This window comes from Rhinatrema bivittatum, chromosome 6 (genome assembly GCF_901001135.1).
Source record: "Rhinatrema bivittatum chromosome 6, aRhiBiv1.1, whole genome shotgun sequence".
Taxonomy (NCBI): domain Eukaryota; kingdom Metazoa; phylum Chordata; class Amphibia; order Gymnophiona; family Rhinatrematidae; genus Rhinatrema; species Rhinatrema bivittatum.
In genome coordinates, this window is record NC_042620.1 from 350,865,280 (window position 1) to 350,937,368 (window position 72,089).

Below are 72,089 nucleotides of genomic sequence, written 5' to 3' on the forward strand. Positions count from 1 at the left end.
CTATCGCAGGCATCCCCCACTGAATGAAGATGTCTTGGCCTACATCCGAATTGAGTGCCCATTTGTGAGGATGAAAGATGCGGCTTAGCCTGTCCATTCTTGTATTTGCCACTCCAGGTAGGTAAGTTGCTTGCAGATGTATGCAATTTTGGTGAGCATGTTCGAAGATTGCCAGGGTCTTCTTGCAAAGGGACCATGAACCGGACACTCCTTGTTTGTTGATGTAAAACATCGCCACTTGATTGTCCATGTATATCATGACCCTGTGACCTTCAGGGTGGTGTTGAAACACTTGTAGTGCATTCGAATCACTCTGAGTTCTAATAAGTTTATCTGCAGGGTCTGCTCGGAGATTGTCCATAGCCCTTGTGTTTCGTAAATCTCGAGATGTGCTCACCATCCCTTGTGAGATGCATCTGTGGTTAAGACTGCATTGTGAGGAAGGGAATTGAATAATGCCCCCTTGGAGAGGGTGGAGTCTAGGAGCCACCATGTTATGACCTGTCTCATCTTGGCGGTCAACGATAACTTCTGTGTCAATGGTTGTGAGTGTTGTTTCCATTGACTTTTTAGTCCCCATTGCAGGTGTCTCATGTGTAGCCTGGTGTTGGGAACTGTGAAAATAGCCGCCACCATGTGGCCTAGAACTACCAAAATTTGTCTCGCTGAAGGTCTTTGAGTATGATTCAACACATGGAGAAGTTGACGCAGTTGTGTTATTCTCTTGGTTGGGAGGTATGCCCGGTTGCAAGTAGTGTCCAGGCATCCTCCTATGAATGGTCCCAAAAAACAGAGAGGTAGGTGATCTATAATGGCCATAAGGTGAACAAAAAAGAGATAGATACTTTGTTCTTTTTCAATATTTATTAAAGTAGAGATGTGTTCATAAAAATGCCAGACTCAGGCCGAGTTTCGCAGTTCAACAGCCACTGCCTCAGGGGCTACAAATAAATTATATAACAAATACAATCAATCAACCTAAAAATTAAAAAATCACACCCAATAAGTTGTGAAAAAAAGAAAACAAATTTTAAAATAAATATTATAAAATGGTGACATCTATAATTAAATAAACACAATAACTATCAGCATAATCACTGATAACAATACGTTACTTGTACAGAAAGAACATATACTATATCTCTATGTAATGACTAATATTTATTACTCTTTTTACCTTTGACAGTCAAGAATCTCAGATGAATTACAGTGGTATGAATTCTTTCAAGGGACAGGTAACTGTGAGACCAGCGATGTAACACAACTACAAAGATGTGCAAACCATTAATGTAACCTTTGTGAAACATAATTTCAGTGCTAGGCCTTTGTTTTGAACTATTCACAAAACCCAAGAGGAAACATATTACCCAACTATGGTGAACTTTTGGTCTTTATGTTACAATGTAGCCTCACACTAGTATTATTTAGAAAAACTACAAACTCAGACGTGTTGAAAACACAGGGGCGGATTTTAAAAGGCCCGCGCGCCGCCGGCACGCCTATTTTGCATAGGCCACCTGCGCGCGTAAAGCCCCGGGACGCGCGTAAGTCCCGGGGCTTTCGAAAAGGGGAGGAGGGGGCGGGCCTGGGGGCGTGTGGCACCGGCCCGGGGGCATGGTTGAGGGCTCCGGCGACGCGCACAAAGTTAAGGGGGGGGTTTAGATAGGGCCAGGGGGGGGGGTTAGGTAGGGGAAGGGAGGGGAAGGGAGGGGAAGGTGGGGGGAGGGCAAAGAAAAGTTCCCTCTGAGGCCGCTCCGAAATCGGCGCGGCCTCGGAGGGAACAGACAGGCCGCGCTGGGCTCGGCGTGCGCAGGTTGCACAAATGTGCACCCCCTTGCGCGGGCCGACCCCGGATTTTATAAGATACGCGTGGCTATGCGCGTATCTTATAAAATCCAGCGTACTTTTGAAGATCTACCCCACAGTGTTTTTAAAGCCTAATTAAAACTTTATAGAGCACTATATCAAATATGTATATAAGAAATACTGTAAAAATAAGTGTAAACTGAAAAAACTTTTTTATAGAAGGCATAACGTGAAACTAAAACAAAGTGCAATAAAAAACTCTATTCAAAAGAACTTCAATTCAAGAAATTATTGAATCTAGTCTGCACTAGAATACTAGATGCTGCCGGGTTGTCAGAAAAAGAAATAAAGGTGCCAAAAACAAATCTACAAAAAATCGCCGAAAATGATATCCTGTATAACGGCAAGTCTGTCTGAAAATGAACTAAATATCACATCGAATAATCAAATGAACGCGGTTAAAATCGAAAGCAATCATTTTGAAAGCGCCTTAAACATGAAAACATCATTTACTCATCTAAACGCGGTGTGAATGTTGCGGTCCGGTCCGCGAGGCTCACGTAGCGGCCATTACCTCGAGGGCCTGTCCCAGCTGGGAACGAAGTGGAGTCGGAACTTGGGCGTTCCCCCGCGGGGAGACGCCATTGCTGGCCTGCCTCTAGGCGCACGCCGCGCGGCTGCCCCGCACTTTTCTAGGCAATTTCCCGCCCGAGGGTGGCTCCGCCCCTGGTCTGACGTCAGACGTCGCGGCCTACTTAGGGTCACCGCGGACACCTGTTCAGTGCCTTGCAACAGGGTTCCCTCGGTCCCCCGTTGCCTCAAGCCCCGGAGTCCGCCAGCACTCTGGCTACTCCATTCCTGCCTGCCTGCCTGCCGTACTGGTACTCGCCTTGCTCTCTGTACGGGTTCCTGCCTGTCTACAGCCCCAAGCCGGGTTCCTGCCTGCCTCGTCCAAGCCTGGTACTTGCTCCCCTTCCACTCCATTGGCTTTCGTACCTATCCTAGGGCCAGCTCCGAGCCTCGCCTAAGTCCCAGCGGTCGGGCCCCTACGGGTTCCTCCCGGGGGGGGGGCTCCAACTTCCAGGGTGAATCTCATAAGTCCCAGCGGCTGGACTCCCAAGGGCTCCTCCCGGGGGAGTACCAGCTTCCAGGGTGAAACCATCTCCACCTGTCCGCCAGAGGTCTGCCTCCCGCCTATTCAGTCGAGACCAGTGAAGTCCTGCCCAAGTCTCCTGTAGGCCGGCCCAAGGGTCCACTAGTCCATTGATCACAACAGTGAAGTGGGAGGGTATTATTAATAGTATACTGTAATATGGTAACTAAAAACTGCCCAACCTCCTCAAGGTAAAACTTGTTTTAAAGCAGTGATACTATTGTGTCTACGGAGGTATTTGTTAATAGTATGCTATAAACGCTGACTAGCAACTTTTTATTTTAAAGCTGCCAAATGCGTTGTGTATACAGCAATATCTATTAAACAAAGGCTATGTGCCGACCGACAATTCAGATCCAGTATCTATATCAAATTAAGCCTGAAGCACATAGAACTGGCATAAAAAAATATCAGATTTTAAATGCGATATTAAATGACTATATACCTTGCCAAAACGCCGTCAAGAAATCAGTCTCTACTCGTAGTTTTCTGAGCGCTATTAGTCAAGCCATTTAAAAGGCTATTTTGGCGCCAAAAAATAAAAACATTCCACGGCTTCCAAAATATAATTAAAAGTACTAGATATTGACAGAAAGATGGTAAAAAAATGTAAAAAAATGTAAGATAAATAAAAATAGTAAAAACATCTTATTTTAAAAAAAATATATTGTATGTCATCCTGTCAATTAACAAGTAGGGTGGGGCTAAAACTAAAAGAACCAGGGAGGCATTCGGTAAAATGACTAGTGCCATTCTAAAACCACATATGCATGCCATGCATTATGTGTTAACCAAATGTATTCAAAGAAAATATATGCCTATAATGAGTAAATCTGTGAAATCATGTATATGTCAAACAAGTATTGGGGTAATGAGTAAAAAATATTATAAATGTACTTACAGTAAAAATGTATGGCAATATACAAAGAACACAAAGACCAAAGATAAAAGCACAAAAATTAAGATGGTCACCTAAATAAATTAAAAACAAGAACCTAATGAAGCATGAATGTTGCAGATAAAAATACAGAGACACGGACAGTAAAACATTTTCATAAAACATGGAATAATCTGTTTTCTATGTTAAGGTCCATTCGGAGCCATGGTATTAAACTCATAAATATATCTTTCTTCTAATTGCAACAATAATCTTTCCAGATTCCTCCTCTCCAATTAAGAGTAGGTACTGGATTGACGCAGAACTTATATTGCGCAAACTTATGATTGTGTTCTACAGAGTGCTCGACCAAGGGTTTAGACATCATACAACGTTTCATACTGCTCTTATGCTCAATTATCTGCTTACTAAATTCTCTAATTGTTTGCCTATGTAAAATTTGTTGCATGGGCATATTGCCGCATATACAACTCCTTTGCTTTTACAATTAGGGGCAGATTTTTAAAAAATACGTGAGCGCGTACTTTTGTTCGCGCACCAGGCGCGAACAAAAGTATGCTGGATTTTATAAGATACGCGCGTAGCCACACGTATCTTATAAAATCCGGGTCGGCGCGCACAAGGGGGTGCACATTTGTGCAACCCTGCGCTCACCGAGCCCAGCTCGGCTGAGCCAGGGAACTTTCTTCACCTCCCCCCACCTTCCCCTCCCTTCCCCTACCTAACCCACACCCCCCCCCCCGGGCCCTATCTAAAACCCCCCCCCCTTACCTTTGTTGGCAAGTTACGCCTGCTGAAAGCAGGCGTAAATTTGCGCGCGTTGCTGGCAGCCCCGCTCCGTCCTCTGGTCCGGGGGCTGGTCCGAGGCCTTGACCACGCCCCCGGGGCTGGCGCCATGCCCCGGGCCCCGCCCCCAAATGCCCCCGGGGGCTGCCAGCCAACGCGAAACGCCCCCCGTGCCCGCCCCCGAAACGCAGGGGCTGCCAGCCAACACGCCCTGAAAACGCCGGGGCGCGTTGCTGGCAGCCCCGCTCCGTCCTCCGGTCCCGGGGGCTGGTCTGGAGGCGTGGACCACGCCCTGGGGCTGGCGCCACGCCCCCGAGCCAGCCCCTGAAACGCCCCGGGGGCGGGGGCGTTTCAGGAACGCCCCCGGACACACCCCCTCCCCCCCCCCTTTCAAAAGCCCCGGGACTTACGCGCGTCCAGGGGCTTTACACGCGCCGGCGACCTATGCAAAATAGGCGTGCCGGCGTGCGCGGGCCTTTTAAAATCCGCCCCTTCGTAAATGATGTAAGTTTAAAATATTTATTCAGTCCTGGTAATTGTAACTTATCTGTTTTAATATTAACTTTACAAACTGAACAATTACCGCACGGGCGGTGGCCCGGTGGTCTCTTATCACTGACTGAATTCATTGGCAAGCAGATGGAGCTAGTAGATCCCTTAAATTTTTCTCTTTTATTTGCCATCATTAAATCCTTTTCTTTAAAGGCAGGTGATACCTGTATTATGGGCCAAAACTTTTTCAAAACAGTGATGATATTGTGTGACATGTGTGAGAAAGTGATGGGGCAGACTACACGGTCAATTGTTCTTTTATTATTATTTTTTTTTTCATCAATAATTTCAGACTGTTTTCTGCTTAATGCTTTTTTGAAACCAATCTGTACATGTTGGAGTGGGTAATCCTTCTCCAAAAACCTCTGTTTTCATCTGTGTAGATCTTTCTTTGAAAGTCGCCTCAGTAGTACAGAGTCTTCTTAACCTAAGAATTGTGAATACAGCAAGTTTTTATACAAAGATCTACTGTGACTATTTGTATAATGCAATAATTTTGTTGGTGTCGGTCGGCTTCCTGTAGATGTCTGTGTTAAATTTTGCCATTGATTAAACTAATCTCTGAATGTCTAGGAAGGGAATTGATGATTTATCATAATTCATGGTGAATGCAAATTAGAATCCAGAGCGTTCAACCAGATGTAAATTTGTCTAGAGGTCTGCAGATCACCCTTCCATAATAGGAAAATGTCATCGAATAAATCTTTTCCAAAGAAGTATATTTCCTACAAATTCATGAATTACTAAAAAATCTTTTCAAATTTGGCAACATATAAATTTGCAATTGATGGGGCCATCGTGGACCAAATAGCTACTCCTTCTATCTGCTGATATATGTTTTTGTTAAAGCTAAAAAAAAATTTTTTAGTCAAGGTTATTGTTGCTAAATTAATCAAAAATTCATTAGGAATGTGTTTATGTATTGTACGTGTTGATGACAACACTGTGATCTCCCTTAAGGTCGATTAATGCTTCTTTCTCTTTTCTTGTGATGTTAAAAAACTTTTTAACAGTTTCCTTATTCTCAAGCTTCTCTATTTCTTGTAAAATCAAAGTCTCAAATGTTTGTATAACTGGGTTAATTACTCCAGGAGGAATCCAGTTACTCGATTTTTTAATAATAGACAAATCCGTCTGTTCTGATTTCTTATTCATAAAAAAATCAATAATCTTTAGTTTATGAATAAATTTGAAAAGCTCAACCCTTGTGTGGAAGGAATTATAAGTTGGTGTGGGGATAAATGACAAACCTTTATTTAAAATATTAACCTCATCGTTACTTAATACCCTAGAAGACAAATTAATGATTCTATTTTTATCTGACGTTGTTAATACTGAAACCTCAGATCCTGATTTGTTTGAAACTGGTTGTTGTAACTCCCTCTTCTCCTGCGTTTAGATGAGTAAGCAATGTTTTCATGTTAAGGCACTTTCAAAATGATTGCTTTCGATTTTAACCACATTCATTTAATTATTCGATGTGATATTTAGTTCATTTTCAGACAGACTTGCCGTTATACAGGATATCATTTTCGGCGATTTTTTTGTAGATTTGTTTTTGGCACCTTTATTTTCTTTTTTCTGACAACTGGCAGGTTCTAGACTTTCTACTATTCTAGTGCAGACTAGAGTCAATAATTTCTTGAAGTTCTTTTGATTGTCATCAAATCAGCAAAGGAGGCTCAGTAGTCGTAATGGATATGACTAAATATATTAATGAAGTTGAATGACAACTCTTGGATCAATCCTCTTGTCACAAGCTTAAAAGGAATCCAACTGATACTATTAAGAGAGAAATAGACGATCTTTTGAAAATCGCTAGTGAGAGAGGCTTTTTGACCAACAAGGAAGTGAATTTTTTAAAGGTAGACAACCCTATTATGCCTACCTTATACATACTGCCCAAAGTACACAAATTTCTGACTAACCCGCTAGGCAGACCCATAGGGGGTCATTTTCCAAGTGTCTCGCATGCAAAAAGGGACGTTTCACATGCGAAAAGTTCCTTATCGCATGCGATACCAGGATGGGGGCGGAGTCGGCCCCGGAAGAGGAGGAGTCGGGGCATCACCGGGGCCAACTCCGTGAAGACGCCGCGGATGGCGAAAAGGCTAAGGGCCTTTTCGCGTCCGAGTTCGCGCCCAATAACTAACTACACCTTCTATGGTGGCACTATTGGGTGCAAAACCGGCAGTGATCGCACTGCGGCGGTGCGATCGCTGCCGGCTAGCGCAGGACCGCCCCCACATTTTGGCCCCCGCCTCTCATTACCTAAAGTATCGCAGGCCTGCGACACTTCCTCGACACTTTTCTTAAATCACATGTTTCAGGAGCACCATCTTATATTCGTGATTCCTCAGATTTCATAACTACATTAGAAGTATTAAATGATCTCAATGCACCTTATGAGGATATCATAATGGTGACATTAGATATAGAAGCATTATACATGAATATACCACAATCAGCAGCACTGGAAATAATTACGCAGATATTGCAGACACGTACAATACACAAACGCATTCCTAATGAATATTTGATTAATTTAGCAACAATAGCATTGACTAAACATTTTTTTAGCTTTAACAAAAACATATATCAGCAGATAAAAGGAGTAGCTATGAGGTCCACGATGGCTCCATCAATTGCAAATTTATATGTTGCCAAATTTGAAAAAGATTCATGAATTTGTAGGAAATATACTGCTTTGGAAAAGATTTATCGATGACATTTTCCTATTATGGAAGTGTGATCTGCAGACTCTAGACAAATTTTACATCTGGCTGAACTCTCTGGATTCTAATTTGCATTTCACTATGAATTATGATAAATCATCAATTCCCTTCCTAGACATTCAGATTAGTTTAATCAATGGCAAATTTAACACCGACATCTACAGGAAGCCGACCAACACCAACAATTATTGCATTATCACAAGTAGTCACAGTAGATCTTTATTAAAAAAACTTGCCGTATTCACAATTCTTAAGGTTAAGGAGACTTTGTACTACCAAGGTGCCTTTCAAAGAAAGATCTACACAGATGAAACAGAGGTTTTTGGAGAAGAATTACCCACTCCAACATGTACAGATTGGTTTCGAAAAAGCATTAAAGCAGAAAAACAGTCTGAATTATTGATGAAGAAAAATAATAATAAAAGAACAACTGACCGTGTAGTCTGCCCCATCAGTTTCTCACACATGTCACACAATATCACTGTTTTGAAATGTTTTGGCCCATAATACAGGTATTACTGCCTTTAAAGAAAAGGGTTTAATGATAGCAAATAAAAGAGACAAAAATTTAAGGATCTACTAGCTCCATCTGCTTTGCCAATTAATTCAGTCAGTGATAAGAGACCACCGGGCCACCGCCCATGCTGTAATTGTTCAGTTTGTAAAGTTAATATTAAAACTGATAAGTTACAATTACCAGGACTGAATAAATATTTTAAACTTTCATCATTTACTAATTGTAAAAGCAAAGGAGTTGTATATGTGGCAATATGCCCATGCAACCAAATTTTACATAGGCAAAACAATTAGAGAATTAGTAAGCAGATAATTGAGCATCAGAGCAGTATGAAACGTTGTGTGATGTCTAAACCCTGGTCGAGCACTCTGTAGAACACAATCATAAGTTTGAGCAATATAAGTTCTGTGTCATCCAGCAACTTATTCTTAATTGGGGAGAAGGGAATCTGGAAAGATTATTGTTGCAATTAGAACAAAGATATATTTATGAGTTTAATACCATGGCTCCGAATGGACCTCTAACATGGAAACAGATATTCCATGTTTTTATGAAAATGTTTACTGTCCGAGTATCTGTATTTATCTGCAACATTTCATGCTTCATTAGGTTCTTCTTTTTAATTTATTTAGGAGACCATCTTAATTTTTTGTGTTTTATTCTTTGGTCTTTGTGTTCTTTGTATATTGCCACACATTTTTACTGTAAGTACATTTATAATATTTTTTACTCATTACCCAATACTTGTTTGACATATACATGATTTCACAGATTTACTCATTTATAGGCATATATTTTTTCTTTTAATACAATTTGGTTAACACATAATGCATGGCATTGCATATGTGGTTTTAGAATGGCATAGGTGGTGATGTCCTTTCGTGGATTGCAAACTGGCTAAAAGACAGGAAACAGAGAGTAGGATTAAATGGGCAATTTTCTCAGTGGAAGGGAGTGGACAGTGGAGTGCCTCAGGGATCTGTATTGGGACCCTTACTTTTCAATATATTTATAAATGATCTGGAAAGAAATACGACGAGTGAGATAATCAAATTTGCAGATGACACAAAATTGTTCAGAGTAGTTAAATCACAAGCAGATTGTGATAAATTGCAGGAAGATCTGTGAGACTGGAAAATTGGGCATCCAAATGGCAGATGAAATTTAATGTGGATAAGTGCAAGGTGATGCATATAGGGAAAAATAAACCATGCTATAATTACACAATGTTGGGTTCCATATTAGGTGCTACAACCCAAGAAAGAGATCTAGGTGTCATAGTGGATAACACATTGAAACGTCGGTACAGTGTGCCTGCGGCAAGTCAAAAAAGCAAACAGAATGTTGGGAAATTATTAGAAGGACTGGTGAATAAAACGGAAAATGTCATAATGCCTCTGTATCGCTCCATGGTGAGACCTCACCTTGAATACTGTGTACAATTCTGGTCACCGCTTCTCAAAAAGATATAATTGCGATGGAGAAGGTACAGAGAAGGGCTACCAAAATGATAAGGGGAATGGAACAACTCCCCTATGAGGAAAGACTAAAGAGGTTAGGACTTTTCAGCTTGGAGAAGAGACGACTGAGGGGGGGATATGATAGAGGTGTTTAAAATCATGAGAGGTCTAGAACGGGTAGATGTGAATCGGTTATTTACTCTTTCGGATAGTAGAAAGGACTAGGGGACACTCCATGAAGTTAGCATGGGGCACATTTAAAACTAATCGGAGAAAAGTTCTTTTTTACTCAACGCACAATTAAACTCTGGAATTTGTTGCCAGAGAATGTGGTTCGTGCAGTTAGTATAGCTGTGTTTTAAAAAAGGATTGGATATGTTCTTGGAGGAGAAGTCCATTACCTGCTATTAAGTTCACTTAGAGAATAGCCACTGCCATTAGCAATGGTTACATGGAATAGACTTAGTTTTTGGGTACTTGCCAGGTTCTTATGGCCTGGATTGGCCACTGTTGGAAACAGGATGCTGGGCTTGATGGACCCTTGGTCTGACCCAGTATGGCATTTTCTTATGTTCTTATGTTCTTATGTTCCAGTCTTAGTCATTTAAAAAGATACATTTTCTAAAGGCTTAAAAAAAATAGCAAAACCATTTCAGATTGAAACTATTCTAGTCTTCATGCTTAAATTATGCTAAAAAAAAACAAAACCTGGCATCAGTATCTTACATTTGTGATTTTGCTGAGATGAACATTTTAAATAGTTTAATTTTTTTGCTTAGTATTTGTCTCTACCCACTTTGCTAAATTTTATTTTCTAGAAGAAGGATGCTTAACATTCAGTAATTTAATCTTTCATCCAACTTTTCAAAAGTTGCACTACCAGCACAAATTTCTTTTTTTAAACTGGCAGATTCCTCTCTCACATACATACCGTATATACACATACAGAAGCACCATTCCTTTCTCATACACACACACCGCTTCTTTCTCACATACACACAGAAGCACCCTTCCGATCCAAGGTTGAACAGCTGGTCTCCGGCGGCGGTTAGCAGACCGGTGTTCATTTCTTCAGCCCCCGCCGGCCTCGATTTTAATGTCTTCGGCCCTCTTGGTCTCCGGCGGGGGCCGAAGACATTAAAATCGAGGCCGGCAGGGGCCGAAGAAAAGAAAATGGGTGCCGCCCAGTCGGCCCCCGCTTGAGGCTGGCTGGGAGGCGCCCATCTTCTTTGCTTTGGCCTCTGCCGCCGCCAGCGTCGATTTTAATTTCTCCAGCAGGGACTGGCTGGGAGGTTCCTATCTTCATCTCTTCGGCCCGCACGCCGCTGGCTGATCTTCTTTTCTTCGGCCCCCGCCAGCCTCGATTTGTATTTCTTCGGCCCCTGCCGGCTTGGCGAAGGCGTTGAGGCTGGGCTGAAGAAGAGCCACACGGTCGAGACCACGTGACCAGGTAGACTGGCCCACCGGGGGATGCCCGATCCCCCGATAGGTCAATCCGCCCCTGACCATTACTATAAATCTCTCATAACAAAACAAAAAAAAAAAGACGATCTGCCAGTATTCAACAACACTTACATCTGGGCTTAAAATACCAATTTCTTTTTTTTATTTAAATAGCTTTTTGGCGCCCCCTTAGACCCGGCGCCTGGGGCGGCCGCCCACCCCTCACTACGCCACTGTTACTTAGAGATATAGTATATGTTCTTTCTGTACAAGTAACGTATTGTGATCAGTGATTATGCTGCTAATTATTGTGTTTATTTATTATTATTAGATGTCACCATTTTATATTATTTTAAAAAAAATTCTTTTTTCACAACTTATTGGTGTGATATTTGAATTTTTAGGTTGATTGATTGTATTTGTTATATGATTTATTTGTAGCCCCTGAGGCAGTGGCTGTTGAGCTGCGAAACTTGGCCTGAGTCGGGCATTTTTATGAACACGTCTCTACTTTAATAAATACTGAAAAAATCAAGGCATCTATCTCTTTTTTTTATGCTCCTATGAATTGCAGCTGTTGTGTTGGTTGTGGGTGTGATTTCTGAAAATTGACCACCAGTCCTAATTCCTATAAGCACTCTATCACCTGTTGGAGGTGGTCGATTAAGATGTCCGGAGCAGAGGCAATTATTGGCCAATCGTCCAGATATGGAAATATGGTTATACCCTGTTGTCTGAGATGAGCCACCACTACAACCATACATTTTGTGAAAACCCTGGTGCAGCCGATAGTCCAAAGGGAAGAACTTTGTACTGGTAGTGGTGATGCTTGTAGCGGAAGCACAGGTATCACCAAGAGGATGGATGGATTGGAATATGTGTGTAAGCATCCTTTAGATCGAAGGAACACATCCAGTTGTCAGGTTGAATCAGAGGTAGGATCGATTTCAACAATACCAACTTGAATTTTTCTTTGATCAGGAATTTGTTCAATTCCCACAGATCTAGTATGAGATGAAGGCCACCCGACTTTTTGGGTATGAGGAAATATGGGGAATAAAACCCTGCTTGTCGGGTCTTCGGGGAAATCCGTCGAATAGCCTGTTGTTTGCGAAGCAAAGAAATTTCCTCCCCCAGTTGTGGTTGGAAGCTTTGAATCTTTAGTGGAAAGGTGAGGTAGCATGAGTTTTGTGGTAAATTGAAGTTGGTAACCTTGTCGTACTATCTCTAAAACCCATTGATCGGATGTTATCTTTCCCAGCTGCCAGGCAAGAATGGATTCTGCCGGGTGGTGCTTGGTGTTGTGGTGGTGGCTGGGCTACTAAAAAGATGGCGTAGATTTTACTGCAGCAGCTGGTTGCTGTGCCTGCTGCCTTTGGTTACGTGCTTTGCCCCTACATTGGTTCGGGGTCTGCTGTTGTGGGTAGAACGCTGGTAAGATGGTTACAATTGTGTATGAAAGGACTGATAAGACCTGTAAAGTCTGCAGGCATATGATTGTCGACAAATGAGGATGTGAATTTAAGGATTGAACTGCTAGAGCTTCCTCTTTCAATTTGCCCACTGTGTCCTGAAATTGTTCTCTGAACAGGTTGTCTCCTGAACATGGGAGGTTTGCCAGCTTCTCTTGTAAATCTTCCCGTATCAAACTGGAATGTAATCATGCCATTCTACGGGCTGCAATGGCTGTTGCAGACGCTCTGGAAGATGTCTCAAATCCCTCATATATCGACCGCAGAAGGTGTCGAGAACACTCTTCCATATCGTGAAGAGGCGGTGTATCTGATCTGCCGTCGAGGAACGCATACCTTTTGTGGCTTGTATGCACTCATATAGGTATTGAACCATGTAGAATTGGTAGTGCATGATGCGGGCATTCAGCAATGAGTTGTGGTACATCTTTCTGCCAAACTAATCTAAATATCGGTTATCCTTGCCTGGTGGATATGAGGTATGCGACTTTGTTTTCTTGAATCTTTGCATCACAGATTCCACTACAATTGAAGCATGCGTAATTGTGGCATAGAGTAAGGCGATGTTTTCCGCATATGAAATTTTATATCCATTTTCCTTGAAACCGCTGACAGAGAATAAGGTGTTTCCCATGATTTCTGTAAGACGGTATGTAGGAGTTCTTGTGGTGGAAGAGATGTTGGTTCCCCTGGAGTATCGAAAATTTTTAGGAGACCTAAGGTTTCTGATTTAGGGTCTGTCTCCTTATGGACCTCTAGGTGTAATATAGTACCCAATTTTTCTAAACATTTTGGGTATGTCAGGTCCTCTGGAGGAGAATATGGTTCCTGCGGTTGTTCCTGTGGGTCTGACGGGAACCCGGTAGATGATGATGGGGAGGTTTGTGGAGATGGGGAATTGATAGATATATCTTGCTTTTGAATTGGTGAAACTGGTTGTTTTGTTATTGGGGATGCCAAAGGCTCCACCGACGGTTCTCTGGAAGTATGTGTACTGTGTTCTGGGGAACTCACAAATAGGTCGTTAGACATCTTAAAAGGATGATTCAAGAGTTTCATAAAACCCTTCTAATGATTTGGATAATTGAAAAAATGCCTCTTTTGTGTGAGGAGGCATTGTTGAACGACCAGATGGTTTTGGTAAGTCACATGCTTTAGAGTGCATTAGAGGCACTTGAGGTAAATTACCTGGAACGTCATATTCTTTCCCCATCTTGTCCTCTGCTGTCCTATTGGAATTATCTGAGGATGTAGAAGCATTAGAGGAAGTGACCTGTATTATCTCTCTATAAGATAAGGTCCTTGCACTTTGTGTGTGAGACGACATAGGCATAGAAGGGTTTACTTCCCATGTTTCACTCGTCTTTGAAGTCTTTTTATGGTGCAAGTGATGTGAATGTCTCTTATGATGGTGTGACAAGGATTCTTTGTGGTTCTTCCGTGAAGACGGCAATCGTTTTCTATGTTTTGTTGTCAAACCTGTAGAAGTGGATCTCGAAGAGCATGAAGTACCCGAGCGGTTCAGTGTTACCACTGGAGAGGCGGAACGAGATACTTCTGAGGACTCATGTCATCGTTTAAACCCATGTTTCCTTGGGTGAGATGGGTGTTTGGATTTATCTTCAGCTCTTTGTGGTGTATAATGCGATGCCATAAGTTTATGCATTGTTAGGCCTCTAATGTGTTGTGTAGGCGTCAGGCTTCTCGATGCTGTAGAATCTTGTTGTGTACTGTGCATCGACGCCTTCTGTGCCGTGTGCGTCGATGTTTTCGGCGCCATGTGCACAGATTTTGACTTGTGCGCATATGTTTTCAGCTCTGAGGAGTGCATGATAGTAGTACTCACTGTAGCGAATTCTTCCAAGTAGAAGAGGAAATGGATGCAGGCAGTGAGTCAGGGAACATGGGCCCTTGAGGAGCGAGTACCAGTTACCTGATAGTGACCTGAAAGAAGCAAAAGAGGCCCCCGAGAAGCGGATACCCCATTAGCAGAAAGGGTCCAATGGAAGTTGGAAAGGCAGAGTAGCTGGGTACAGAGAGCGAATCCCACCTGTAAGTATTCCCCTTGCTAACTCAACGGCTAGCAATAAACTGTAGGCTTAAATATCCAGGCAGCGTGATGTCATCACAGGGGGACGCCCCTGAGGTACGCGCCAATGAGGAAATAAGAATGAGGGCCGCACGGCGTGCGCGCCCTAAGATACCTGTAGAACATGGCGGGAGGCAGCACCCAAGCCGGTCCGGGGACGCCGGAGAGGATGGCAGGTGGATGCTGCGGCAGCCAGGAACCCTTGAAGAGCAGGAGGAGCCGAAAAAAGGAAAGGTAGGTGGAGTGAAGCTGTCGGGAAGTGACGGTCGCAACAGATTCAGGTGAGGCCTGCACTGAGGCGCGCCCTATACAGCCGCCCCTGTGGCTAGTCGCGGACCACTCTGAAGCGGAGCAGGTTCTGGCTTGAGTCTAGGGCATGGACAGAAGCAGGAACAAGGAACTCCGAAGACTGGGAACAGGATTCAAGACTCAGGATTCAAGGATTCAGAACTCAGATTCAGGAATAGACCTCAGCATTAAAAGCAAGGGCCTTCCGGAGACTTGCGCTGCAGACGTGAAGACAGGCCTTATGCCACGAAGCACCCTAAACAGCCCCCATGGGCTGGTCACGGACCATGATGGTGACACGATAGGAAAAGGCGGATGAGCAGGAAACCTGGAAGCAGGACGAAGATTCCGGAGATGGGAACATCAAGACCAGGGCTGGAACATCAGGAACATGGAACATCAGGACACCGAAGAGATGATGAAGGAGCTCCAATGAAGAGCAAGACCAGGAACATCTAGGAACATCTAACACGGAACCATCTGGACAGGAGCAGACAATGGTAGACCTCTTCGGACAGAAGAAGCAAGGATGACCATTAAGATCTGATATGAAGTCCCCGAGGAAGTGGAAAGAGCCCTTTATAGGGCTATAGGAGCAACGATGACATCATCAGTTGGGGCCACGTGGCATTTCCCGCCACTGGCCATTAAATATTGTACTGAGGCGCACGCGCCTAGAGGGCCCGGGACAGGATGGAGTGAGGAGACCACTTTAGCGTCGTTCCTGCCTCGAGATGAAGAATTTGTCGGCGGCACTCCTGCCACGTGACGAGGCGGATCAGCGCAGCTAGCCTGCCGCACAGGGAGGCAGGGTCGGTGGTGGCGGCTTCCATGCTGCACAGGGACAATCCCGACAGCAGTTCCTGCCGCAAAGAAAAGCAGTGGCCCCTCCTGCCACAAACAGCGGCATTGGGATGCGAGGAGCGGCAGTGGCAGTCCGGGGCAGTATAGGCCACAAAGAAGAAGGAGTTCTGTGGTGTCGGACCGGAAGGTGCACAGGCCTGACCGGCACGATGCAGACAGCGAGAGGTGAGAGACTGCTCGTGGGATGAGCTCCGCAAGCGGCATCGTAACATCCTCATTTTCAGGAAACAAGGAGTGAAGCTGCTCTGGGGACTCTGACTCAGTTTAATGTGTTCAGTTCATCAGTGTGAACAATTCTATCTGTGGCCTAATTACTCGCACACTGATCTCAGCCGCCGATCATTTGGGAGGAAATAATTGTAGAGGGAACAGATCATCCTGGAGGGAGAAAGAAAGAGAGGAAAAGACCCAAGAGTAGAGAAATCACCCAGAAAAGATGTGGTGTGAGCAGATCACCCATGAGAGGGGAGAAAATATAGTGTCGGTATGTAAAAAATAAAAAAAAAAAGCCCTTAACTCTCTAGCCTGATTGTTACAGCCTTTGAAGGAATAAGGATCCTGGAAATAACTACTGCCATTCAGTAACTCCAAAAGCTGCGAGTACTAAAAGTATTGGTTATCCTAGATCAAAGAGAAATGGGTCAGAGTATTACCCCATAACTTAGGAAGCAGCTAAAAGCTGAGAAGTGTTTCAAATGTCTGTCAGAGTATTGGGAGAAACTGGATAAGAGCCCTCTGTATTAAGTGTTCAATAGGTTTAGCTATTTCTCACAGGACAAGCATGATGGTAGTCCTCACATATGGGTGACATCACAGGATGGAGCCCAGTCAGGGAACACTTTTGTCAAAGTTTCCAGAACTTTGGCCCCTACTGGGCATGCCCAGCATGGCACTAACCCTGCAGCCAGCAGGGGTCTCTCTTCAGTCTTCGTTTTCCACGCAGTAGTAGCCTCACAGTAAAGGTGCTCTGCAGAGATTCCTGACAGGAATTTTCCTCACAGAATTACTAAAAGTTTATTTGCCCCACAGGGGTCCCTCCTTTAACTTTTTTCAAGCCGCAGTACTCCAGTAAGTTTTTACCAGTTTTCCGTTGATTACCATCGAGTTTGGCCCTCGCGGCCTACTGGCTCCTCAACCAGGGCCTGCTTCAGGTTTTTGACTTCTACCTAGAGAGCAGCAGCCAGCTTCCACTGCCTCAATTAACAGTGGGAGGTTGATTGTGCCACTTCCACAACATATGGCACTCAATCACTTCAGACCAATGGGTACTGGCAATAATTGCTCAGGGTTACCATCTGAACTTTCTCTCCGTGCCACCAGACTCCCCACCTCTACTGAAGTGGAGAACATCCGATCACTCCATCCTTCTGGATCAAGAGGTCTTCTCCAGTCCAAGGCAATAGAACCCGTACCCTACTCTCAGCACGGCCTAGGGTTCTATTCCCGGTACTTTCTAATGCCCAAAAAATCGGGAGACATTCGTCCTAACCTGGATCTACGGGCCCTCCACAAGTACCTCCAGTGAGAGAAGTTCAAGATGGTAACCTTAGGTTCGCTTCTTCCTCTTCTACAAAGAGGAGACTAGCTCTGCTCTCTGAACCTCCAGGATGCATACACTCATATTACGATAACTCCATCTCATCACAAATACCTGAGGTTTCTAGTAGGCCCAAGCACTATCAATAGCAAAGGTTCCATTGGGCCTAGCGTCTGCACCACGAGTTTTCACAAAATGCCTCGTAGTAGTTGCAGCCTTCCTCAGGACCCAAGGTGTTCACATCTACCCCTATCTAGATGACTGGTTAATCAGGACTCCCACTCAGCAAACTGCTCTGTCGTCTCTCAATCTAACCTTACACACTCTAATTTCATTAGGATTTCTTGTCAACTACGACAAATTCTACTTAGTCCCATCTCAAACCTTATCGTTCATTGGGGTAGACTTGGACACCTTACAGGCAAAGGCTTTTCTGCCTTGACAATGAACTCTCACTCTCATGTCTCTTGCATACCAGCTGCAGGCTCGGCACTCTGCGACTGCACGCCACTTTCTCATCCTCCTGGGACATAAGAACATAAGAAAATGCCATACTGGGTCAGACCAAGGGTCCATCAAGCCCAGCATCCTGTTTCCAACAGTGGCCAATCCAGGCCATAAGAACCTGGCAAGTACCCAAAAACTAAGTCTATTCCATGTAACCATTGCTAATGGCAGTGGCTATTCTCTAAGTGAACTTAATAGCAGGTAATGGACTTCTCCTCCAAGAACTTATCCAATCCTTTTTTAAACACAGCTATACTAACTGCACGAACCACATTCTCTGGCAACAAATTCCAGAGTTTAATTGTGCGTTGAGTAAAAAAGAACTTTCTCCGATTAGTTTTAAATGTGCCCCATGCTAACTTCATGGAGTGTCCCCTAGTCCTTCTACTATCCGAAAGAGTAAATAACCGATTCACATCTACCCGTTCTAGACCTCTCATGATTTTAAACACCTCTATCATATCCCCCCTCAGTCCAGGTCACCCCAATGGCCCGCTTGGCCATGAGAGTCATGCAGTGGACTCTATGGTCACAATGGACTCAAAGCGTTCAGCCCTTGTCGACCATGGTCCACGTAACCAACTCACTCCATCAGTCTCTTGCCTGGTGGAAAAATCAGAACAATCCAAGGCTTGCCCTTTCAGGCTTCAGACCCTCAAATCACTCTCACCACTGATGCTTCCAACCTAGGTTGGGGAGCCCATGTGGCCAATCTGCAGACACAAGGATCTTGGTCTCCAGAGGAAGCCAAACACCAAATAAATTTCCTGGAGCTTCGAGCAATCAGATATGCTGTCAGGGCATTTCAGCTTCGCCTCTCAAATCAAGTTATCCTGATCCAGACGGACAGCCAGGTGGCCATGTGGTACATCAACAAACAGGGCGGCATGGGCTCCTTCCTTCTGTATCAGAAAGCTGCACAGATATGGGCAGAAGCTCTCTCCCATTCGATGTGCCTCAGGGCCACCTGGTTGCCAGGAATGGACAATGTGTTGGCAGACAAGCTGAGTCGCATTTTTCAACCGCACGAGTGGTCTCTCAACCCCTCGGTGGTGAACTCCATCTTCCAACAATGGGGATATCCTCAGATAGACCTCTTTGTGTCTCCTCAAAACCGCAAAGTAGAGAACTTCTGCTCTCTCATTTGCAGCAAACACTCTCAGCCCAGAGACACATTCTCCCTCTCGTGGACAACCGGTCTGCTTTATGCATTCCCTCCACTTCCTCTTCTCTTGAAGACTCTCGTGAAGTTACATCAGGACAAGGGAACTATGATCCTGATAGCACCTCACTGGCCACGCCAAGTGTGGTTTCCAATACTGCAGGATCTCTCCATTCGCAGGTGCATTCCCTTAGGGATAGACACGCTTCTGATCACTCAAAACGACGGGTTCCTCCGCCATCCCAATCTTCACGCCTTGTCCCTGATGGCATGGATGTTGAAAGGTTAATCCTTCAGCCACTTAACGTTTCTGAACCAGTTTCCCGTGTCTTGATTGCTTCACAGAAGCCTTCCATGAGAAAAGCTTACTCTTTCAAATGGAAAAGGTTCACATCATGGTGCTCTTCTCAGTCCCTTGACCCCTTTTCCTGTCCCATCACAAAGTTTTTGGACTCTATCTGGCATTTGTCAGAGTCAGGTCTAAAGACTTCTTCCATTAGAATGCATGTCAGTGCGGTAGCCACCTTCCATAAAGGTGTAGGGGATGTACCCATATCAGTACAACCCCTTGTAACACGTTTTCTGAAAGGCTTGCTTCACCTCAAGCCTCCAGTGCATCCTCCGGTCCCTTCTTGGGACCTTAACCTGGTTTTAGGTCGGCTCATGAAACCACCATTCGAGCCTCTTCACTCTTGTGAACTTCGATATCTCACATGGAAAGTGATTTTCCTTTTGGCAATCACTTCAGCTCGCAGAGTTAGTGAATTACAGGCCCTAGTTACCTATCTGCCTTACACTAAACTTCTGCAGGACTGGGCGGTACGCTGCACTCACCCTAAATTCTTACCTAAGGTAGTCTCGGATTTTCACCCCAATCAATCCATCATACTACCTACCTTTTTTCCCAGGCCCCAGGAGAGCAGGCTCTGCATACCCTTGACTGTAAACGGGCTCTAGCGTTCTACCTAGACCATACAGCTGCCCACTGGAAAAGTACTCAATTGTTCGTCTCTTTCCATCCTAACAAATTAGTGCAGCCTGTGGGTAAGCAGACTCTCTCCTCCTAGTTGGCGGACTGCATATCCTTTTGCTATCAGCAAGCAGGCATTCCATTTCAAGACCGTGTTAAAGCACACTCTGTGAGGGCCATGGCGACTTCAGTAGCACACCTGCGATCAGTGCCGCTTCCTGACATTTTCAGGGCTGCCACCTGGAGTTCTCTCCATACCTTTACAGCCCACTATTGCTTGGACAAAGCCGGAAGACAAGATTCCATCTTCGTCCAGTCTGTCTTCATAACCTGTTTATGATATGACGTACCAACACCCTTCTGCCTGCCCGGTGAGGTTCAGGATGCCCTCTACCAAATTCCACCCCAGTTGTTGTGCCACTTCCACTGAATCTCGCAGTGACTTCCACAGCAGCTCAATCCACTGCTGATGATATCCATCAATTATGGATGATCGAGGGGTTAAAGGGGCACTTAGAGAAGATAAGGCCATCGCGGAAAGATTAAATGATTTCTTTGCTTCGGTGTTTACTGAAGAGGATGTTGGGGAGGTACCCGTAATGGAGAAGGTTTTCATGGGTAATGATTCAGATGGACTGAATCAAATCACGGTGAACCTAGAAGATGTGGTAGGCCTGATTGACAAACTGAAGAGTAGTAAATCACCTGGACCTGATGGTATACACCCCAGAGTTCTGAAGGAAGTAAAAAATGAAGTTTCAGACCTATTAGTAAAAATTGTAACTTATTAAAATCATCCATTGTACCTGAAGACTGGAGGATAGCAAATGTAACCCCAATATTTAAAAAGGGCCCCAGGGGCGATCTGGGAAACTACAGACAGGTTAGCCTGACTTCAGTGCCAGGAAAAATAGTGGAAAGTGTTCTAAACATCAAAATCACAGAACATATAGAAAGACATGCTTTAATGGAACAAAGTCAGCATGGCTTTACCCAGGGCAAGTCTTGCCTCACAAATCTGATTCACTTTTTTGAAGGAGTTAATAAACACGTGGATAAAGGTGAAACGGTAGATGTAGTATACTTGGATTTTCAGAAGGTGTTTGACAAAGTTCCTCATGAGATGCTTCTAGGAAAAGTAAAAAGTCATGGGATAGGTGGCGATGTCCTTTCGTGGATTGCAAACTGGCTAAAAGACAGGAAACAGAGTAGGATTAAATGGACAATTTTCTCAGTGGAAGGGAGTGGACAGTGGAGTGCCTCAGGGATCTGTATTGGGTCCCTTACTTTTCAATATATTTATAAATGATCTGGAAAGAAATACGATGAGTGAGATAATCAAATTTGCATATGACACAAAATTGTTCAGAGTAGTTAAATCACAAGCAGATTGTGATAAATTGCAGGAAGACCTTGTGAGACTGGAAAATTGGGCATCCAAATGGCAGATGAAATTTAATGTGGATAAGTGCAAGGTGATGCATATAGGGAAAAATAACCCATGCTATAATTACACAATGTTGGGTTCCATATTAGGTGCTACAACCCAAGAAAGAGATCTAGGCGTCATAGTGGATAACACATTGAAATCGTCGGTTCAGTGTGCTGCGGCAGTCAAAAAAGCAAACAGAATGTTGGGAATTATTAGAAAGGGAATGGTGAATAAAACGGAAAATGTCATAATGCTTCTGTATCGCTCCATGGTGAGACCGCACCTTGAATACTGTGTACAATTCTGGTCGCCGCATCTCAAAAAAGATATAATTGCGATGGAGAAGGTACAGAGAAGGGCTACCAAAATGATAAGGGGAATGGAACAGCTCCCCTATGAGGAAAGACTAAAGAGGTTAGGACTTTTCAGCTTGGAGAAGAGACGGCTGAGGGGAGATATGATAGAGATGTTTAAAATTGAGAGGTCTAGAACGGGTAGATGTGAATTGGTTATTTACTCTTTCGGATAGTAGAAAGACTAGGGGGCACTCCATGAAGTTAGCATGGGGCACATTTAAAACTAATCGGAGAAAGTTCTTTTTTACTCAACGCACAATTAAACTCTGGAATTTGTTGCCAGAGGATGTGGTTAGTGCAGTTATTATAGCGTGTTTAAAAAAAGATTGGATAAGTTCTTGGAGGAGAAGTCCATTACCTGCTATTAAGTTCACTTAGAGAATAGCCACTGCAATTAGCAATGGTAACATGGAATAGACTTAGTTTTTGGGTACTTGTCAGGTTCTTATGGCCTGGAATGGCCACTGTTGGAAACAGGATGCTGGGCTTCATGGACCCTTGGTCCGACCCAGTATGGCATTCTCTTATGTTCTTATATTCTTATGGACTCAGATGAAAGAAATGCTACTCAAAGCGAGTGATGGAGCCAAAAGGTTTTATGACTCTCACCATTCCAAAGCGCCTGTCTTTCAGCCTGGTCTGGCTATCCACTAAGCATCTTATTCTGAAGTTACCCTCCACTTGATTTGCTCCTTGCTACATTGGACCATTTCTAATTCTCGGACATCTTGGCAACATCACTTACAGTCTGAAGCTACCACTTGGATTAAACATCCACGCTTTCCATGTTTCACTTTTGAAACCACTCATTCTCAGTGAGTTCTATTCCAAGTCTCAGGAACCATCTCCCATCAATGCAGAAGATGATCTAGAATACAAGGTCGAAGCCATCCTTGATGTCTGAAGACGAGGTAAGACTTGGGAATTCCTTCTTTCATGGGAAGGTTTTGGCCCCAAAGAAAATTCTTGGGAACCTCTGGCTAATATCCTTGACAAAGAGATGCTCCATCAGTTTCATCTCTCGTATCCTTGGAAACCGAAACCTGGTACTCACAGAGGAGGCCACCCTTTGAAGGGCGGTACTGTTGTGACCGTCACTTCCCGATGGCTTCACTCTGCCTACCTTTTCTTTTTTGCGGCTCTTCCTGCTCTTCACGGATGCCTGGCTGCCGTGGCGTCTGCCTACCGTCCTCTCCGGCGACCCCGGAGCGGTTTGGGCGCTGCCTCCTGCCATATTCTACATGTACCTTAGGGCGCGGCCCTCATTCTTATTTCCTCATTGGCGCGTACCTCAGGGGTGTCCCCCTGTGATGACATCACGCTGCCCGGATATTTAAGCCTACAGTTTATTGCTAGCTGTTGAGTTAGCAACGGGAATTCTTACGGATGGGATTCGCTCTCCGTATCCAGCTACTCTGCCTTTCCAACTTCCATTGGACTCTTTCTGCTAACGGGGTACCCGCTCCTTGGGGGTCTCTTTTGCTTCTTTCAGGTCGCTATCAGGTAACCGATACTCGCTCCTCGAGGGCCCATGTTCCCTGACTCGTTGCCTGCATCCATTTTCTCTTCTACTTGGAAGAATTCACTACAGACACCATCAGTGAGTACTACTATCATCCACTCCTCAGAGCTGTCTCCCTGGAACCAGGTATTCGCTCCTCGAGGGCCTGCCTCCATTCCAGCGCTAGTGCCATCTCTTACATGGAACCACTGTGTGAGTACTTTGCCAACAAGTCTCTCTGCTCCCAGGGATCTGGTACTCGCTCCTCGAGGGCCAGCTCCCCCTATCTTGGGGCTTCTCCATATTTGGGACTCTGTGAATGTTCTATTGTACTAATTTTCTCAGTTCTCTCCACTACAGCACTGCTACCGGAGGAACAGCTGTTCCAGCGCCCTGGGGAATACTAGCCCAGCCGGGCTACATCTTCTACTCACTACTGCCACCTCTGGTGGCTTCTCAAACCTTCTAAATAAAGATACATCTGAGTCTGTGTGTCCAAGAGCTGAGCCTGACCTGTGGCCCCTCATGGGACTTCCCCCCGTGGGCGTGGTCAGCTGCCATAGTGTCCAAGGGTCCACCCAAACCTCACTAATTATAACAGAATCGTAGTCATGTTTCCAGTTTCAAGTCTTCATCTTCTCGCCTGGAGTCTGCTTCGCTTCCTGCGTGGTCCACGACCAGCCATGGCCGGCTGTGTAGGGCGCACTGCGGTGCAGTACTCACCCTGTACTAGTGTCTGAATCCTGAATCCTCCAAGTTCCTCGAGTCCTCATCTGAGTCTTCAAAGTGTTGGGAATCCCAGCTGCGGGTCACCGCAGCCGGGTTCCCTTACCTTTCCCGGCAGGCGCCAGCTCTAGCCCTCCTCCATGGCGGGACAGGCAGGCCACTCCGAGGCTCTGCCGCGGCATTTCTCCCATGCGGCAAACATCGCTGTCTTCCTCCTGAGACCCGACCCTCTAGGCACACATGCGCGGCACTTGCTGCCTCTTAAGTGGACAGCGGCAGGAAACCTTGGTCCGGCTCCCAACAATGATGTCATCTTCCAGGACTATTTAAAGCCAGCTCTCTGCACCATTCCTTGCCTTGGCAACAGGCCCACTTCTTCGGAGTGCTAGTTGCTGATCCAGTTCCTGACGTCTTCAGTTGCTGTCTCCTGATCCTGCTCCTGCTCCTGCTCCTATCCTTGGTTCCTGATTCCTATTCTGGTGGTTCCAGCTCCTGCGTGTTGTGGACCCTTGCCCTGAGGTGGGGTTGGTGCTACCTGCGGGGTTGAGCCCCACAGGTCCCCACCGTCTGGAGGCGAGGCTGGCCGGGAGCAGAGGCAAACAGGACCTTCACCAGTACCAGCCCTCGTTCCCCTCCGGGCCAGCTGGTCTTAGGAGGGCTTCTGTGTAATTAGTCCCGGAGGAGACAGACAGCTGGAAACAGGGAGTATTGGAGAGTTCAGATTCAGTCCAAGGTCGAGAGTCTCTCCAGGAGAGAGAGAGAAGGCCTCACGCGAAGAGGTGTTACCGCAGTTCTGGAGTCAATAGAGCAGGAGCACGGGGAGTAGGACCTGTGGGAAAGAAGTGCAGGATCAGAGGCCTGAGTAATAGTATGTTGAAGCAAGCCCTGAGAGATACCCTGCAGAGCTGGGACACAAAGACACAGTCCTGTAATGTAGAGGTTCAGGGCCAGGCACTGAGCAGGAGTGTGGAGACAGCATCTCGTGACGTAGAAGCTCTGACCCAGACCCTGGGAGGCAGAGCGCTGAAGCAGGGTGTCGTGATGTACAGCACTGAGCCAGGTCCAGAGGAGAGGAAGTGCTCCCAGATGTAGAAGCGCTGAGCCTGAACCCCGAGGAGTGGGGTGCTGAGGCATTACCCATATGTAGGAGTGCCGAAGCAGGCCCCGAAGAGCAGGGGTACCGAGGCAGGGTCCCAGTTGGAGAAGCGCCAAGCCAGAACCCCTAGGAGCTGAGCGCTGAGGCAAGGTCCCAGGTGGAGACGCGCTAAGCCAGGACCCCGAGGAACAGGGCGCTGAGAAGGATACCAACGAGAAGAGAAGGGATCCGTAGAGCAAGAACAACAGGTCCGGAGAACTGGAGCGAGCACCAGTTAGGAACCAGGGAACTCATTGCCAAGTCAATTAGTGGTGGCGAGAGGTAGCCCTTAAATACCTCAGGCTGGTGATGTCATCAGCTAGGGATGAGCTTGAAGTTCCCGCCATTAGCCCTTTAAGGGGAGGACAGATGGCACGCGTGCGCACGCCTAGAGAGGCCCAGGATCGGAACGCTGGTCATTGGCGTGCCAGCCGCCACATGGAGCACAGGGAGCCAGGAGGAACGCGGTGGCAGTGACTGGCTGTGGCCACGAGAGCACCGGGAGCAAAGGACCAAGCATGGTATATGGTGAGCTGAGCTGGCCATGGCCACCTGCGGCCGGTGAGTGTAACATTACCCCCTCTCCTAGGCCCCCGCCCTGGGGGTTTTGGTTTCTGAATTGCTTGATGAGCGCCTTATCTAAAATGTTGGTGGCAGGTTCCCAACTATTTTCCTCCGGCCCAAAGCCTTCCCATGAAAGTAAGTACTCCCATTTCTTACTGAGTTTCCACACATCAAGGACATCTTGCACTTGGTATACCACATCAGCTTCGGATGCAAGTGGTTCAGGCTCAGGCAGCTTCTTGGAGATATATGGAAGGAGTTATGGATCTTAGGCAAGAGTGGAAGCTGGAGCTTGTAGGTAACCAAGCCCAAACGGCGGAGCACCAGAAAAAGGACCAATGAACCGAGGAGTGAAGTGTGTAGAAGGGAGATTAAGACGAATATACCGGGTGCTAAGCCACACTTTGTCACCCGGTTTGAACTGAGGACTCGCTTGGCGATGGGTATCAAAAAACTTCTTGGTCCTTTGGGTTGCTTTAAGAAGTAACTTTCTTACTGCTCCAGAGCTGATGCAGTTCCTGAGCGGTCACCTGAGCCGCTAGTGAAGGAACAGACATGGGAAGAGGTAGCAGAGGAAGTGGCTGACGTCCATAAACTACCTGAAAAGGTGAGGAACCGGTGGCTGAAGATGGGTGTGAATTTAAGGCGAATTCTGCCCTTGGAAGCAGGTCTGCCCAGTCATTTTTCCAGCGATTCACATAAGCACGAAGAAATTGCTTGAGTGTCCTATTGGTTCTTTCTGCCTGCCCATTGGCTTGGGGGTGATATGCAGAAGTAAAATCCAGGGAGACGTTGAATTTTTTACACAAGGACCTCCAGAACCAGGCAGTGAACTGAACTCCACGGTCAGATAAGATATGCTTAGGCAGTCCATGGTGCCGAAACAAGTGGCGGATAAAGAGCTGAGCAAGTTGTGGAGCTGAAGGGAGGCCAGGCAGAGCCACAAAGTGGGTCATTTTAGAAAAGCGGTCCACAATGACCCAGATGGCATTGTTGCCACCGGAAGGTGGGAGGTCGACAATGAAATCCGTCGCTATGTGGGACCAAGGCTCGCTGGGAATAGGCAGAGATTGCAGTAGGCCCCAAGGATGTCCCACCGGGGGTTTATGGCGAGCACAAGTAGAACACAATTCCACATAGGGCTGAGCATCCTTTCTCATGGTCAGCCATCAATAAAAGCGTTGGAGGGTGGCCTGAGTCCTGGACTGGCTGGGATGCCCTGCGATGAGTGAATCGTGGGCCCAGCGTAGAACCCTCTGGTGTATCTGGTGCGGGACCTCTGTCTTCCCAGGTGGGACCAGGTACATGGCTGCCAGTATAACTTTAGCAGGGTCGATGATGTGCTGAGGAGGGTCTGGAATATCCTCTGGGACAAATGATCTCGAGAGAGAGCATCAGCCTTGCAGTTCTTGTTGGCGGGCCAGTAGCGCAGCAGAAAATTAAATCGGGTAAAAAAGAGAGACCAGCAGGCCTTACGATGATTCAGGCATTGGACCCAGTGTAGATACTCGAGGTTTTTATGGTCAATGTAAACAGTGATTTGATGCTGTGCTCCCTCAAGCCAGGAACGCCATTCTTCAAAGGCTAGCTTGATAGCCAGAAGCTCCTTATCTCCTATGGCATAATTGAGATTGATAGCGCAATCATAGGCGCGGTGAGGGGGCAGAGTGTCAGCGGTGTTTTTGGAAAACACATCTGCAAAGGCTGAGTATTGTGGTGGTAGGCCTGGAGGAAGGAGCGAGGTACTGAGACAAGGCCGGGGTGAGACCGTCTCCAAACAGTTGAGATGGCAGAAGGGACCCTAGCGGGAGAGCTGCAAGGTGGCCCAGTCAAACTGAGGAGTATGCTGTTGAAGCCACAGCAAGCCTAGACCACCGAGTGTATGGCCTTATCCAGAACATGGAAAGAGATAGACTCCACATGCAAGGAACCCGTAAGGAGATGGAGTGGAGTTGTAGTGTCGGTGACCTGTCCAGGCAAGGGTTCACTGTGGATAGATGAAAGAAGCAAGGGCATCGGGGTGCAGATGGTAGGCCCAGGAGTTTCCCGGACACACAGAGCAGGCAGCCAGGGCATGCCCAGATTTACCGCAATATAGGCAGAGGCCAGATTGCTGGCGTCAACGTCGTTCTTCAGGCATGAGCTTACCCCGGCCCATTTGCATGGGTTCCTCTCCGGTTTTGGTTTGAGGAGCTGAATCCGCCCTGGGAGAGGGGGAGCGTCTGATGCGGCAAGAGCTTGCAGCAGATTTCTTGCAAGCTTGCAATTCATGCGAACATTCCTGGAGGCGCCGATCAATCCAGCCGGTGAGATCAATAAGAGAATCCAGGGATGAAGGTAGTTCACGGGTCGCCAGTTCATCCTTGATTCGAGGGCTCAACCCCTCGAGGAAGATGGCTCTAAGGCAATCCAGGTCCCAGTGTAGCTCCGAGGCAAAGGTTCGGAACTCGGTCCACCAGGGACCTAGTGCCCTGCCAGAAGTGCAGGAGCATGGAACTAGACGCAGATTGTCTGCCCAGGTCATCGAAGACAGACCGGAATAGAGCAAGAAACCTGGGCAAGAAACAGGGAGACAGGGAGTATCGGAGAGTTCAGATTCAGTCCAAGGTCGAGAGTCTCTCCAGGAGAGAGAGAGAGAAAGCCTCATGCGAAGAGATGCTACTGCAGTTCCGGAGTCAGTAAAGCAGGAGAACGAGGGGTAGGACCCTTGAGAAGGAAGTGCAGGAGCAGAGGCCTGAGTAATAGTATATTGAAGCAAGCCCTGAGGGACCCCTCAGAGCCGGGACAGTCCTGTAATGTAGAGGTGCAGGGCCAGGCCGTGAGCAGGAGCGTAGAAACAGCGTCTCATGTCGTAGAAGCTCTGACCCAGACCCGGGAGGCAGAGTGCTGAAACAGGGTGTCGTGACGTACAGCGCTGAGCCAGGTCCTGAGGAGAGGAAGCACTGAGACGGATTCCCAGATGTAGAAGTGCTGAGCCTGACCACAAGGAGTGGAGCGCCGAGACAGGGTCCCAATGTAGAAGCGCTGAGCCTGAACCCCGAGGAGTGGGGCGCTGAAGCAGGACCCAGATGTAGGAGTGCCGAAGCAGGCACTGAGCAGTGGGGTACCGAGGCAGGGTCCCAAATGTAGAAGCACTTAGCGAGACCCCGAGGAGCAGGGCGCTGAGGCAGAGTCCCAGATGTAGAAGCGCTAGCCAGGCCCCGAGGAGCGGAGCACCGAGACAGGATCCCAGTTGGATAAGCGCTTAGTCAGAACCCCGAGGAGCAGGACACTGAGGCAGAGTCCCAGATGTAGAAGCGCTAGCCAGGCCCCGAGGAGCGGAGCACCAAGGAAGGATCCCAGGTCGAGAAGGGCTAAGCCAGAACCCAAAGGAGCAGGATGCTGAGAAGGATTCCAATGAGAAGAGAAGGGATCCTTAGAGCAAGAACAACAGGTCCGGAGAACTGGAGCGAGCACCAGTTAGGAACCAGGGACTCGTTGCCAAGACAGTTAGTGGTGGCGAGAGGTAGTCCTTAAATACCCCGGGCTGGTGATGTCATCAGCCGGGGACAAGCCTGAAGTTCTCGCCATTGGCCCTTTTTGAAAGATGGCGCTCGCGCCTAGAGAGGCCCAGGATCGGAAGGCTGGTCCGTGTCCCAGCTGCCACGTGGAGCACAGGGAGAAAGGAGGAACGCGACGGCAGTGACTTGCGAGAGCACCGGGAGCAAAGGCCAAGCATGGTATGAGGTGAGCTGAGCCGGCCGCGGCCGCTTGCGGCTGGTGGGCATAACACTGCATTCCTGTCTGTTTCTGTGTTCCTGCCTCTGTGCCTCTCCTCGTCCTCTAGTTCCTGTGCTTCCATCCTTGGCTTGATCTCCTGGTTCTGACTTCAGCTTCCTTCCTCGTCTCTGCTCATCTGCTGCCCATCTTGACCCTTGTCCTGGTTCCTCATCTTGCTCGTCTGCTGCCTGCTCCAGACCTTCATATTGGACTCACATTTTGCACCTTTGCTGCCAGCCATGACCCAGAATCCTGATTTCGCCTCTGCCTGCCGCTGCACCAGTCTTCGTCGAGGCGACCCGCACCTAAGACCTGCCGGCTTCGGTACCCAAAGGCCCAACCTGAGGGGAATGAGGGCTGTTAAAGATGAAGCTCCAGCCGGGTCATCTTCACCTGCACCACCAGCTGGCGATGAGGACCATTGGGGGCCGCCCCCTCAGTATTAGCACCAACACTCGTCCCAGTCCAAGGGTCCACAATTCCAACACAAAGATCCTGAGTTCCATGTCTCATCTTGTTCCTGCCCTCAGCCTCCATCTGGCCTCACACACTCATCGTTTCCAAGCGGTGGGTCTGGAAGGGCTACCGAGTGGCCCGAGGGCTACTCTTGAGATCAGCATTGTGTTGCTGGGTTTCACCTGTGCGTGTTATGCGTGCCATCTGTGGCAGACCTGCAGCACGGCCCCCTCTGTTACACATGCCGCCCGCGGCAGCCCCGCGGCACGGCCCTCTCACTTTTTCACATGACTCTAGCTCCTGGATTCCTTTCGTTGGCAGCGGTGGGCCGCCAGCTCCAACCTCGGGTTCCCTCCAGTGCCTCCAGCCCTGCCACGCTACCCAGTGTTGCCAGCCAAGATGTCCCTGTTCGTCGGGCCTCTCCGCGTGGCCTGCGGAGAGACGCAGCCATTGGTGCCACGCCCCTTCCTAGGCACTTGCGCACGCATCATTAGTTCTTTTAAAGGGCCCATGGTGGGAAACCCTGGCCACGGACCCAGATGCTGACGTCAGACTCTTCAGCGTATAAAAGCTCAGGCCTCACTCCATAGCATTGTCTTTGCAAAGGTCTCCTTGTACTCATTGCTGATCCTAGAATCATCTCTTCGTTGTGTTCCTGATTTCTGTGGTTCCAGGTGTCTGTCTTCCTTGTTCCTGTTTCGTCTATGTGTTGGACTGACTATGGTTTGACCATCGTTATGCCTGACTACTCTTCAGCTTCTCTCCAGCCCCGGGACCTCCGCTATGCCCGACTACTCTTCAAGCTCTCTCCAGCCCCGGAGCTCCACTACGCCCGACTACTCTTCAGCTTCTCTCCAGCCCCAGACCTCTGCTATGCCTGACCACTCTCTACTTCTCTGTGCCCTGACCATTGCCTTGATTGACTATGCCTGCCTTCTACATGCTCTGCCCATTGCCTTGTGATATATGGGCAGCATAACATGAAGACTTTGGCTCAGGACTTTGGTTCACTTACCCAGAATCCTTTGCTGCCTCAGCCTAACTCAAACTTCTAGCATACAAGGAACTCAGACTGACCTGATCTTGAATGGCTATTGGGAGACATCTGGAATGAATTCAAACCTAGCCAGATATGATGAAGGGTCATAAGGTCACAACAAACATATGGACCAAGCTATGTTCTCACAGAATTCTGTCTCAACTGAGAGGCCCAGTGTAACTGGGTATCCCCATGAGGTTAGGAGTCTGATCAAACGGACTGGAACGAGTGACAGAACAAAGGCCTAATCAGACACGTGGCCAACTGAAATTAATCAGCAGACACATGGGTCTTCATTATGCCTAATTGGATCTCAATATGGGAGGCGGGACCAGGGAAGCTTAGACATAGGCTGTCTGATTTGGACACAGGACACATGGTACCTGATACTCTATGCAGTTCTATTAGGGATCATTGTATGTTTTATCTATAAAAGTCAGCACTCACTTACAAACGTGGAGATGGGCAGGCAGAGCTTTGAAAAATAAAAGCTCCCTCTCTGTCTCCCAGAGGTCTTATCAGATTGGCTTTTAATATTAAATAAAATTAAATGGTTTGTATTAAAATTGGACCTCTGTTTATTATTGAAGCAGCACAGCTAATGACACTCATTAAACATTTGGCGCCCGAACAGGGACACATTCATGTTGCAGCAATTTGGAGTATTGTGTTTAAAGTTGCTGGCAAGTTTAAACTCAATCCTCGTTTCCAGACAGATTGGCTCAGTCCGAAGAAAGTTTTCCCAGATCAAGAGGTCTGGATGTCTGATTATTCAGAATTGATACCCGGCTCTAGTCCGACGAATATAGTTATTCCCAGAAGGTTTTCTGGATGGCTGATTAGTCAGCAGTAAATCCTGGAAGATGGCAAACGACAGATCTGTGTTCTAGAGATGTGAATTGTGTGATCGATCGTCTTAATGATCGATTTTGGCTGGGGGGGGAGGGAATCTGATCGTCGCAATTTTGTTTTTTTAAAAATCATTTAAATCGTAAATCGGGGAAGGGCGGGAAAACTGGCACACTAAAACAACCCTAAAACCCACCCCGACCCTTTAAAATAAATCCCCCACCCTCTCGAACCCCCCCAAAATGTTTTAAATTACCTGGGGTCCAGTGGGGGGGTCCCGGTGTGATCTTCCACTCTCGGGCCACGGCTGCGTTAATAGAAATGGCGCCGGCGCCATTTTGGTTCCTGTCCTCCGACGTCACGAGTGCAGAAGATCGCTCCCGGACCCCCGCTGGACCCCCAGGGACTTTTGGCCAGCTTGGGGGGGCCTTCTGACCCCCACAAGACTTGCCAAAAGTCCAGCGGGGGTCCGGGAGCGACCTCCTGCACTCGGGTCGTATTGCCGTATTGCAAAATGGCGCCGGCCGTACGGCCATACGGCCGGCGCCATTTTGCAATACGGCAATACGGCCATACGGCCGGCGCCATAAAATGGCCGTATGGCCGTATTGCAAAATGGCGCCGACCATATGGCCGTATGGCCGGCGCCATTTTGCAATACGGCAATACGACCCGAGTGCAGGAGGTCGCTCCCGGACCCCCCGCTGGATTTTTGGCAAGTCTTGTGGGGGTCAGGAGGCCCCCCAGGCTGGCCAAAAGTCCCTGGGGGTCCAGCGGGGGTCCGGGAGTGATCTCCTGCGCTCGTGACGTCGGGGGACAGGAACCAAAATGGCGCCGGCGCTACCTTTGCCCTGTCATATGATAGGGCAAAGGTAGCGCCGGCGCCATTTCTATTAACGCAGCCATGGCCCGAGAGTGGAAGATCACACCGGGACCCCCCCCACTGGACCCCAGGTAATTTAAAACATTTTGGGGGGGTTCGGGAGGGTGGGGGATTTATTTTAAAGGGTCGGGGTGGGTTTTAGGGTTGTTTTAGTGTGCCGGTTTTCCCGCCCTCCCCCTTTCCCTCCCCCTCCCCTGATTTACGATTTTTGACGATAAATCGGGGGAATTCCTATTGTATCGTGCCTCTAACGATTTTTGACGATTTAAAATATATCGGACGATTTTTTAAATCGTCAAAAAACGATTCATATCCCTACTGTGTTCAGTGTGGGTATTTTATACCTTGTAATTATAATTGTTTAGTTAGTAAGCTAGATTTGCTATGGCCATTTGTACATATAAGTGCCTACATTTTTTTGTAGTATGCTTGTATAGTAGTTAATAGATTTGCCCTGGAAATAATACACTAGGGTTTAAAACAGCAACAGACATTTCTTTGTCCTCGGACGCATGGCTGGACAGTTCGCTGCCCCAGTTTCAAGTTACAAATGCCAGGACATTGGGAACTGCTGAGACTTACATCTCTTTGATATGTATAGATTGATGAGGAACGTTAAGGAGAAGTGTTGATTTGTACAGCATGTAGCTTTTCTTTTGGTTTCTGACTGACAACATGTTTGTAAAAAACCACATGGTTAAAAACAGATTGAAAGTTCTGTCTTTTCAGCTAAATCACAGCAGTTTCAACAGGAGAAAGAGGGAATTAAGTAATGTCAAAGTTGTTTGTAGGTGAACATAGACACAGTGGGTAAGTTTGAAAGTTATAATTAGCCTGATGAGGAGATACGGAGACATGTGTTGCTTTCTACAGTAAGGAGATTTTAGTTAGTAGATTGTTTACAAAAGTTTGGTTTCGTCTGCTTTCTCTTGAAGGAAGGTAAACATGGCTTGTTGTTTCTTGGAAATGTGTTTTGGTCCTGAATCTGGATAACATGCTCATTGTATTCCTGTGTTATTTGCTTAATAATTATAAACATATGTGGTTAATCCTTTCTTTTCCCCCTCTGATTAACTTTAACGAGGAATCCTATTCTTCTCTGTCTGTGAGAATCTATGTCTATCTGTTAAGATCTTGTGTAAAATGTTTCCTTGCTAAATAGATTAGTGATTGCAGTTAAAACTAAAATCTGGACATTTGTTTTATCGGAGCAGTAGGAATTCTTTGTGTAGAGCAGAGAAAGAGAGCGAGTGAAGAAGAAAAAAAAAGTGGTGCTTTTAAATTGCATGACGGGAGTCTTCTTTGTATGCAGACTAGGTACTGTAGTTTTTAGCTGTCTGTTGTTCCATGTGATGAGAGGTACAAAGATGCATTAAATGTATTTTAGTCCGTGAGATTATTTCTATAAGTTCATACATTAGTTTGTTTTGGAGTTAAAGCGTGATTGATGTTAGGTTATTAAGGTGCTTATCTTAGCTACATGTGTAAATTCGTTCTCTATTTTCATTTACTTTTTGTTGAATTTTTCTTTCATTACTGACTATGACCATGACACTATATTCAGTATTTAACGTGTCCCTAGTATTATAGAAGAAATCCCAATTTAGTGTCATGGACCTGCCCGCAGGTTCCCCCCGCGGGCAGGTCTGTTGTCTTCACCCGACGCGGCACGGATGCCGCCGACGTCGGGCCTTCCAGTGCGGCCAGAGCAGCGGACTTTCTTGCTCTTCGCGGTCCGGAGGCCACATCCCTGGGCTCGAATGGTGGCTGGAGCCGCCCCCGGGGCCTCCTGCAGTGGCTGGAGCTGCTGCCGTTATCAGGGCCTGCTCTACAGGCCCAGCCCTGCCTTCTGTGTATGAAGACGTTGGTGCAGGCCGCTGTCCGCAGTCCTGCACAAGCTTCCTGCTCCTCTTAGGCACCAGCGCGCGCCTCTCTTCTGGATTTAAAGGGTCAGCCACAGGAAGTGTGGCTGACCCCACCTAGGAGTGGACTTCCTGCTCTAGCCCTATAAAAGGGCTGTCTTCACAGTACGTCTTCACCTTGAATCAGAGTTACTTCACTCTGGAGGCTCCTGCCTGCCAGAGCTCCATCAGGTCTTCTATCTTCTCCGTGGAGTTCCTCGTCTCGTTTGTTCCTCGTCATGCCATGTCTTCGTGCCTGAGGTCGTCATCCAGGTGTCCAACTGTTCGTCTCCTGGTGTTTTGCCTCTTAGTGTCCTGCCCTCTTTGGTGTTCACGTCTGCGCTCCTGAGCCTTCTGGTCCTGTCGGTCCTGCTCCCTCGGACGACGTATTTCCTGGGTTGGAGAGGCCTGCAGGTTGACTGGTGTCCTGAGCTCCTGAGCAGTCTCGTCCTGCCAGCCGTGTTGGTGCTTCGGATGACATCGGCTTCATTGTCGGAGACCCACCTCGACTGGATCCTTCCTGTGCTTGTCCCGCTCCCAGTGTGGTCCATGATCAGCCTCCTCGGGCTGTGTAGGGTGCGCAGTGGGACAGGGTGGTCCGCGACCAGTCCTGCAGGTGGACTGAGTAGGGCGCCCTGAGAGACATTGCCAATGTCCTCCTGCCCTGCGTCTTGTCTTGTTTGGATTTCAAGTTCCTCGTCATGTCTACAATTCAGAGTCTTGTTCCTGATGTCATCGCATCGACCCTGGTCCGGGATGCCGTCGCATCGACCATTGGTCCGTGATGTCTTCACATCAGCCCTGATGTTATGTCTTCCATAGTCCTGGTGTCATGTCTTCAAGAGTCTTGGTGTCACGTCTTCACCTTCGTCATAGTGTCACGTCTTCATGTCAAGACCTGTCTACCCTCATCCTCAGGCCAGGCCTGCTGCTCCATGCCGTTCCAAGCGGCACGTCCGAAAGGGCTTAGAATGGTCGGAGGACCATTCACATTCCAACATCATCTTGTTGTTGGCCTTGGGAGCTTGCAGGCCTGGTGGAGGGTAAGACCATGTTCTGCCATGGTGGAATGCGCCGTCAACCCTCAGTCCGGTCCTGGATCCATCTGGGGTCAAGCTGAGGCCCAAGGGCACACTAAACACCTCCCTTACGTAACAGAATGCAAGGCCTTTCGAGGCCCCTCACGTAACATTTAGTATGCTGGCAGTGCGGTATGAAGGGACAGTTGACTCAATCGCTGCAGTTCCTTAACCAGACAGGGAATCTTTCGGTTCTATGTTGTCTTTGTTACCCTCCCCTCACGAGAGCACATGGATGTGTGATTTAACCTCTGCTTGGTACAAGGAATCTTACATTCACAGCCTGTTGTCATTATAGTGTGTATTAAAAGTTGTATGTTGCTCATAGTTTCATTTTAGTTTTTACAACTGTGTTATTAATGAGTTTATTGTGAAGTGATTCTAGAACAATGTGAGCTGTGTTTCATTTCTGAGAAATTCTAGATTTTTATCTGGTAAGGAAGCGTGAAACTGTGTTTATTTAAAGTTACTTCATTCCATAATTAGATTTGATGTATTATTAGAAGGGGATGTATTGTTTTTCCTTTTTTCCTTGTTTCAGAGTTCCCACGGAGTAAATAACTAGTGGTAAGGTTTAAAACTTGCGGCTTGAGTAGCAGTGCACGGACAGAGAGACAGAAAAAAAAAAAAAGAGAGCGACTCCATTTTAATGAATTGATCTGTTTAGTTTGAAAACAGAAATTTGTGTTGTTGAAAGTACGCGGAAGTGAATATTATGGCATGAGTGGTGACATGGTGATGTTAAAGAGAGAATTGAGATTTATTTATATGCTGGATGTGGGTATGTAAAGTGCTTTGTCAGTAAATTAACTATGCGTTACAGTGTCAGAGTGAAATATGTAGATTGCTGTTTGGTGGGAGATTTGGAATGTCTTTGTTCAAGTAGAGAAAAACCTGGACTGTGGGTTTGTTTTTAAAATGACTTGCTGAGTTTTACTGTTGTCAGAATTTGGATACTGTAAATTAATTTGGATACAGTAAATCGTTTTTATGGTTTGGTAAGTTAGGGGATGGAGTGTGGTGAGTTAAATGTGTTAGAGGAAAATCTATTAAACAGAAAAGAAAAGAAGATCTTGGTTAATGCATATTAATGTTTGCCCAGGGTTGTGCACAGTAGGGAATTAAACTGCTCTCTATTATAACATAAAGTTCGTCCTTTTATTTTGAAGACTTTCAGACTCCCAGCTGATGTGTCTGTGCTTCTGGAAATGATCCGTTACTGTTATTTACACTATTTACAGGATCTGGTAGTATGAACTCCTATGGAGCATATTAGTATAGGAAGGACATAAAATAACCAAGTACGAAGTTGTCTGTTTCAGGTTTCCCTTTTTAGGAATTGAGTTAGGAGTTCAAAGTACAGGAAAAAAATAAAAGGGAGGTTTTAGATTTGTAAACTGGAAGTAGCTCTTATCACAGGGGGACAGCACCTCCTAGAGGTGAAACGCTTAGAGATGAGGAAAGTAGCTTTATGACTGCTTTTTGCTGAATTAATGTGTATCAGACTGCTGAGTTTAAGGAAACTGTAATGTCACTTTAAAAGTTAATTTTAATCATGATATTGTCATATGCTAGATTTCTTTCCAGGTTAAGAAGAAACACAGCACATCGTTCTCTGTCCCATGGAGATGATGAATATAGTTTTTTCCAGTTTAATTCCTTTCATTTTTTAAATAGATCTATTTTAATTTTAATCCTGGTTTTGTTTTATTCTTGGATCGATCCAATTATTTTTAATCTGTGTACTTTTTTCTAATTTTTATTTTACTTTAAGCTCAAATGTTTATCTGTTGTCTGTTATGTGTTACTTGTGGGTCATTGCAACTGAAGAATGAATGAATGCATGAATTTATGTAGTCAATTCAGTGAAATATATGTTTTTATGTAATGTCTGGGTATTTAATTTATTTGTAGTTTGGACTGTTGCATGCTGCCTTTGAAATAATGTGGGAATATTATGCATATGTAGGGATTAATAGATGCAGGGAGTCCATGAAATGATAGAATTTTCTTATTGATTAATTTGATTTCTTCTGCTTTTATATTAGGCTTTAATCCATCCCATATGTATCTCACCTAATAATGAGTTAAAAGGCTCTGCTTCATTTCAGCATGGCAGCCTACCGAGGAAGAACTGTATACACACTGGGGCGGATTTTAAAAGTCCTGCTCGCGTAAATCCGCCCGGATTTATGCGAGCAGGGCCTTGCGCGCCGGCGCGCCTATTTTCCATAGGCCGCCGGTGTGCACAGAACCCCGGGACGTGCGTAGGTCCCGGGGGTTTTTGGAAGGGGGCATGTCGGGGGCGTGTTGGGGAGGCAGGGCCGATCGATGTGGCGTTTTGGGGGCGGGGGCGAGGCGTTTCGGGGGCGGGACCGGGGGCGTGGCGCCGGCCCGGGGCGTTCCGGGGGCATGGCCGCGCCCTCCGGAACCGCCCCCGGGTCGGGTCTCGGCGCGCCAGCAGTCCACTGGCGCGCGTGGATTTACGTCTCCCTCCGGGAGGCGTAATCCGTGGATAAAGGTAAGGGGGGGGGTTTAGATAGGGCCGGGGGGGGGGTGGGTTAGGTAGGGGAAGGGAGGGGAAGGTGAGGGGAGGGCGAAAGAAAGTTCCCTCCGAGGCCGTTCCTCCGAGGCTGCGCAAACAAAAGTACGCGAACGCGCTTTTTTAAAAAAATCTACCCCACTGATTGCAGAATTAGCCTTTGCCACAGAAGTTTCACGCACTAAACGGACTGAAATGCTTACAATTTATACCTGACCTTTGTTTTTTCTGGTTCTATGGGAGTGGCTTTACTTAGAATCTAGGTCCTGTTGTTCTCTGAAGTTTCTGATATGCAATAACTCATGGCCACTAAACTTATTCTTTATGACATTCCTAGTTTAATATCTGGTTATGTATTTATCTGGCAACTACCATTGCTTAGGTTCTCAAGCAGGGGCGGATTCTGGGAAAATAGTGGCCTGGGGGATTTTTCTCCATACTGGCCCATGGGTACCCAATTACACATACAATTTGGTGAGTCACCAAATACAGAATAAAGGGACCATAAAATATAAACAGAAATACACAGACAAACTGAACTGGAAATCACAATAAGTTAGACTGTATGTAATGCAGCAATGGAAAAACAGAAAATACCATCATTCCTCATAAAACATCAAACAATAAAATCAAGAACTATAAAACATCATAATAAGAAAATCATACTAAAAATATATAGAGAAATACCTACAGTACCTGAATGTAAACCGGTGTGATATCTCAATTGAGATCAAATGTCGGTATATAAAAACAATAAATAAATAAATAAATAAATATATTTCAAAACTGCTGATGAATAGAACCTCCAGTATTTTAACTCAGGGAAATTTTCAAAAATTTGTATATAACACCAATAAAATATTTCAAAAAGAGCAGGCATCAAATAATATTCAATAATTAAAACTAATAAGGATTTTAAAAAGCCCCTGCTGTCCCCTTCTTGGGAGCTCTTGATTTCCAGTCACCCTGATATTGTCGAGGATTAGGAGGTTATCCTCTCTCTCTCACACATACTCACATGTCCATTCTCTCTCACACATACACTGTCACATACATACACATTCATGCTCTTATACCCACCATAACCTCTCGCTCTCACAGACACTGACACACTCTCAGGCTCTAAGACACTCTCTCCCCCTTCACACACAAACTCTTACTCCCTTGGATTTTCTCATACACACTCATGCTCTCACACTTACTGGCTCCCTCACATACACATAAACACACACACCCAGGCAAGCTCCCAGTCATTCTCACACACACACACACACACACTGACCCCAGGCATGCATACATTCATTCTCACACACACACACTGACCCCCAGGCAGGCACCCATGCATTCACACACATACACCCCTATGCAGAGTCCCATTCATATACATGCACACACTAAAGGCAGACCCCCCTCTCTTTTGCCAGCAACCTCGGAACCTCGCTCATTCCTCTGCTGCCACTGTCACTGCTGCCACATGGCTATTGGGGAGGTGCCGATTGCTGCTACTGACACTGAAGCCCATTCTGCTGCCTCCTCTGTGCAGGCCCCATGGGCTTCCACTTTCTCCATGTTGATCTCGTACATTGTGAGATCCGCATAGAGAAAGTTCTTTTCTTGCACATTCCCAAAGATTACATGTGCCAATCACTAAAAAGTAAGTTGGGGTTTTTTATTATTTATTTATTTTATTTAGAGATTTTTTATATTCCGCGGCACGTTAAGAACATCACCTCAGTTTACAATAAACAATAAATCAGCAACAAGCTTTACAATCTATTTACCGTCGAACAGAACATGTATCAAAGTAACTCAATGCAAAATAGTAGAAACATATAACACAATTAATACAAGCTTAACATGGAAGTTATATAAAACTAGGTATTATCAAATAACTAGGTATTATCAAATAAGAGTAGTCAGTTGAGTAGTAGATTGTATTCTATTTGGAGTAGGGTTATGTATTGATGGGGAGAAATATATATATTAAAGAGATGTTGCCAGAGAAAAATTCTTGAGGTATTGTGAATAACAGAGGGGGAGAGAGAGTTTGGCGGTTCCGAAGAGTAAATTTCCCATTATGAGTAAGCTTGTTCGAATAGCCAGGTTTTAAGGTTTTGTTTAAACTTCTTATGGCAGGGCTCCTGGCGTAGGTCAGTAGGCATTTTATTCCAAATGTTGGTTCCAGCAATAGTAATTGAGCGTTCTCTCGTCGAAACATGCTTGATATGTTTGAGTATGGAAGTCTGGAGTTTGGCTTGGTGAATTGTTCTTGTTGGTCTATTTGATTTGTGGAAAGTGAAATGTTCAGAGAACCATTGCATTTCTCGATAATAGATGGACTTGTGTATGAGGGAAAGGACTTTGTATAATATCCTGGAAGCTACCGGTAGCCAGTGAAGGGATTGTAGGGCGGGGGTAATGTGTTCGTAGCGGTGTGCATTAGTGAGTATGCGGGCAGCTGCATTTTGTAGCATCTGTAACGGTTGTAGCGAATTTTTAGGCAGTCCTAGAAGGATAGAATTGCAGTGGTCAAGTTTGGACAATATTGTGGCTTGTAGGACTGTTCGGAAGTCATGAGGGTGTAGGAAAGATTTAATTCTTTTCAGAGTATGTAGTTTAAAGAATCCATTTTTAACGGTGGCAGCTATGAATTTTTTCAAAGAGAAATGGTTGTCAATGATTATTGCCGAGGCTGCGTACCTGCGTACAATGAGAGGGCTAGATTGAGAAAGAAGGGTAGGGTTGAGGGAGGAATTGTTTTGTGGAGTGATGATGAGTAGTTCTGTTTGCTAGTATTTATTGCCAGGAAGTTTTCCGTGAGTAGATTCTTTATTTCTGCGAGAGCAGTATCCCAGCTTTTCAGGGCATTAGGTTAGTGAGTCCTTAATGGGGATTAGGATTTGCACATCATCTGCGTATATGAAGTGCTGAAGCCCAGTTTAGTCAAGAGTTGACAAAGAGGAGTGAGGTAGATATTGAATAGAGTTGAAGAAAGAGAGGATCCTTGAGGTACTTCCTTTGTCGCAGTTTTCTAGTTTTGGATTCATGGCGGCCAATTCTTACACTGTATTTCCTATCACTCAGAAAGGATTGGAGCCAGCATAGAGCAGAGCCAGTGATGCCAATTTGTGCAAGGCGGGTGATATGAAGGGTATTGTGGTTGACAGTATCAAAAGCGAGATATATCTAGTAGCGCTAGAATATAAGAGTGTCCAGTGTCAAGGGCTTTTAGTATGGCATCTGAGAGTGATAGTAGGAGGGTCGTTTCTGTACTGAGGTTCTTTGCGGAATCCATGCTGGAGGGGTAGAGTAGTTGATGTTCATCTAGAAATTCTGTAAGTTGCTTGTTGATGATTTTTTCTATTATTTAGATAGAAAAGGGAGGTTCGATACTGGGTGATAGTTAGATGGTTCAGTAGAGTCCAGGTCGGTTTTTTGAGGGTCGGCTTTATTATGGCATGTTTAAGTTGAGAAGGCACCAGCCCAGAGGTGATAGATTTGTTGATAATCTCTGCGATCGGTTTGGCTATCCTTGTAGGAATAGTGAGGAGTGTTTTGTGGGCATGATATCAAAAGGTGCATTGCTGGTTTGATCTTCTTGAGAATTGCTTCTATTTCTATTGCACTAGTGGTTTCAAAGTTGTAAGGGTAGCTGAGAGATGTAATGTTGATTAGTATTGTGTGTGGGAGCACTGTGGGTGGGGGTGTTGATATGTGTGTTGGTAGATGTAGGCATGATGGTGGATGGTGAGGTAGTAAAGCGTGCCATAAGTGTATCAATTTTGTTGTGAAAGTAGGAGGCTAGCTTCTCATATCTGTTCTTATCCTCGTTTTCTGAATTCCCATTTGCTGGGGGGTGATGAAGCTAGAGACATATTGGAAAAGAGCACGTGGGTTGAATTGGTAATAGTGGATCTTTGATGCATAGTAGTCTTTCTTAGCTTTGTCAGTGGAGTTACGGTACTCGTGGAGGAGTGAACGGAATTTTAAAAGTAGTGCTGAGGTTTGATTTCTACGCCACTTCTTTTCCATTTTTCTGAGCTCGGATTTCATAATTCTAAGTTCAGGGAGTGTACCAAGGTTTTTTACTTCTTTCTTCTCGAGGAGATTTCTTTGGTACGTAATGAGCAGAGCTTATTTGCTATCTCACTGGTGATTTGGTACCAGGAAGAAACGGCCGAGTTGGTGTCAGAGAGGTCTATCTTGCTGAGACCCTCTGTTATAGGGTCAATAATATATTCAGGTTTGCAATGTTTTCTGAATGTTATGGTTTTTTTATTGTGGGTGGGAGCAAGAGGGGAGCATTTCATTGTGCAGGATGTGTCTATCCAGTAGTGGTCAGACCACAGTATGGGAGTGCATTGTGGAGGGTCTGTTTGGATGAGGGAGTTATAAATTTACATCAAGGTTGTGCCCTGCTTTGTGTGTAGGGCTTTTGTTGCGATCCCCCCCTGCTGCTGCGCTGCAGGAGGTCTCTTACTTTCCTCCAGAGGGCCGCTCTGAAGCCAGGGCCTCGCCTGCGCATCATCCAGGACTTTCTCCAGGGCCTGAGAGGCCTAGCTGCTCCTGAGGCATGCCTGTGGCTTGCAGCCTCAGTGTTTGGACTTCCTGTTGGGCGACGCCCTTCCCTAGGGGCTGGCCCGCAGCTCTCTACCCTAGTTATAGGACCAGCGGTGGGCGGTCCTGGCAAGCTCCTCCCAGGGAGTTGCCTTCTACCTCCAGATTTAAGGACTTTCTGTTCACTGTGTCTTGGCCTTCGGATCGGGCTCTTACAGTAGTCTGTAACCCTGCCGATCCAGGTCTCCGTGGCTCCGACTCCTGCTTGTTGTCAGCCTGCCTTGACTCCGGTCTGTGACTCCGACTCCTGCTTGTCTTCTGCCTGCCTTGACTCCGGTCCGTGACTCCGACTCCTGCTTGTCTTCAGCCTGCCTTGACTCCGGTCCGTGACTCCGACTCCTGCTTGTCTTCAGCCTGCCTTGACTCCGGTCTGTGACTCCGACTCCTGCTTGTCTTCAGCCTGCCTTGACTCCGGTCCGTGACTCCGACTCCTGCTTGTCTTCGGCCTGCGGATCAGGTCCTACAGTCGTCTGTATACTTGCTGATCCAGGTCTTCCGTGATCACTTTTGCTTGATGGATCCCTGTCCCAGTGTCTCTGCCTAGATGTTTTGCTCCTGTGCCTGCCAGCCGTAAGGGCTTCGGATGTGAGTATCCCAGCATCAGAGTTCCTGTTCGCCTGGGTTTTTCCCCGCACCCTCCTTCTCAGCGTGGTCCGCGACCAGCCTTCCTGGGCTGTGTAGGGCGCGTCTGGGACAGGGTGGTCCGCGACTCAGTCCCACGGGTGGGCTGAGTAGGGCGCCCTGATGGACAGTGCAATGTTCCCGTCCAGCCTTGTCTCCAGTGTCTGCTTCAGCCCTTGCCCGGATGTCTTCCTGTCTCTTACCTTGACCTGGTTCCTGAGCCTTCTGTCCTGTTGGGCCCTGGAGTGGCCAACAGGAGGGATTCGTCCCACGGGCTCTTGAGCTTCTGCCAGCCGAGGGGGCTTCGGATGTGAGTATCCCAGCATCGGAGTTTCTGCTCGCCTGGACCTTTCCTGTGTCTCGCTTCAGCCCTTGCCCTGATGTCTCCGTCTTGCTTCAGCCTGCTTCTGCCCCGTCTGATGTCTTCAGTTTAAGGACTCTGTCTGCCCTCGCCTCTGTCCAGCCTGCTGCCCATTGCCGTTCCCTGCGGCAGGTCCGAAAGGGCCAGGAACAGTCGGAGGACCGTTCATTAGTCAACTTCCCCGTGTTGGCTACCATGGGCATGCAGGTCCGGCTGAGGGTCGGACTCCCTGCTTCCGTTCCTGCCTGCCTGGCTCACCATGCCTGCTCAGCTCACCTCCCACGGTGTGGCCTTGGGCTCCTCCTGGGGTCCTGCCGTGGCCCAAGGGCTCACCACCCGCCCGAGACGACCGCGCCCGCGCATGCTCGTAACAGGGCTTGATACCTTTTGTTTAAATCCAAGTGCGTTTAGGGAGGTCAGGGTAGCTTCACTGGATGGCGTAAGAGGAGAGCGGTCAAAGTGGAGATTTAAGTCTCCTAGGATGATGGCAGGAGTGTTAATGTCAATGTATTTGGAAATGTATTCAGTAAGAGGTGAAGGGTTGTTTTCTAGAATGCCAGGGGGGGCATAGATTAGGGCAGATTTGTAGGGCCTTCGATTTAAAGAGACCAATCTCAAGCTTGTGAGGAGGTGAATGGATTGGAGGGTAAGATTGAACTTCTTTTTGACAGCCAGGAGGAGTCCACCTCCTTCTTTTTACTCTAGGAATGGAGAAAACATTGTATGATCTGTAGTTAGTTGGTTTATTATGGCTATATCTGTGTTCCTTAGCCAGGTTCTCCGTTATTGCACAGATGTCGGGTGATTCGTCTGTAAGGATATCACATAGTAGTGTGGCCTTTTTTAGGATAGATTGAGTGTTCAGGAGCAGTATAGAAAAAGTCATTAGTCCTAAGATTTGGGTGAAGGGCGAAGCCATGATGGGATTAGTGATTTGTAGGATGGTGTATTGTATTTATTTCTCATTGAATTAAATGAAAGGTTTGAGTATTTGAGAATGGGAATTTGTTGGGGTATTCCTGGAGAGAAATAAGGAGAACTTCAAATTGCCGGGCAGTCAAGATTCGGTTGAAGAGAATGTTCCAATCCGTGATTGAGTTTTCGCTATGAGAGTGGGAGATAGGGTAGGGCCTTTTCCGAGTGTAGTGAAAGGTAAGGGATTGTCTTCAGAGATCTAACGGGTTTGGGTGCCCTTCAGGGCGCCCCTTTGACGCACTCCTTCGGCGCGCGGCGCCAAGCTAACCTTGGAAAGTTAAAGCCCAGGGAGGGCTGCTTGATTGGCCGGCTGTCCCTGTCTCCATGGATTGGTCCAGATCTGCGGAGGAGGCCGGGACGAAGACCCGAAGAAGCAGGAGGTCCGGGTAGCGGTCGGGTGGACGGAAACGGAGTGCCTCGTGGTCGGCGGGCCGGGCCCCTCTGGGGTAAGAGAGCAAGTAATGCTAGGCCTTACCCCGATGGGTCCCGGGCGCCGATCGCGCAGCCGCTCTCCCGTCGATCCGCCGGAATGGAGAAAGGAAGAAGTGCCGTCTGTGCAGTAAAGTTAAAGCCCAGGGAGGGCTGCTTTGATTGGCCGGCTGTCCCTGTCTCCATGGATTGGTCAGATCTGCAGAGGAGGCGGGACGAAGACCCGAAAGAAGCATATGCCTTGAGCATATGACTTCTAATACTTATGCATTTCATTGCTGAATCAGCTAAATGATTATGTAATATGTCTTTCTTTACCTCTGTCTATGAAAGCTGCTTTGATCACACTACTCAAATACCATATTCCACCTGCTTGCCTTTTAGAGTGTCTCAGTGTGGATCAAATGTTTTCTTGAATTTCTCATTCTTTGACTGTCTGTTTTTCTCTGGATCTTCCTTTTCTTATTTGTGTACTCTGTGGTTTCAGTGATAATTCATGGTTCAAGAGGGATATATATATATATATATATATATATATATCTTTGTCACACTAGCATATGTTAAATACATGTTGTTCTATTTGCTGTAAACTTGTTATGAATCCGCTGCCTGCGGGTCCCCCCGCGAGCAGGCTCTCACCCCATGCTGCTTTCTGCCCGACGTGGCTGGTGCTGCCAGAGTCGGGCCTCCCCACGCAGCCAGAGCCGCAGACTGTGTCTTTCCCTGCGGCCCGGAGGCTGCCCGTGCTGCTCCTCTTCATCGCAGCCAGAGCCACAGGCCTTTTGCCCTCTTCAGCGTGGCTGGGAACGCTGCTGACGTTAGCTCCTCTTCGCGGCACGGAGACCGCAAGCCCCGGGCTCGAGTAGCGGCTGGAGCCACCCCCGGGGCCTCCTGCAGCGGCTGGAACCACTGCCGTCATCGGGCCTGCTTCTCAGGCCCTGCCCTGCTTCCTCTGCGTCTGACGTCAGTGCAGTCCACGGTCCTGCACAGCTCTCCTGCTTCCTCTAGGTGCGCGGCCGCGCCTCTTCACTGAATTTAAAGGGCCAGGCACAGGAAGTGTGCTGGCCCCACCTAGGGAGTGGACTTCCTGCTCCAGCCCTATATAGGGGCTGCTTTGTCAGTCAGCCTTGGCCTTGAATTGGAGTTGCTTCACTCTGGAGGCTCCTGCCTGCCAGAGCTCCGACAGGTCTTCTTCGTCTTCTCCATGGAGTTCTTGTTGTCACGCCATGTCAAGTTATGACTTTGTTGCCTGAGGTCCCCTGTCCAGGTGTCCTGGTGTCTTGCTTTGATCCTCCGTTCCTGATGTTCCAGGTTCCTTGATGTTCTGCTCCTGTGTCTTCGTCTTAGGCGCTCTTGAGCCTTCTGGTACCTGTTAGGCTGGGGGTCCCTTGGATGATGTTTTGCCCGAGCGTGGACTAGCCTAAAGGTGGACGTGTATCCTGTGCTCCTGAGCCATCATGCCCTGCCAACCATTGGTGAAGCTTCGGAAACATTGGCTCTGTCGTTAAAGTTCCGCCTTCAACTGGATCCTTTCCTGCAATTGTCCCGCTCCCAGGGTGGTCTGTGACCAGCCTCCTCGGGCTGTGTAGGGCGCCGCAGTGGGACAGGGTGGTCCGCGACTCAGTCCGGCGGGTGGGCTGAGTAGGGCGCCCTGAGAGACAGTGCCAATGTCCTTCCGCCCAGCTTCTCGTCTCGTCTGGACTTTGTCAGTTCCTTGTCTCGTCCTGGATGCCATTGCATCACTCATGGTATCATGTCTTGTTCCTGATGTCGTCGCATCGACCCTGGTCTGGTATGCCGTCGCATCGGACTACTGGTCCATGATGTCTTCGCATCAGCTTTGATGTCAAGTCTTCATCCGCGATGCCGTTGCATCGATCCTGCTGTCAGTCTTTGTGTCAAGGCCCATCTGCCCTCGACCTCAGGCCAGGCCTGCTGCTCCACTGCTGTTTCATGCAGCAGGTCCGAAAGGGTCGGAATGGTCGGAGGACCCATTCACATTCCAACAACATCCTGTTGTTGGCCTTGGGAGCTTGCCGGCCTGGCAGAGGGTAGACCGTCAGCCATGGTGGAACACGCCGTCAACCCTCGGTTCGTCCTGGATCCGTCTGGGGTCGGGCTGAGGCCCATGGGCACACTAAAACAAACCCTTACTCAACAAACTATTTTTAGCATTCTCTCACTTGCTTTGGTGCCTCTGCACAAGTTGTCTTTTATTTCATTCTTTCTTCTGCAGCTTGCATTTATGGTAATCACTTTGCTGATTTTTAATATCTCAATATCCTATTCCATTTTTTTACTCTAATTTCTTTCCTGAAACCCTTTTTGAACATTTCTTCCTGTAACACTACCTATTAGATTTTATCTAGTCTGTTTACACCCTCTCACAAATATTTCCTGGTAGTGTGGCCTTTGTGTTTATTATGAGATTGATCTCCTTGCAGAGATTCACCCATTCAAAATGAAGCCTACTGTCATAAGGCTATGCAACTATTCTATTACTATATCCTTTTTGCATATTAACTGCTCATTGTTCTTTTCATCCTTATCTTGGCTCCAACACTATGTAGTGCTTTGACTTAGAAAATACTATACGTGATTTAAAACATTTTTCCTGCACTGCTATTTTATGTTTTTCTTCTTTTTCTTTCTCCACTACAAAGGACTGCCTCTTATTACTTTCTCTGTACCCTCCAAGAATGATTTCTTCCTTCTACCAGTGTTTAGTTTTTTACACTGTCTTCTGATACTTATGTAAATGTAAACTGAAGCTTAAGACTAATGTTATAATAATCTAGTTGTATTTGCAGTTCAACGACGGAGCTGACTGACTTTTATTGTAACTTCAGCCTTAATGCTGCCATTTGCTATCTGAAGACTGCTTGAAACTATGAGTATCATGTACCTACTTTAGGTATCTAGAGGGACACATGCTTGACACACCCAACACAAGCCAAAGGTTAGTGGCTAGAATACACCTATAGGCCTTTTGCCCTAGACTGTCTGCTGTCATTGTCTTTGATGCTTTGGTGTGCCACTTTTGCCATTTGAAGTGGCACAAGAGGGAACTGATATATGGGCAGGCTAACATGAAGACTTTGGCTCAGGACTTTGGTTCACTTACCCAGAATCCTTTGCTGCCTCAGCCTAACTCAAACTTCTGGCATACAAGGAACTCAGACTGACCTGAGCTTGAATGGCTGTTGGGAGACCTTTATTTATTTATTAGGATTTTTATATACCGACATTCTCAATAACAAATATCAAATCAGGTCAGACATCTGGAATGAATTCAGACCTAGCCAGATATGATGAAGGGTCATGAGGTCACAACGAAATATGGACCAAGCTATGTTCTCACAGAATTCTGTCTCGACTGAGAGGCCCAGTGTACTGGGTATCCCCATGAGGTTAGGAGTCTGATCAAACTGACTGGAACAAGTGACAGAAACAAAGGCCTAATCATCAGACACGTGGCCAACTGAAATTAATCAACAGACACGTGGGTCTGCGTTATGCCCTAATTGGATCTCAATATGGGAGGTGGACCAGTGAAGCTTAGATTTGGTTGTCTGATGTGGACACAGGACACGTGGTACCTGATACTCTATTGCCAGTGGTTCTCAACCTTTTTCCCATCGTGACACACCTGAAAGGCCACGCTCACATGTGTGACACACTGCTCATTACAATTCACGGCGGAAATAAAAAGTTAAAGGTCCGGTAATTATTTTTATTGTTTAAATGACACAAGGAAAAAAGATACGTATTCTGTCTGAACAGAAATTACATAAATAGTAAACTTCCCATACCAAAACAGCACCAATTCCAGCACTTAACAGTAACCACCTTACCTAAGAAAAGGCAACACTGAAATATTACCACCCAAGCCTTTAAGACACCATACACCTATTAGGAAAAGGGACAAGCCAAGCTGCCTATAGAGCCGTACAGAGAAACTACATGCCAGCAGAAAACCTCACCTGAATCACATGTGCTGACCCTCACCTAACAAAGAATAAAGAGACCAAATGCATAACTAGAAGCATGCAGACAAAAACTGAATTGGGAAACTGCAACAAGCCGAGTCTCTGTATGCAGTGTAATAAAGGTAAAAAGAAACATCACCCATCCTTTATAAAACAAATCAAGAATATAAAAATCAGTAGCAGTAAAACCATACTAACAAAAAAACAGATTATTTCGAAACACTGAGTGGAATATCCAATAATTAAAAAACTCATAAAAAATCTCTAGATACTAATAAAATATTCAAAATAGCAGACACAAAGACCCAGTAATGAAAAATAAGGATACAAAAATGTTTTTGCTCTGCATACCTGAGAATGTTTGATATCCAGGTCTCCTGAGATTGTTTTGAAATTAGCAGGAGGAGGGGTGGTTTGCTTGGAATTTTCTCCTCTCTCTCAGTCACATAGGAGCGCTCTCTCTCACACTGGCTCTCAAGTACACACCTATACACACATGCTCTCAGTCACTCACATATACCCATGCTTTTTTCTCTCACTTATATAGGCTCTTAATTACACATTTACACACATGCTGTCTATCTTTTCAGGCTTACACACCACAGGCTTTCAATCACACACATACATGCTGTCTTTTCTCTCACACCACAGACTCTCATTCACATGCTTACAAACATGCTCTCGCTCTCTCTCATTTACACACAGGCTCTCAATCACATACTCACATGCTCCCTCACCTAAACCAGCTCTCAATCACACACAGACACACATGCTCTCTCTCTCCGCTCTCTCTCATTTACACACAGGCTCTCAATCACATACTCCCTCACCTAACCAGCTCTCAATCACATACAGACACACATGCTCTCTCTCTTACTTATACACACAGGCTCTTAATCATACATACACATGATCTCTCTCCAACACAAAGGATCTCAATTACACACATATACTCTTTCACACAAACAGGTTTTCAATCATAAACTTACACATACAGGTTCCCAATCGTAAACATACATTCATGCTCTCTCTGTCACAGGTAGGCTCTCAATCACAGACATAGTCTCTTTCACACATACAGGCTCTCATCCTTCACATACATGCTATCTCACTCACACACATACACACACAGGATCTCAAACACACATGCTTGCTTGCTCATTCACTTCACTCTCCTTCCCTCCCTCCCCCGGAACTAACGGCAACAGCAGCCTCCTCCCAACCCTAACCTCCTCCATTGTTCAGCCCTCGCACGGAGAAAGGAGCCCCATGGGCCGCGGGGGTTGACGTTCTTCATTTTTTTTCTCTGAGCCGCGCTGCTCATTCCTCCGGCAGCGTCTCTCTTCTGTTCTTCAGGCAGAGGCTGACCAAACTCGCATGGTCTCTTCTTCCCGCGCACGCACCCGATGCTCACCACTTCCGCTTCCGGGCTGCGGGGAGGGGGGGGGGGCGGGAAGAAGAGACCATGCCGATGCCGCTGACGCCACCTGATCTTCCGCGTTCCGCCCTGGGCTGACAGCATTTTAAGCCCGGGGCGGAGGGAGGATAGGGAAGCAGCTGGGTCAGCGGGGGACCGTGAAGTGTGGTGACACCCCTGCGTGTTCTTGGCGACACACTGGTGTGTCGCGACACACCAGTTGAGAACCACTGGTCTATGCAGTTCTATTAGGGATCATTGTATGTCCTTATCTGTAAAAGTCAGCACTCACTTACAAACGAGATGGGCAGGCAGAGCTTTGTAAAATAAAAAGCTCCCTCTCTGTTTCCCCAGAGGTCTCATAAGATTAGCTTTTAATATTAAATAAACTTAAATTGGTTTGTATTAAAGTGGACCTCTGTGTATTATTGAAGCAGCACAGTTAATGGCACTATCAATTAAACACTTGATTGACTATACCTGCCTTCTCCTTGCCTGACCATTGCCTTGATTGACTATACCTGCCTTCTCCTTGCCCTGACCATTGCCTTGATTGACTATGCCTGCCTTCTCCGTGCCCTGACCATTGCCTTGATTGACTGTGCCTGCCTTCTCCGTGCCCTGACCATTGCCTTGAACGCTACAGACCTCTCTTATGGTGCTTGCCACAACTTCCACTTGCCGCGGCTCTGATCCTAGCCTATCAGTGATGCCCCTTTTCACCTATCTCCTGAACGTGGACTTACAAGGCTTAGGCCTTTCTTTGCTGAGCGCCTCCAGTTACTCGTTGTTGTCCTTTGCCGCCTGAGTTTCCAATACCGAATCCTGTCCAGGGTAGGACTATGCCATCTACCGGCTGCTGTCTCTGGGTGAATCACTTCTTATCTCTAACCAACTGTTGCGTCCGTCGCTGCTCGATGCCCTCACTCTGCCCTCTTTACCCTCTGTGGCGACTCCCTCCGGGTCTGATGGACGGCTGGCTGCCGCTGGCGTCTCTGTGCCGTCTCCCTCCGGCGTCCCCGGACTGGCTCAACGTTGAAGATCCGCCATGTTGCCTGAAGTCCTAGGGCGCACGTGCGTGCGCTTTGATTGAAGTACCAGCAAGGGCGCGAACCCTCAGGGGAGTTCCCCCTGAGATGACGTCATCCGCTTCCAATATTTAAAGGTCTTTATTTCGCTATCTAACTGAGTTAGCAAGGAAGGGGATTGCTTCGGCTACACCTCCCAAGCTACTCTGCCTCCTTGGACTTACCAGAGGTGCCCCGCCTCCTCGGGGGCCTCGCTCTTTTTCTTTACTTTCAGTTTACAGATAGAAACCGGTACTTCGCCTCCTCGAGGGCCCATGTTCCTGGTCAGTCTGAAGATTCTCTACTGCTTGGAAGCTATCACTGCTACAAACAATTGTGAGTTACCATCGTTCTCTCAGAGTTTTCCCTGGAACCAGGTACTCGCTCCTCAAGGGCCTAACCTTTCCAGCACCTGAGCTTCCTTGAGACCTTATGTGAGTTTTGTCCATCTAGTTCTGTTCATGAACTCTGCCTACTCACTTTCTACAGTTTCTCACAGCTCAGCCAATCCTGGATCCCTGTTCCAGTACCTGAAGGACTACAGCCCTGCCGGGGCATATCAGTTTACTACTGCCACCTCTGGTGGTTTCAAAACCCTGTTTAATAAAAGAAACTAATGTGTGTCTGTCTCCATACTCAAGCCTAGTTGGTGGTCCCTCTCGGGATATCCTCCCCGGGGTGTGGTCATCTGCCACCGGCCCAAAGGATCCACCCACAACTACATCAGATTGCTAACTCCTCACGGAGATTCATTACAGATTGCTAACTCCTAGCTCTAACACAGAGCTTTCTGTGAGTTCGTGCCTGCTTTCGCCCTTGCTCCACCCTCTCTACCTGAGTGGCGACTCCCTCCGTGCCTGATGGATGGCTTGATGCCGCGGCGCCTCCATGCCACTTCTCCCCGGCATCCCCGGGCCGGCTCGATGCTGCGGATCCATCATGTTTTCTGATGACGTAGGGTGGCGCTCGCGCTCTGAAGTATGTACCAGCAAGGGCGCGAACCTCAGGGGCGTCCCCCTGTATTGACGTCATCCGCTTCCAACATAAAAGGTCTTTCTTTTGCTAACAACTCGAGTTAGCAAGGACTCCGATTGGACTAGCTCTGGCTGTCCAAACACTATCCTTCACACACAGGATTGTTTGCGGGATTCCTCCGGACCTGCTTCACTCTGCAGCATTGCCTCTCCAGACCTACCAGGGGTACCCGCTCCTCTGGGGCCTCATTCTCTTTCTCTATTTCAGATTACAGAAAGGAACCGGTTCTCGCTCCTCGAAGGCCCATGTTCCTAAAACCTCTGAAGACTCTCCATTGCCTGGAAGCGATCACAAGATACGGAACATTGTGAGTTACTCTTTCAGACTACAGACAGGAACCGGTACTCGCTCCTCGCGGACCTATGTTCCTAAAACACTTTGAAGATTCTCCTTGCCTAGAAGCCATCGCAGGTACAGACATTGTGAGTTATTATTTCAGACTACAGATAGGAACCGGCACTCGCTCCTCGAGGGCCTATGTTCCTGAATACTCTGACGATTCTCCTTGTCCAGAGGCCATTGCATCTACAGACATTGTGAGTTACTATTTCAGATGGTATATAAGAACCGGTACGCGCTCCTCGAGGGCCTATGTTCCTGAACACCCTGAAGATTCTCTATTGACTAGAAGCTATTCCAGATACAGATTAGTGTGAGTGACCATCGCTCTCTCAGAGCTTCCCTGGAACCAGATACTCGCTCCTCGAGGGCCTAACCCTTTCCAACTACTGAGCCATATCAAGACCTTGTGTGAGATATCATCTAGTACTGGCTATGTATATCTGCATATCCTGTCTATTCACTATCTACTGTCTCTTTGCAGCTCAGCAACCTGGGAATCGCAGTTCCAGTCTCTGAGGGACTTCAGCCCTGCTGGGCATACCAGCTCACTACTGCCACCTCTGGTGGTTATACTGCTTATCTAATAAAGAACTATCTGTAACTGTCTCCATACTCCAGCCTAGCCGGTGGTCCCTCTCGGGACTCCCTCCTGAGGGCGTTGTCATCTGCCATCGGCCCAAGGATTCACCAATTTACTTTCTGTCCAGCTGAGCACCATCTCCAGTACTCCGCTGGTACAGATTGCCAACTCTGCAGTCTACATTAACATTGCCATTCCTGAGCAGACCCATAGGAGGCAGTTCACTACAGATTGCTATTCCTCCCTTAGGGGAGGGACTTCCATCAGACTGCTGTTCAAATCTGCTCGCTCCTCCCATCCGCATCGCAGACCCTGCAACAGATTGCTTACCGCTAGCAGAACCATAAGAACATAAGAACATAAGAAAATGCCATACTGGGTCAGACCAAGGGTCCATCAAGCCCAGCATCCTGTTTCCAACAGTGGCCAATCCAGGCCATAAGAACCTGGCAAGTACCCAAAACTAAGTCTATTCCATGTAACCATTGCTAATGGCAGTGGCTATTCTCTAAGTGAACTTAATAGCAGGTAATGGACTTCTCCTCCAAGAACTTATCCAATCCTTTTTTAAACACAGCTATACTAACTGCACGAACCACATTCTCTGGCAACAAATTCCAGAGTTAATTGTGCGTTGAGTAAAAAAGAACTTCTTCTCTCCGATTAGTTTTAAATGTGCCCCATGCTAACTTCATGGAGTGTCCCCTAGTCCTTCTACTATCCGAAAGAGTAAATAACCGATTCACATCTACCCGTTCTAGACCTCTCATGATTTTAAACACCTCTATCATATCCCCCCTCAGTCGTCTCTTCTCCAAGCTGAAAAGTCCTAACCTCTTTAGTCTTTCCTCATAGGGGAGTTGTTCCATTCCCCTTATCATTTTGGTAGCCCTTCTCTGTACCTTCTCCATCGCAATTATATCTTTTTGAGATGCGGCGACCAGAATTGTACACAGTAATTCAAGGTGCGGTCTCACCATGGAGCGATACAGAGGCATTATGACATTTTCCGTTTTATTCATCATCCTTTTCTAATAATTCCCAACATTCTGTTTGCTTTTTTGACTGCCGCAGCACACTGAACCGACGATTTCAATGTGTTATCCACTATGACACCTAGATCTCTTTCTTGGGTTGTAGCACCTAATATGGAACCCAACATCGTGTAATTATAGCATGGGTTATTTTTCCCTATATGCATCACCTTGCACTTATCCACATTAAATTTCATCTGCCATTTGGATGCCCAATTTTCCAGTCTCACAAGGTCTTCCTGCAATTTATCACAATCTGCTTGTGATTTAACTACTCTGCACAATTTTGTGTCATCTGCAAATTTGATTATCTCACTCGTCGTATTTCTTTCCAGATCATTTATAAATATATTGAACAGTAAGGGTCCCAATACAGATCCCTGAGGCCCTCCACTGTCCACTCCCTTCCACTGAGAAAATTGCCCATTTAATCCTACTCTCTGTTTCCTGTCTTTTAGCCAGTTTGCAACACTTTCCTAACAGATTGCTAACTCCTATATGATTGCTCCTCCCATCAGATAGCAGAGAACATCAGATTGCTAACTCCAGTGGATCCGGCTTTAATATGGGATGTTGTGAACTCCAGTGGATCCGGCTTAAACTTTCGATGTTGTTAACTCTATGGATCCGGCACATCTCTTGCTTTGCAGGCTATACCGGCCTGGACCAATGCATCTCAGAGCAGCAAGAAACTTTGGAGAAACTTCTGCAGCATTTTATCAGCTACACACACAAAGATAGAAGGCACAGCTTCTAACCAAGAAGGTCAGTTACAGGAGGTAACTTTAAAGGCTGCTGTACCACTGGGCAGCTCTATTCGCTTTTCCGGAGAAATCCAGAAGACCCGGGGCTTACTGAACCAGTGCTGCATGCACTTCACTTTACAGCCAACTTTATTTCCCACGGCTCTTTCAAAGAATACCTACATCCTGTCATACTTGAATGGAAGAGCCCTGTCGTGGGCATCTACCTTGTGGGAACTCAAGGACCCTATTTTGCAGGACATAGAAGGATTTATTGACTTGTTAAATCCGTCTTTGATGACCCTGCTTGTAATTCTGTTGCTGGTTTTGCTTTGGTGGACTTGAAGCAAGGCAACAGATCACTGGCTGAATTCGCCATAGAATTCAAGACTCTTGCAGCGGAACTTCGCTGGGACCCCAAATGTCTCAAGACTCTCTTCTGCAGAGGCCTGGATACCCGCTTAAAGGACGAGTTGGCCACTTGCCAGACACCTGACTTGCTGGATGAATTAATAGCCTGGCCACTCGGATTGATCACCAACTCCGAGACAAGGTGAAGGAACTCCGGCCTAAGATGTTACTTGGTTTGAAACAGGCTAGTACTACCACTGCACCTTCGATGGTTCCAGTAACTTCTGCTGCTGATAAAGATGAGCCAATGCAACTTGGTCATGGACACTTGACCTCCAAGGAGAGAAGATTTCAGAAGAAACGTGGCCTTTGCATGTACTGTAGTCAGCCCAGCCATGATGTCTCTACATGCCCCATTTTGTCAGGGAAACGGACAGGCCAAAGTCCTGTGGGAGGACTATTCTTGGGCCATACTGCGTTTTCTCCTCCACTCTCTCTTCCAGTCTCCGTGATCTGCGAACTGGCTATGGTTCAGACTACTGCCCTGATGGACTCAGGGGCAGGAGGTAAACTTAATCTCAGATGTCTAGTGGAAGACCTGAGGCGTCCCTTCGTCAAATTAGAAGATCCATTATTGCATCACAACTTGAAGTGGGCTTTGGACGTTCCTTTACATCTCCACTTCTCCTGAAGATCTCAGTGACGTCCATGGCAGTTCAGCTCTTGGCTGCTGATATTCATTGCACCTTGTACGTTCACTTTGGCTCAAAGGGGTTCAACATCTATCCACATTCACGGATTATAAACTTAGAGATATCTGTCATTTTCCAACCATTTGGAGGATGTGTCTAATGAGCCACAGCACATAACTGATCCGAAAAAGATATCTCTGGCAACCAGCTAGTCTGTTTCCGCTGGTAATGCCACCATCATTTAGAAGTGGATTTTGGACGTACCTCAACATCGCTACTTCCACTGAAGCCTCAGTGACGTCCATAGCAGCTACTTATTGCTGCTGAATTCTACTTCATCTTTCATCCAGCAACTCTACTGGAGAGTCATCTTTAGAAGTGGATCTTGGACATACCCTAACATCACCACTTCCACTGAAACCTTTAGTGATGTCCACAGCTGCTCATTCCATTACTGCTGATATCATCAATAACACTCTGAAAGATTCTTCCAACTCTCAAGATCCACCTGTCATCAATGCAGAAGACAACTTAGAAATTAAGATCAAAGAGATTCTGGATGTGTTACGAGCGCGCGCAGAGCACGGTCGTCTCAAGCGGGTGGTGAGCCCTTGGGCCACGGCAGGACTCAAGGAGGAGCCCCAAGCCACACCGTGGGAGGTGAGCTGGGCAGGCATGGTGAGCCAGGCAGGTCCAGAAGCAGGGGAGCAGGCACGGAGGCTGACCCTCAGCCGGACCTGCACGCCCATGGCAACCAACACTGGGAAGTTGATTGATGAACGGTCCTCCGACTGTTCCCGGCCCTTTCGGACCTGCCGCTGGGTACGGCAATGGGCGGTAGGCCGGACAGAGGCGAGGGCAGACAGAGTCCTTTACACTGAAGACATCGTAGACAAGGCAGGTGCAGACATCGAAGACAAAGGCTAGTGCAGACATCGAAGATGAGGGCTGAAAGGAAGACATGGCACTGTCCATCAGGGCGCCCTACTCAGCCCACCCGTGGGACTGAGTCGCGGACCACCCCGTCCCAGACACGCCCTACACAGCCCAGGAAGGCTGGTCGCGGACCACGTTGAGGATAGGAGGGTGCTGGGAAGAAAAAGAGGCGAAATACTGCACTCCAGGCAGCACAAGGCAGGAACGCTGCTCTCCAGGCAGCTCTAGGCAGGAACGCTGCTCTCCAGGCAGCACAAGGCAGGAACGCCGCACTCCAGGCAGCTCAAGGCAGAACATCAAGGAAAAGCAGGAACTGGATCAGGCACAGGATCAGACATCAGGTAACACATCAAGGCAGACATCAGTAACATCAGGTAGTGGACATCAAAGAAAGACAGGACAAGGAGCCATCAAAACAAGGTAGACCATGGAGGACCTGGATCGAGGAAGAGGTACAGGCAACTGTAGCACTCAATCCGAAGGCACAGATCAGACATCAGGTAACACATCAAGGCACGGACTGGAACAGACATCAAAACAGGACAAGGCACCATCAACACAGGCAAGACCACGGATGACCTGGATCGAGGAGAAGGTTACAGGCAACTGTAGAGCCCGATCCGAAGGCCGACATCAGGACAGAGACAGGACAAGGAGCCATCAAAACAAGGTAGACCATGGAGGACCTGGATCGAGGAAGAGGTACAGGCAACTGTAGCACTCAATCCGAAGGCAAGTTGCAAGTGACAAGAAAGTCCTTATAATACTGGAGGTTGTAGGCACTCCCTAGGAGGAGTTTGCCAGGACCGCCCCTCGCTGGCCCTATAAGTGGGGTAGAGAGCTGCGGGCCGACCCCTAGGAGAAGGGCGTCGCCAACATGAAGTCCAAACGCAGGTATGCAAGCCACAGGCAGGCCTCAGGAACAGCTAGGCCTCCCAGGCCCTGGAGCAAGTCCCAGATGGTGCACAGGAGAGGCCCTGGCTTCGAAGCGGCCTCCGGGAGGAAGGTAAGATACCTCCTGTAGTGCAGCAACAGGAGGGATCGCAACAGGATGTTCATAATAGAGGCAAGACTTTTGAATTCCTTCTGATTGGGAAGGCTTCGGCCCCGAAGAAAACTCTTGGCAGCCTCAGACCAATATCTTAGACAAAGAGATGCTTCATCAGTTCCACCTCGCACATGCTTCTAAACCTAAGCCTGGTTCCCGAAGAGGAGATTGACCTTTGAAGGGGGTACTGTTGCGTCCGTTGCTGCTCGATGCCCTCACTCCACCCTCTTTACCTCTGTGGCGACTCCCTCCGGATCTGATGGACAGCTGGCTGCTGCAGCATCTCCGTGCCATCTCCCTCCGGCGTCCGGGAACGGCTCGACATTGCAGATCCGCCATATTGCCTGAAGACCTAGGGCGCGCACGTGCGTGCATTCTAATTGAAATACCAGCAAGGGCGCAAACTTCAGGGGCGTTTCCCCTGAGATGATGTCACCCGCTTCCAATATTTAAAAGTCTCTATTTCGCTATCTAACTGAGTTAGCAAGGAAGGGGATTGATTCGGCTACACCTCCCAAGCTACTCTGCCTCCTCGGACTTACCAGGGGTACCTACTAGGGGTGTGCATTCGTTTTGAACGCATATGTAAAACGCAACTTATATTTTTAAAAGAGAAAAAAAAAGGTTTGAGGAGAAACGCATCGCGAGTTCCAACTTATTCAACATAGCTATGTTGAATACGTTTGAACCTAAATAAACACTTAAAGCCCCCATCCTCCTGACCCCCCCCCCAAGACTTACCAAAACTCCCTGGTGGTCCAGCGGGGAGTCAGGAAGCCATCCCTGCACTCCTTTGCGATTTCCGCACGGCGCCAATAGCCTGTGTCACAGGGGCTGCCCGTGCCATTGGACAGCCCCTGTCACATGGTCACGGCGCCATCTTGTGCTTCTACCACGTGACAGGTAGGTCATGTGGCAGGAGGTCGCTCTGGGACCCCCGTTGGACCGAACCGGAACTTTTGGCCAGCTTGGGGGGGCCTCCTGACCCCCCCCCCCCAAGCTGGCCAAAAGTTCCGGTTTGGTCCAGCGGGGGTCCGGAGAGAACGATGGTAAATCACAATTGTTTGTAGCAGTGATAGCTTCCAAGCAGTAGAGAATCTTCAGAGTGTCCAGGAACATGGGCCCTCAAGGAGTGAGTACCGGTTCCTATCTGTAATCTGAACGTATAGAAAAAGAGCGAGGCCCCCGAGGAGCGGGTACTAGGGATGTGCAGGCAAAATGTTTTCGGTGAAACGTTGATACGTTGAAGATGAGGGTCGATTCCGTTCAATATGGAAGTATGGAGAAATCCATAAGTTGTGGATCTGTCCATACGTTTCCCGGTTCCCTAATAAAAATTTAAACCCCCCACCCTCCTTAATCCCCCCCAAGACTTACCAAAACTCCCTGGTGGTCCAGCGGGGGAGTCAGGAAGCCATCCCTGCACTCCTTTGCGATTTCCTCACGGCGCCGATAGCCTGTGTCACAGGGGCTGCCCGTGCCATTGGTCAGCCCCTGTCACATGGTTACGGCGCCATCTTGTGCTTCTACCACGTGACAGGTAGGTCATGTGGCAGGAGGTCGCTCTGGGACCCCCGTTGGACCGAACCGGAACTTTTGGCCAGCTTGGGGGGACCTCTTGACCCCCCCCCCAAGCTGGCCAAATGTTCCGGTTCGGTCCAGCGGGGGTCCGGGAGTGGAGGTGCGGAGGAGCACGTCACGCCAACGTCACGCCGACGTCACGTGCCCCTCCGCGCCTCCGCTCCCGGACCCCCGCTGGACCCAACTGGAACTTTTGGCCAGCTTGGGGGGGCCTCCTGACCCCCCCAAGCTGGCCAAAAGTTCCAGGTGCTGGAAAGGTTTAGGCCCTCGAGGAGCGAGTACCTGGTTCCAGGGAAAGCTCTGAGAGAACGATGGTAAATCACAATTGTTTGTAGCAGTGATAGCTTCCAAGCAGTAGCCAACGTCACGTGCTCCTCCGCGCCTCCGCTCCCGGAACCCCGCTGGACCGAACCGGAACTTTTGGCCAGCTTGGGGGGGGGGTCAGGAGGCCCCCCCAAGCTGGTCAAAAGTTCCGGTTCGGTCCAACGGGGGTCCCGGAACGACCTCCTGCCACATGACCTACCTGTCACGTGGTAGAAGCACAAGATGGCGCCGTAACCATGTGACAGGGGCTGACCAATGGCACGGGCAGCCCCTGTGACACAGGCTATCGGCGCCGTGAGGAAATCGCAAAGGAGTGCAGGGATGGCTTCCTGACTCCCCGCTGGACCACCAGGGAGTTTTGGTAAGTCTTGGGGGGGGATTAAGGAGGGTGTGGGGTTTAAATTTGTATTTAGGGAACCGGGAAACGTATGGACAGATCCACAACTTATGGATTTCTCCATACTTCCATATTGAACGGAATCGACCCTCACCTTCAACGTATCAACGTTTCACCGAAAACTTTTTGCCTGCACATCCCTAGTACCCGCTCCTCGGGGGCCTCGCTCTTTTTCTTTATGTTCAAATTACAGATAGGAACCGGTACTCACTCCTTGAGGGCCCATGTTCCTGGACACTCTGAAGATTCTCTACTGCTTGGAAGCTATCAGTGCTACAAACAATTGTGATTTACCATCGTTCTCTCAGAGCTTTCCCTGGAACCAGGTACTCGCTCCTCGAGGGCCTAAACCTTTCCAGCACCTGAGCTTCCTTGAGACCTTACGTGACTTAAGAACATAAGAAAATGCCATACTGGGTCAGACCAAGGGTCCATCAAGCCCAGCATCCTGTTTCCAACAGTGGCCAATCCAGGCCATAAGAACCTGGCAAGTACCCAAAAACTAAGTCTATTCCATGTTACCATTGCTAATGGCAGTGGCTATTCTCTAAGTGAACTTAATAGCAGGTAATGGACCTCTCCTCCAAGAACTTATCCAATCCTTTTTTAAACACAGCTATACTAACTGCACTAACCACATCCTCTGGCAACAAATTCCAGAGTTTAATTGTGCATTGAGTAAAAAAGAACTTTCTCCGATTAGTTTTAAATGTGCCCCATGTTAACTTCATGGAGTTCCCCCTAGTCTTTCTACTATCCAAAAGAGTAAATAACCGATTCACATCTACCCGTTCTAGTCCGCTCATGATTTTAAACACCTCTATCATATCCCCCCTCAGCCGTCTCTTCTCCAAGCTGAAAAGTCCTAACCTCTTTAGTCTTTCCTCATATGGGAGCTGTTCCATTCCATTTTCATTTTGGACGCCCTTCTCTGTACCTTCTCCATCGCAACTATATCTTTTTTTTAGATAAGTCGACCAGAATTGTACACAGTATTCAAGGTACGGTCTCACCATGGACCGATACCTAGGCATTATGACATTTTCCGTTTTATTCACCATTCCCTTTCCAATAATTCCCAACATTCTGTTTGCTTTTTTTGACTGCTGCAGCACACTGAACCGACGATTTCAATGTGTAATCCACTGTTGCAGTCTCCACCGCTTCCCCGTCTCTTCTCTGAACAGGGCTCACCTCCACTACTGGAAACGCCGCGTTCCGTACGTCCGGGACCCCTGCAGCTCTGCCTGTTCCTCATGGCGTCCGCCATTGCTTGCCCGTCTCCCCACTGCCTCGCGCGCGCGTGAGGACGCACACTATGTGCGCACAGCTCCTGGAAGTCTGGCCCCGCCTGTGCTAACGACGCCAGGCCCTAAGTCTGATTTAACCGGCGTCCGGACGCCTTCTCCTTGCCTTGCAACGAGGTTCACTACTGCCTAGTAGTTCTGAGTTGCGTTTTCGTCTGTTCCTCGCTCCTGACTTGACCTTTGGATTGCCTTGACTTCGCTTCAGCTAGCCGCCTGCCTCTGACCTTGGACCGTTCCTGACTTCGCTTCAGCTTGCCACCTGCCTCCGACCTTGGACCGTTCCTGACCTTGCTTCAGCTTGCCGCCTGCCTCAGACCCTGGTCCGTTCCTGGCTCCGCTTCAACCTGCTCCGGTTCACAGCCAGCTGCAGGCCCCGTTCCAGTCTTCAGCCTGCTCCGGTTCGCAGCCAGCTGCAGGCCCCGTTCCAGTCTTCAGCCTGCTCCGGTTCACAGCCAGCTGCAGGCCCCGTTCCAGTCTTCAGCCTGCTCCGGTTCACAGCCAGCTACAAACTTCGTTCCAGTCTACAGCCTGCTCCGGTTCACAGCCAGCTACAGACTCCATTCCAGTCTACAGCCGCTCCGGTTCCCAGCCAGCTCCAGACTCCGTTCCAGTCTACAGCCTGCTCCAGTTCACAGCCTGTCTTCAACTCCTGCCTCACGGTCCAGCTTGCCACAGGTGTTGTTGCTGCCCGCTGTCCTACCTTCAGCTGGTCCTCTACCTGCATTGCTGGCCTACAGACTTTGTGTTCTCTTTGGACTTTCATTGCTACACCCTCTGCCCAGGCTTTCTCTGTTTATAGACTCTGAGCGTTCTCCTAAGTCCCAAGGTTCCAGGACCCTACGGGCTCCTCCTGGGGGGTTTCTGGTTCCCGGGTGAACACCGCTAGCCTGTGGTTCCGCCTCCCGGCCTACCCTGCCTCCCTGGGTAGACCGGCCCAAGGGTCCACTATCCTGACTGCAGCCCCAACTGCAACAGTTTGCAAGGCCATGGACTCGGCGGAGTCTCCTAGTCTACAGGCCATTCCGGGGATGGCTCAACGTCTCCAGCAACAACAACATTGCATTGACACTCTCGCTGCCACAGTAGACCAGCTGGTCTCTCGCCTGGAGGCTTCCACTCGACAGTCGCCCTCCGCAGCAGTATCCACTACAAGTACTCAACTGCCCACGCCTACTCGGTACGCTGGGGACAGCAAGACATGTCGTGGCTTCCTGAACCAGTGTCAAGTGCGATTCACCTTGCTGCCATCCCAATTCCCCTCTGATGCAGCCAAGGTAGCCTTTATCTTGGCTGCGATTTCCTCCCCCTCCCCTACCAACCCCTGCCCTCCTGAACCCTCTCCTATACTTTCCCGTAAGTAACCCGCTTAAATTTGTATTCTTTCCTGTAAATAGCACGTTACAGCTTCAACGCTCTAATCTCTATGCCCCCTGCTTTTACTCTTGTAAATAACCTGCCTAAACTTGTTTATAGTCCTCTAAATAGCTCGTTACAGTTTTAATGCTTTAATTTCTATGCCCCCTGCTCTTGTATAATCCTCCTTGTTTTCCCCTCCCTGTTGATTGTAATTTCTGCCTTTAGTTACAATGTGAACCGGTATGATGTATGCATACTAATACCGGTATATAAAAGTTTTCAAATAAATAAATAAATCTTCTCCTTGCTGGATGGCAAGGCCCTCGACTGGGCTTCACCCTTATGGGAACGTTCCGACCCTCTGCTGCAGAATCTGCAGGACTTTCTCCTTAACTTCCGACTGGCCTTCGATGACCCGGCACGACGTTCCACCGTGGCCTCGGAGCTCCTACACCTCCGACAAGGGACTCGCCCGGTGTCCGATTATATTATAGACTTCCGAACCCTGGCTATGGAACTCGCTTGGCAGGATGACTGCCTGAAGGGGATCTTCCTCGAGGGCCTAGCGGGGCAAATCAAGGACGAACTGGCAGGAAGGGAGCTTCCAGAGGATTTGAATGACCTAATGGACATTGCGGGTAGAGTGGATCGCCGCCTCCAGCAGCGAGATAGAGAGACTCGCTCAAGCCGCAGAACCTCACCTCACCTGTCTGCCTCGGCCCGAACACCGGCTCCCAGGGTTCCTCCCTCTGCTATGCCTACGACAGAACCTATGCAACTGGGCAGGTCTCCACTCACTCCGGAAGAAAGAAGGAGATGGCGTTCTCTGGGCCTCTGCCTATATTGTGGGGGCAAAGGAACCTTTCTTTCTTCTTGCCCTGAGCGTCCGGGAAACGCTCGTGCCTAGGCTACACTGAGGAGCTACACCTAGGCGCTACTGGATCAGCTCCTCTCTGCACGCTACCAGTAACCCTGAAATACCCAGGCGGGGAAATCCAGATTCGGGCCTTTGTTGATTCCGGAGCCGAGGGGAACTTTATTGTGGCCAATCTGGTGACACAGCTTGCCCTGCCTATACTACAGAAGGTTCCTCCTCTGCGGATCTCCTCGATCCGAGGGACCTTGCTTCCAGGAATGATCACTTGCTCCACAGCACCAGTGACTCTGCAAACCGGCCTGTTCCACTCAGAGGAGATCTCTCTGCACGTACTGGAACGAGCAGTGCATCCGCTAGTGCTGGGACTCCCTTGGTTACGTCAACATTCTCCAGTAATCCAATGGGATGACTTCCAGCTGGTCCGCTGGGGTCCTGCCTGTTTTGAACACTGTCTGCACCTCCCATGTCCGCCTCGGTCTCTGCACCTCTGCTCTTCGCATCTCCTCCCTGAGCCGTACCTGGGCTTTCAAGACGTCTTCTCCAAGGAGATGGCAGAGATCCTTCCTCAGCACCGGCCATTCGATTGTCCCATTGACCTGCTTCCGGGCACCACACCTCCTCGTGGCAGAGTGTACCCTTTGTCATTACCAGAAACAAAGGCGATGTCCCAGTATATCACGGAGAACCTAGCCAAGGGATTCATCCGCCCGTCTCACTCTCCGGCGGGCGCCGGATTCTTCTTTGTGGCCAAGAAGGATGGCTCCCTCCGGCCGTGTATCGATTACCGCGGTCTCAACGCCATTACCAGGCGGGATCGGTACCCTCTCCCGCTCATTCCTGAACTTCTGGATTGCCTCCAAGGTGCTCGCATCTTCACGAAGCTGGATCTCAGAGGGGCCTATAACCTTGTACGCATACACCCAGGGGACGAGTGGAAGACGGCGTTCAACACCAGGGATGGGCACTACGAGTACCTGGTGATGCCCTTTGGGCTCTGCAACGCCCCCACCGTCTTTCAACACCTCATGAACGAGGTTCTCCGGGAAATGCTTCATTCACACGTCATAGTCTACCTAGACGACGTGCTCATCTTTTCCAAGGATGTGGATTCCCATCGCCAGCACGTCACGCAGGTTCTCCAGGCCCTCCGAGACAACCACTTGTATGCCAAACTGGAGAAGTGTATATTTGAGGCTGAGTCTCTGCCCTTCTTGGGCTACATCATCTCCTCTACCGGCTTCCGCATGGACCCAGAGAAAGTAGCGGCCATTACCAAGTGGTCTCAGCCCATGGGACTCAAGGCCCTCCAGCAGTTCCTGGGCTTCGCTAATTTTTACAGACACTTTATCCCGCGTTACTCTCACCGAGTGGCCCCACTCACGGCTCTGACCTGCAAGGGAGCTGACGCTAAGAACTGGCCTGACGCTGCGGTGGCAGCCTTCTCCGGATCCCTCCAGACCATTCATCGTGGAGGTCGACGCCTCCAGTATCGCGGTAGGGGCGGTTCTCAGTCAACACTCCGACTCTGGCCAACTCCTTCTCTGCTCTTACTTCTCCAGGAAGTTCTCTCCAGCTGAAAATAATTACTCTATCGGGGACAAGGAACTTTTGGCGATAAAGCTCGCCTTTGAAGAGTGGAGGCAGTGGCTCGAGGGATCGCAGCATACCACTACCGTATACACAGATCACAAGAACCTAGAGTTCTTGTCACAAGCTCAACGACTGAACCCCCGTCAAGCCTGCTGGGCCTTGTTCTTCAGCCGATTTGACTTCATTCTCCAATACCGACCAGCGGCCAAGAATCTCCGAGCGGATGCCCTTTCCTGCATTACGTGTGCCGAGGAGGATCAAGAACCTCCTCAATTCATCTTGGACCCAACTAAAGTCCGCCTGTCTGCATTAACCGTCCTCTCCCAGGACAGGACAGTGCTCCCTCGCCGGGATCGGCTAACTGCCTTGCGCTGGGCTCATGACTCCCTCATCGGAGGACATGCTGGACGCGAGAGGACCTTGGAGCTCGTCAACCGGTTCTACTGGTGGCCCAACATCCGGCGGGATGTCACCTCCTATGTAAATTCATGTCCTACCTGCGCACGCCAGAAGCCCAGTCCCGGGTCTCCTTGTGGCCTTCTACAGCCCTTACCGATTCCCATCGAACCATGGACCCACATAGCTACGGACTTCGTAGTGGACTTGCCCCCGTCCAATGGGCATACAGTCATCTGGGTTACCATTGACCGTTTTTCTAAGATAGTACACCTGGTTCCTCTACCGAAACTGCCTTCAGCCCCCGAACTGGCTCGCCTCTTTGCCCAGCATGTCTTCAAACTACATGGTCTTCCTCTAGACATAGTTTCAGACAGGGGCTCTCAATTCGTTGCCCGCTATTGGAAAGCCCTCTGTAAATGCTTTAAGGTAAAGCTCAGCTTCTCCACAGCCTTCCACCCCCAGAGCAATGGACAAACCGAGAGAATGAATTGGACACTAAAGGCATACATTCGGGCTTTCATCAATGAGAGACAGAACAATTGGTGCAAACTCTTGCCCTGGGCCGAATTCGCGTACAACAACCAAGTTCACGCTGCTACCGGCAAATCCCCGTTCCACCTGGTCTACGGGAAACCACTGAGACCTCCACTACCGCTAGAAGCTCCCAGCGCCTCACCAGCCGTACAGATAACGGCTCGGCAATTACAGACGTTGTGGCACTCGATGCAGAAACACCTTCACCGCTCAGCCGCGTCTGCCAAGCAAGCGGCCGATCGCCACCGAAGACCAGCCCCCACCTACCAGCCCGGGGATCGAGTCTGGCTCAGCACAAAAAACATCCACCTCTGGCTCCCATCCCGGAGATTCGCACCCAAGTTCTGTGGGCCATTTCAAGTCGCTGAGCGAGTAGGTCTGGTGTCATATCGCTTAAGACTACCATCATCCCTCCGAATCCACAACGTCTTTCATGCGTCTCTGCTTAAACCGGTGGTTCTCTCTCGGTTTCATCGCACGCCTCCAGCTCCTACAGATACTGCAGTTGATGAGGACCCCACGTATCAAGTGCGAGAGGTCCTGGATGTCCGCTTCCACAACCGTAGGTGGGAATACCTACTGGCATGGGAGGGCTGTGGTGACGAAGATAATACCTGGGAACCCAGCCGTAACATCCTTGACAAGAGCCTTTTGCAGCAGTTCCATCAGGACCATCCAGGAAAACCAGGTCCTCTCAAGAGGGGCCGTAAAGGGGGGGGTACTGTTGCGGTCTCCACCGCTTCCCCTTCTCTTTCTCTGAACAGGGCTCACCTCCACTACTGGAAACGCCGCGTTCCGTACGTCCGGGACCCCTGCAGCTCTGCCGGTTCCTCATGGCGTCCGCCATTGCTTGCCCGTCTCCCCGCTGCCTCGCGTGCGCTTGAGGACACACACTATGTGCGCACAGCTCCCGGAAGTCTGGCCCCGCCTGTGCTAACGACGCCAGGCCCTAAGTCTGATTTAACCGGCGTCCGGACACCTTCTCCTTGCCTTGCAACGAGGTTCACTACTGCCTAGTAGGTCTGAGTTGCGCTTTCGTCTGTTCCTCGCTCCTAACTTGACCTTTGGATTGCCTTGACTTCGCTTCAGCTTGCCGCCTGCCTCCGACCTTGGACCGTTCCTGACTTCGCTTCAGCTTGCCGCCTGCCTCCGACCTTGGACCGTTCCTGACCTTGCTTCAGCTTGCCGCCTGCCTCAGACCCTGGTCCGTTCCTGGCTCCGCTTCAACCTGCTCCGGTTCACAGCCAGCTGCAGGCCCCGTTCCAGTCTTCAGCCTGCTCCGGTTCGCAGCCAGCTGCAGGCCCCGTTCCAGTCTTCAGCCTGCTCCAGTTCGCAGCCAGCTGCAGGCCCCGTTCCAGTCTTCAGCCTGCTCCGGTTCACAGCCAGCTACAAACTCCGTTCCAGTCTACAGCCGCTCCGGTTCCCAGCCAGCTCCAGACTCCATTCCAGTCTACAGCCTGCTCCAGTTCACAGCCTGTCTTCAACTCCTGCCTCACGGTCCAGCTTGCCACTGGTGTTGTTGCTGCCCGCTGTCCTACCTTCAGCTGGTCCTCTACCTGCATTGCTGGCCTACAGACTTTGTGTTCTCTTTGGACTTTCATCGCTACACCCTCTGCCCAGGCTTTCTCTGTTTATAGACTCTGAGCGTTCTCCTAAGTCCCAAGGTTCCAGGACCCTACGGGCTCCTCCTGGGGGGTTTCTGGTTCCCGGGTGAACACCGCTAGCCTGTGGCTCCGCCTCCCGGCCTACCCTGCCTCCCTGGGTAGACCGGCCCAAGGGTCCACTATCCTGACTGCAGCCCCAACTGCAACAATCCACTATGACACATAGATCTCTTTCTTGGGTTGTAGCACTTAATATGGAACCCAACATTGTGTAACTATAGCATGGGTTATTTTTCCCTATATGCATCACCTTGCACTTATCCACATTAAATTTCATCTGCCATTTGGATGCCTAATTTTCCAGTCTCAGAAGGTCTTCCTGCAATTTATCACAATCTGCTTGTGATTTATTTACTTTGTACAATTTTTTATCATCTGCAAATTTGATTACCTCACTCGTATTTCTTTCCAGATCATTTATAAATATATTGAAAAGTAAGGGTCCCAATACAGATCCCTGAGGCACTCCACTGCCCACTCCCTTCCACTGAGAAAATTGTCCATTTAATGCACCAAAAGAGCTGAAACATGGTCAGGGTGAGAAATAGGCTATGAGGACTGAATGTCCAGACTAATCATTTTAATAATGAATCACTTTTACCACAAATGCAAAATGCAGCATTGTTATGAGATGGAGTTTAGTATGATTCACTGGCACTAAAGTTACCTCAGTGACTAACTGGTAGTGCTGGAATATCTAGTTATGACATTGTATGGCACTAGCAAAAATATTAGCAGTTGCAGCTTATAGGTCTAGCTTGTGGGTACCGAGCAAAGAATCTGGGATTAGTATTACTATGTTTACAGTTAACCATTATGGCTAATAGTATGGGTGCTTTCTATGATATACCAAACATGGGGTGGTATAATTTAATGATAGCCATTAGAAGGGCATATATTCCTCTCTGTCACATTGACAAGTTGTAGATCTTACTTTGGTCCAGATGGATCTAAATGTACTTAGGAAATTTACTAAATTCAAGTCATCTACCATAAAAATCAACTCATTTTCTCACATTCTTAAACCTTTGTCAGTTTGTTTATAGCTTATAAACAGAAAAACCAATTTGTTAGTGCTATAGAAATGAGTTTTCTCCTTTGTTTGTGTTTGTGTATGGGAGAAATTTTCAGTTTCCTCCATCTACCACTGCCCCCTCTTTTTCTCTGCTCTCCCTTATCAGTAAACTCAGTTAACTTCTCAACTCCTTGTGTCCTTTCAGGTTCTAAAGCTTCAGTACTGGTAATTGTCTTTGTAGCACCTGAATCATTAACATCCTCATTAGCGGGATTTTATTGTCCCGTTATGACCAGATTCTGAATTTCTGCATGACTATGCAGCCCATCTGCATGAATGCAGATGGACGCTGAGCTTTGATTCTGGGATCTGGAACTAATTCCTTTTCCAGGACTTTGTTACACAGCGGTTTTTCACTTTGATGTTGTAAATTTGTTACATCCTTCTGAAGTGTACTCTGACAGTCAAAACCATGGTGGCAGACAGACAAAATCATGAGATATGCCTACAAACAGTTCCTGACATTTTCCAACTTTCTCTGAAAGACCTGAGGAAACAGCAAATTAGGCAGCTTTCATGTAAATGACACAGACCACATTTCATGTAAATGACACAGACCACAAAACCAAATGTGAAGAGCTTGCCCAATATTTTCACAAGAAAATTGAAGACATCACGGCACGCTTCCCCCTCTTTCCATCATGCACCAATTCCCATACCACTAACCTCACCGCCACCACATCCACTCCCACCACATCCCAGGCAGTAAACACCCGTGCAGTACGCGAGTCATTTGAGACCACTACACACATTGAGATTGAATCCATCCTTAAGCAAATCAATCCTGCAGTGCATCCCCTAGACACCCTTCCTACCAAAACCCTTCTAACCATCCCTAATATTATATCCAAGCCCATCGTTAAAATCATTAACTACTCTATATCATCCGGCGCTGTACCAATCCAACTTAAACAAGCCATAATTAAACCTATTCTTAAAAAACCTGCCCTAGACCCAACTGACCCAGCCAACTATCGACCAATCTCCAACCTTCCTTTCATTTCAAAAACCCTAGAAAAAATAATCAACAAGCAATTAACCAACTACCTAGATGACCACCTCATCCTCTTCCCCTCCCAATATGGTTTCCGCAGACACCATAGCACCGAAACCCTCCTCATCTCCCTCTCTGACTATATTCTGAAAGCCCTTTACAAAGGCCAGTCTTACCTCCTGGCCCTCCTGGACATATCCACCACATTCGATATGGTCAACCATACCATCCTAATAGAGCACCTAAGAGAAATTGGCATATCTGGCTCCGCACTCTGCTGATTTCTATCATACCTCACCAACAGACAATACAAAGTAAAAAGTGGGCTCTGTGAATCAAAACCTATTAACCTGTTGCAAGGTGTTCCCCAAAGTTCCTCACTGTCCTCCACCCTCTTCAATATATATCTCCTTCCTCTCTGCCACCTCCTATCCAGGCTCGGTCTCCCACACTTCATATATGCTGATGACATTCAGGTCCTCATACCCATTACCGATACCCTGCCTAATGCCATGAAGACCTGGGAATCAGCCCTTGTTGCCATCAACTCCCTGCTCTCCGACAACCACCTTGCGCTCAATACCTCCAAAACGGAGCTCCTATACATCTCACCCCACTATAACAACCCCAACCCGCCCATTCCGAACACACCTCACCCCACCTCCTCCTTCTCCCAACACGTTTGCAGCCTTGGCGTCACCCTAGATAATCATTACAACCTAAAAAAAATTCATCAATTCTACCTTGAAAGACGGCGTCTTCAAGCTTCACATGCTAAAAAAACTTAAACCTCTGCTTCAATTTAATGACTTTCGAACAATCCTCCAAGCCACCATTTTATCCAAACTTGATTACTGCAATGCCATCCTCCTAAGCCTCCCCAAAAATGCCCTCCAGCCCCTTCAGATGCTCCAGAACTCCGCTGAATAGATCCTTACCAACGCCCACCGACATGACCACATCACCTCTGTCCTCAAACACCTACTTTGGTTGCCTATTACTTCACGGATTATGTACAAAGCCCTCACCATCGTTCATAAATCTACAAACATGACATGCTGTGGTTCAAAGAGCACCTCCGATTTCGTACCCTCGACAAACCCACCCGAACACATCACCGTGCTACGCTGCACACACCCTTGCCCAAACTAACAAAACTTAAGTCTACTAGAGATTGTGCCCTCTCCATTGCCGGGCCTGCCCTTTGGAACAAGATGCCCCCTAGACTCCGCCAGGAACTGTGCCCAAAAAAATTCAAACAGAACATCAAGAACTGGCTCTTTAAACAGGCCT